The sequence below is a fragment of the Sebastes umbrosus genome, chromosome 13, assembly GCF_015220745.1.
Source record: "Sebastes umbrosus isolate fSebUmb1 chromosome 13, fSebUmb1.pri, whole genome shotgun sequence".
Classification (NCBI taxonomy): Eukaryota; Metazoa; Chordata; class Actinopteri; order Perciformes; family Sebastidae; genus Sebastes; species Sebastes umbrosus.
Genome location: NC_051281.1, coordinates 5,060,477 through 5,121,424, shown reverse-complemented (window position 1 = coordinate 5,121,424; position 60,948 = coordinate 5,060,477). Strand labels below are relative to the sequence as shown.

General features: G+C 41.0%; 3 protein-coding genes and 1 long non-coding RNA gene across 5 annotated transcripts; 2 read left to right on the top strand and 2 right to left on the bottom strand.

Annotated features, from left to right (window-relative positions):
- The first annotated feature begins 239 nt into the window (after positions 1-239).
- Positions 240-16,222, top strand: LOC119500735. Its single transcript, XR_005209679.1, has 3 exons — positions 240-456; positions 737-789; positions 16,086-16,222. It is a non-coding gene; the product is annotated as an uncharacterized LOC119500735 (long non-coding RNA).
- f5 (coagulation factor V) lies at positions 1,260-16,651 on the bottom strand. The gene is made up of 25 exons (XM_037790613.1): positions 16,067-16,651; positions 14,958-15,040; positions 13,860-13,982; positions 13,091-13,303; positions 12,836-12,991; positions 11,851-12,072; positions 11,592-11,757; positions 10,966-11,146; positions 10,454-10,550; positions 10,154-10,359; positions 9,872-10,019; positions 9,547-9,759; positions 6,962-8,975; positions 6,703-6,871; positions 5,493-5,729; positions 4,919-5,135; positions 4,056-4,235; positions 3,770-3,886; positions 3,607-3,678; positions 3,384-3,469; positions 3,136-3,291; positions 2,899-3,043; positions 2,326-2,477; positions 1,960-2,142; positions 1,260-1,866 (listed from the first exon to the last, which is right to left on the bottom strand). The coding sequence occupies exons 1-25, from the start codon at positions 16,225-16,227 to the stop codon at positions 1,720-1,722; spliced, it is 5,844 nt and encodes a 1,947-aa protein (XP_037646541.1). The 5' UTR covers positions 16,228-16,651; the 3' UTR covers positions 1,260-1,719.
- A 2,372-nt stretch (positions 16,652-19,023) lies between these two features.
- On the top strand, positions 19,024-27,806 carry slc35a5 (solute carrier family 35 member A5). Of its 2 annotated transcripts, none has more exons than XM_037789884.1 (10): positions 19,024-19,175; positions 21,346-21,502; positions 21,671-21,769; positions 21,856-21,989; positions 23,003-23,070; positions 23,365-23,553; positions 24,106-24,306; positions 24,398-24,525; positions 25,266-25,534; positions 26,859-27,806. In XM_037789884.1, exons 2-10 carry the CDS (start codon positions 21,376-21,378, stop codon positions 26,925-26,927), a joined length of 1,284 nt encoding a protein of 427 aa, XP_037645812.1. In that variant the 5' UTR covers positions 19,024-19,175; positions 21,346-21,375; the 3' UTR covers positions 26,928-27,806. The 2 variants fall into 2 exon arrangements, with proteins under 2 accessions (XP_037645812.1, XP_037645813.1); XM_037789885.1 differs by having other exon boundaries at positions 19,094-19,238.
- A 316-nt stretch (positions 27,807-28,122) lies between these two features.
- Positions 28,123-53,375, bottom strand: ccdc80 (coiled-coil domain containing 80). Its single transcript, XM_037789883.1, has 11 exons — positions 51,957-53,375; positions 50,525-50,657; positions 50,170-50,367; positions 48,528-49,009; positions 46,860-47,198; positions 44,877-45,033; positions 39,163-39,299; positions 37,294-37,445; positions 35,250-35,353; positions 31,456-31,539; positions 28,123-29,031 (listed from the first exon to the last, which is right to left on the bottom strand). Exons 1-11 carry the CDS (start codon positions 52,491-52,493, stop codon positions 28,709-28,711), a joined length of 2,646 nt encoding a protein of 881 aa, XP_037645811.1. The 5' UTR covers positions 52,494-53,375; the 3' UTR covers positions 28,123-28,708.
- Positions 53,376-60,948: the final 7,573 nt, after the last annotated feature.

The window sequence follows — 60,948 nt, the reverse complement described above, 5'->3', positions numbered from 1 at the left end:
TGCTAATGAAGAGATAATACAATATAAATATACAAAATATAAAAGATAGTACAATATACAAAAATACAATATGTATATTGGCGAGATGCCAGTTTTGCCAGATGCCAGATTATTGCACAAAGTGTCCAGCATATGTTATTGCACATCATTTTACAGTCTTTAATGCACAAACGTTACTCATAATGAGTATTAGTAGTATTATACTTATAGACAGAACCTCATCACACTGACATGAAATCATTTAGTCTCAGCCTGATCTTCAGCAGAGGTGAAGTTGGAGTGACATCTGGTGGTGCGCTGTCACAATTGCACAATAGACACTAGTAAGGGCACTAAGCAGCAGATCAGGCACTTGTTAGGTGAGATGATAAAGGTAGTAGGTGTGTCAGTGTCAGGTGATGCACCAGGAAGAGACCACTGGAGCAAGAGAGAGGCAGCATGGTGATGTATTTTGATGTAAGTTTTTATTTTGAAGTCCTACCTTTGCTTTCATGAGTAGTAGGATGATTTCCCCCCAAAATGTTCAGGAAAACAAATAGTTTGAGCTTGACAGTCAACTTATTGCTTGCTTCTGAGCTTTCAACCGTGTCACAGTCTTCATCAGCATGTATGATACGGTGGAAAGGTCTGATACAAGCAAGTAAGTGGACCTTGAGTTGAGGTTGTGAACTATCATGGTTTGACTAAAAGACTCCTAAAACTGTCATTTACAGCATGCCCTTTCCTCTCCCACCAGGTGCTCCATGAAGTTTCATCATCCTGAATAAGTGGATAAACAACGCTACCAATGTAAGTACATCACTAGTCTTTCTCCGGACATAGTTGTAGCCTATTATTTGTCTTTTTTTTTTTAAATTACATCCCCTTAGTGTCACTTGTTTCCCAGACGTGAAGCGACAGTATTCCCACAGCTCCCCAGACAGCCAGTTGTCCATCAATAAAGCTATCTGTGAGTTGATTTGTCTTCACAGATCAGAAGCACGCAGGGCAGCCACGCTGAGACTTTCACACCTCTGGTGCCCAGTTTAACATGGTCAGCAAATGGACAAACATGCCATGTGTTTGCAGCTGCACGTGTCCGTTGACTCTGGAGGCCCTGAGCTGCTGCTTAAAGAGCGGCTCGGCCCCAGCAGAGGTGCTGAAAGTGACACCTTCGAGACACCCTGGGAAGATATCAGTGGCACTCATACTTGGAAGACACACAGAATCCATTAAATAGATTTATGTACTCGTACGTCACTGAGCCCGACACCGAAAAATAAGAATATTAATCATATTTATTAAAATATAAATTATACAATCTCTACTTACATATTTACATCCATTTATAGTCATTTGTGATAGACAAAATGAAAATATATTATCTCAAAAACATGTAAAACTATTGACAAAAGGGTTAATATTACTCACATGTACAGCACTTACAAATGAGTTTTACAACTATTTTAACTGGGTATATATTCGGCACATAGGATGAGTTAAAAAAAATGGCCTATAAGTAATAAAAGTATGTTTTCTTTTGCTTGAACACAAAGGCTGTGAGTTAGTATATTTCTGTATGTAGTATCCTCCATATATGACCGTTATGTGTGGGAGTGGATGTGCATATGTCTGGGCTTACGCTACATGATTCAGTCAGCATGTGTGTTAACTTGCATGTGCATGGTTGACTTGACCTGTCAACATTTGGTATGGATGTGTCTGTCTGTGTGTATATTATCACTCAAAGTCACAGCCCAGCAGCTCTATTCTCATGGTGATGGAGTTCATCCAGCTTCTGGGGATGATTCGGATGAAACGGGCGAAAATAGGAGGGTAGATGTAGTTCTTCACGTGTTCGTTGTTATCTGTATTTCCCCAAAAAGTCTGGATTTGATGAGAGAGAGAGAAAGATATTGTTTAGTCTGATATAACTCCAGTCACCAGTGAACTGGTTCATGTGATTTTATCACCGCTCACCTTGGAAGAGATGCTCTCATCGTCTGTGTAGCGGCTCCAGTGCATCCCATCGTTGCCGTACTGCAGAGCGTAGGACATGACGTACTTCTCTTTCCCCAGAGACTTGGCTCCTTGCGTTATGATACCTGTGATCTTTGTAATTTCGGGCAGCTCCACCTGAAGCCACTGATTCATGTCACTGTACTGTGGAGGAGAGGTTTAGATAGAGATAATAAGTTTGACAGGTTGAAGGAATTAGTGTGCTATTTAATTCACAATGCACACATTTTCAGATCACTCCGATCCTGCGTTATACAGGAACAGTGACATTCTACCTGAAGCTCACTTCATTATGACCTGTCATCATGTCAGTGTTAGGATTTGTACCTTAGCCTGCCATGCATTGACGGAGCCCTGTTTGTTGAGGCGTGCGAAAGAGGATTTCCAAGCTCCAGCGTACCAGCTGGAAGCCGTGGAGCTGGCTGTGATGCTATGGTCTTCTATTGCTCTGCTCTGCATCCCCAGAGGCACCGAGCAGCCTGAGGCAGGAGTCAGAAATGTCACATTTAAAGATTTGTTTGGGGGCATTTTCACCGTTTATTTGACAGAGTAGAAATGGGGGAAAGAGAGAGAGGGAGGGGTGTGACATGCAACAAAGGTCTCAAGACTGGAACCCGGAACGCTGCTGTTATATGGCATGAACTATAACCACTCAGCTACCAAGGCGCTACATACTTCTGAGTAATTTTATCTGGCCCTAACAAAAACAAACTAAAAAAACTAAAACTAAACACACTCTGAAAACTAACTAAACTAAATAAAAATCGAAAAGTAAAACCTAAAATAAAATAAAAACTAATTGAAAATTCAAAGCTATTATAACCTTGACGCACACAAAAATTTCCCCACGGGGACAATAAAAGTATATCCTATCTTATCTTATTTACAGTGACGTCTTACCGTCAAGCTCACAGCCATAGAACTCCATGCGGACGGTGGCCTTGTTGTGCCACTTGATGGGGTGCAGCCTGATGAACCGTCCAATCACAGGAGGAAAGAAGGTGTTTGTCTTTACCTCATTGGCATCCTGATTCCCAGTGAATACCTGGTGAGAGACAGACAGAGAGAAGTAAATAAGTGATCACACACTTCTCTCTTAGTTTGTAGCTGATTGCATTGTGATCAAACTTCTCCCACCTTCCTGAAGCTCCTGCTGTCGCCCTTATAGAAGATCCACTTCCGGCGGTCGGTGCTGTAGGAGATGGTGTACTCCACCACATACTGCGAATAGAACATCTCCCTGGCTCCCTGTGTGGCCACCTGGCTTATCACAACTGGCCGCTGGAAGTCCACCTGCACAGGGGAGAGTCCAGATTGTATTCACATAGAAAGCAAGCGCACATATGTAATCAAACACGCACACTTATAACACCTACAACACACACCTGAATCCAGCTCCTGTTCTGTTCTGTGCTCCATGCGTTGTATTTCCCCGGGTTGTTCAGTCTGGCAAGATGTGGCTCCCAGTATCCTTCAAAGATGGAAATATATAAATAACATTCCTCTAGTGACATATTTGCTTATAACTATACTGGAATAATTTCATTGTGATGTTAGTAGGATAACAGTGCATTTGTTGTCAATAGTGACAGGAGGAGGCGTGGCTACTTCTAGTGTTGATTGCTGTGATCTGCTCGTCTTTCACGCTGCTTGATTCTAAACCCAGCGAGCGGAAGCAGTCTGGGAGGAAACATAAAAGCAATATTTCAGTATTAAAACACAACACAACAGTATGTCTAAATGCTGCAGAGTTGTGTTTAGTTGTTTGTACCATTATCTAGAACCAGAAAGAGGGTCTGCATGCCCTTCTGTTGGCTGAAACCGACCTCCGTCTCCAGCTGCCACAGGCCAGGTTTGGATGGATACATCTCCAGAGTAGCAAAGCTCCCTGCAAGGACAGTTTGGTAAAGTTGAAACACATTGTCTCTGCTATGATGTTGACATCAAATATCACCGGTAACTATTCTCTGCTTTACAACATCTTTGACGTATTGTCAATCCAAATAGACTTCTATTCATAATGAAAGCACAAAAGCAACAGATGTTATGTTGCTCACCAGGTAGCAGCGGGTAGACGGCCTGTCTGTAGCTGGTGATCTTCTTGTGGATGAACGTCTGTCCGTGGAAGTGGACGCTCTGAAAGTCTTTGGGAGAACCCATGTTGATCAGGTGCCAGCACACCAGCTGGTCGGTGTACATCCTCAGGCCCTTCAGGTTGTATGTAATGCCATTGATGGCTAGGGAAACAACAGACAGAAAGACATTTATCATTTCTGTTCTGTAACTGATAAATCTTGAATGCATGGAAGAAATTGCAACTCAGTCATTACTACCTACAATACCATATTTGATACACTGATATATTATTAACTGTGGATGTACATACTGTGTTTAAATTAGCATGTTATATCATTTTGGTTATCATATTTAAAAGATCTGGGTTGGAGGATCATTTAAAGGAGCAGTGTGTAGGATCTGGCGGTATATAGCGGTGAGGTTGCAGATTGCAACCAGCTGAAGCCTCTCATGTGTGCCAAGCGTGTAGAAGAACTATGGTGGCCAAAAACACAAATGGCTTAGAGTGTGTGTGAACGTGGGAAGTGAGTGGTGAAGCAAGAGAGAGAGAGTGGAAGCGACAGCAGCGAGTAACGTTTTCGACTCTGGCCCAAGCAGGAAACGTTAAGTGTTTGGTTTGTACGTTCGGCAGTGCAACATGGCAGTTTCCGTGAAGAGGACCCGCTACCTATGTAGATATAATCGGCTCATTCTAAGCTAACGGAAACACAACGATTCTTTTTCTTAGGTGATTATACACTAAAGAAAACATACTTATTAATATTATATTCCATTTCTGCCAATAGATTCCTTTAAATGTTACACACGGGTCCTTAATAATAGGCTAGTTGGAGGTCATACTTACAGTGGAACTTGAGGTTGTCCTTGAGGTGGGGGTCCATAACTCTCCTTCGGTTTTTCCTCTGCATCATCTCGTAGTTCTCCTCGTAGTACCAGCTCTGCGACTCATCGAAGGTCATGAAAAGCAGCATGAACTCCCTCATGTTTGGTACCTCTGTGGCCAGGGTGCCCTCTCGACACACCAGCAGAGGCCCAATCAGGCCAGAGTGGATATCCCTTTCCTAAGAGACAGAGCATACATTAAGTTTAATGTTATTATTAAAATGTGAACACAATCCAATGTGCTCAACCTAAACATACACATGTCACAATTAGTTTAATCTTAATTTAAAGCTCCTATATGTAGAATGATTTAGCATCTTTCAAATTATTCTGATGGCATAAATTTGTCTTTGTAGAGAAATTACACAATCCAGCCTGTTCATGTTTTCATTCTGCCACTAGGGGTTGCCACGGTCACAAACTCAAATTCTACATACAGTTCCTTTAATTTGTATTTGTAAATAGCATTTCTCCAATGCCTACCATACTAAACTTATATTTAGCTAATAATTATCTACAAATTACAGATTACTTACAGGATTAACGCCTGAATAGTAGGCCCATGTCCGACAGTGAGACTCCCCTGGCATTGGCCCAACCATAGAATGGACCTTCCATATGTATGTGTAGGTGGTATTGGGTTGAACCTCGTTGTCATATTTATACCAGTACTTAGAGCCATCCTCATAGGACAGACCCTCCGTCTGCTTGGTATAGGAAACCCCTTTTGGGTGTAAGGAGTACGGACGGTGGGCTTTGTTCCTGAACACCACCTACAAGACAAAAAGACACATTATGTGGTTGGATAGGCATGGCTTTAAAGGAATAGTTAGACACTTTGGAAAATAGGCATATTTATTTTTGTGTCGAGAGTTAGATGAAAAGATCAATACAACTCTCATGTCTGTGGGGGAAAATATGAATCGACAGCCAGAAGCCAGTTAGCTTAGTTAAGCACAAAGACTGTAACCAAGTGGGCTACCTCCAGGTCTGAAAAGTGAAGCCAATGTTGAAGTGCCTTAAACTTGCATTCTTTCTAACAGCCAGCAGGGGGCGACTCCTCTGGTTGCAAAAAGAAGTCTGATTGTATAGAAGTCTATGAGAAAATGAGCCTACTTCTCACCTGATGTATTACCTCAGTAAACATTGTAAACATGAGTTTATGGTCTGAAATCGCTAGTTTCAAGTCTTCTTCAATACAGCATTATGTTCATTTAGTGAATTATGGTCCCACTTAGCGTCAACTAGACCATAAAGCAGGGGATGCTTTAGGGCACCTGTGATTGACAGGTCGCTACCACGCCATTGTTCGTGTTTTCGTCTTAACACTTTAACCCTTTCACAGTGCGTTTTCAGTTCATGAAAATGAATTATAACCTTTTTGGTTGCCTAAAAATGACTTATTTAGCGTTCGGTTGTACTTAGCTCTACCTACGTCATTCTGGTTGCAAAGAACCAAGATGGCGACGGCCAAAATGCCGAACTTGAGGCTTCAAAATGGCAGTCCACAAACCAACAGATGACGTCACCGTGACTACATCCATTTCTTATATACATCTATTGATTTAACAAGTTAATTAGTGAGCTTTAGAGATGGCAGATGGATTGTTACCTTTGGACGGAGAATGACTAGCCATTCCCCCCGTTTTCAGTCTTTGTACTAAGCTAAGCTAACTGGCTGTTGGGTATAAAATTAGAAAATGTGAGATCCCAGAAGAGTTATACAGATTATGCTGCCAGTCTTACCATGATGCTTTGTTCGACCTCCGCCTTGATGACCGGTCCCAGGATGCCCAGATGCTCATCCATCTCTCCACGGATGTCCGGCGTGCTGAAGCTGCTGTCCAAGTAAGCTCGGAAAACCACTTTGGTGAACTTTGTTTGTCTGCTGTCTTGTTGCGAATTGTCTTGCCTTCTGTGGTGACAACAGGACCTTATTTCAGCTTCATTCCTGCTTTAGTCATATCTTTTCAAATGTCATATGAGCTTTTCTTGCTGAACTTACCTCTGTCCGTAGCCAGCGTAGTCCCACTCAACCTCCTCTGCAGCGATGAAGTAAGTCTTCACATTTGGGCCTGAGAATTTCAAGTAGTATTTGGTGGTGTCATCCAGGTTGAGATTCTTGATGTCTTCATGACCGCTGTAAGGGTCTATGTAGGTTACATACTCATATTCATCTGCGTTCACATTTTCCCCCTCCAGCTGTAGATGATCCGGATCGTCCCCGGGAACATACAGCTCGTAGTCACTGAAATCGGGCCGGGGCACGCCGATGACCACAGGCTCGTTAATGAGCTGCTTCTCATCAGAGACAGGTTGTGGAGGAATGGGTCGTGACCCACGCGGGGTTAGACCTGGATTGAATCCACGAGGGGAGAATGGTAAGCCAATCCTGGCTTGAGCCTTGTACTCCTTCCTCCTCTTTGTTTTCATGCCTTGGCCCTTCTGGGGCCACTGTCGCATGTTCACCTTCTTGGTCTTCTTTTTTGGAATTGGCGTCGTTTTAGGGGTTTCTTTCCCGAAATATTTCATCATGTAGTCGGGAATCTCCACAAGTTCCGTTTGGTGAGTTCCCTCATAAGTCCAGTTGTGGCCCACCGTTTTGACGGAGGTGGTTTTAATCACCTCTGTTTGGTTTTCTGTGAGGTAGATGAGCACTTCTTCCATGCTCTCAGAATCGCTTACTGCATAACTGGAGAGGGACTGGGTCTCATTGGAGAAACGTTCTGCAGAAGATGTGCGGTTCAACTCATCAAGAAGAGCTGTGACATTCTCCCTACTCTCTAAAATAATCTCCTCTGATGAATTTGATCTGGATATATTCACTGTGACATTCTGGGGCCCAGTTTCGAGCAAAACGTTTGTTACATTTTCTATGCTGGAATTGGCTGGAATAGTCACATTTTCAGAGGAATTAATTTTAAGTGCATGCTCCGGCTTTGCTGTGGTGATCAGGGAGTCATTGTCACTGGTTTTGTTCTCCACCCCCAACTCTAAGATGGTCAAGTTGCTTCTGTCTACGCTGCTAATGTTAAACTCTCCAACATCAGCTGTTATAATAGACGATGAACGGTTTGTTCCATCTGCTGACACGTTAGCCGCTGTGCTATTCACATCATCCTTGGTTGCGTTGCCCTCTGGCGTACTCTGATTGTTGGTGCTGGTATTGGATAGCGGCACAGAGTAAGAAAACACGTCCCCTCTGGTGAGTCTCTCCTCGGAGTCCTCCTCCAAGATCACGTCCTCAGAAGTCTGGTTATCACCAGTCAGGGTTGCATTCATTCTTTCAGTGTCCAAGATGGAGCTTGAATTTAAAGTTACAGTAAGATTGGCAGTTTCTTGTAGTGTTACCGTAAAATTGGTAATCTCTGCAACAACACTGCTATTTGTAGTTATGCTGTCATTCTTGAGTAATATATCTGGGCTATAAAAAGTGGTTATGTTCTCTGTTTTATTCACAGAAGAATTGCCAAAAGTTGATGGCGTACTACTGTTGTGCATATGTGTTGTATTCTCACTGATGCTTTGGTTCAGCAAATTAACTGCTGTAAGGTTTAATCCATCTGTCTCATTCCAGTTTGAAAATAATGTCTCATTTAGTGCATTTGGCTCTGAAATAGAGGTCACACTTATATCCTTTGTCTCCTTGTAGTTAAAGGTGATATCCATATCTCTGTCAACATCAATAACATCATAGTCGAGGAAAGAGAGGTCCAGCTCCTCCACATCTGTGTCAATAGTTTGGTTCTTCTTAGACCTGAGACCTAATTCGTCTGCAAACATTTCCGTGTAAATGTCTGGCTCCTTGGGCGTTTCTTTTGCAGGTTTTGGCTTCTCTTCTTTCTTCTTGATCTCATCCAAGCTCATAGGGTTCCACTCGGTAAATTCTTTGTTCACCGTTGGATCGTCGTAGTCGTTGTACTCATACATGCGGTCGCGATAGCACTCGACATCCTGGAACTTAACACGCATTCCTTTGGTTGTCTCATGGGAATTCAGGGAAGCGAGGAGCCAGACACCTGGTTCAAGAGAGACACAAAAAAATCATCCATGAAACACTAAGCAGCTGTCTTTTTTCATGTGCAGTTTTCAAGTTTCGGATGGTGGCACAATGGTCTCTATGGACTTACACATAGTCCTACATATATGTACGAATATATATATATATATTATTTTAAAGCTACTACAAGGAACTTTTATTTTGTGTTGATTCTGGCGGTCCCTGTGGACAAAAGCGGTAGTGTTTCCGAGAACCAGAGTCCCTTTAGAAAACCTCTAATTTTACTGCAGCAGGGTCTGACAGTCTGTCCCAGTCAGTCCTGGTTCTGGTTCTCCAGTTGGAGTCTGAGCTAAAGGAGTTTAGTCTGATTTCAAGTGGAATCGGACCAGATTCAGGCATTCAGAATAACTAAATAGAAATAGCCAATATTCTCGCTGATCATCTCGTTTGCTTGCGTAGGTGAAATTGACACTGGTTCATCACCAGTAAAAAGTTCCTTGTAGTAACTTTAAAAGTATCCCTGCAGATGAAATATTTGGGTACACAATACATAATTTGACTAAAAAAAGGCACCGTAAGCCCTGACTGACCAATGTTGTCCATGTTCATCGTGATGGTCTCTCCAGTCATAGGGTAGAGGCTGAGGATGTCCTCTGTCCGCCCATTCACCTCAAATGGATGGCCATAGAAAGTAGCCGTCTGGATGTAGTCCTGTGCTCCAATGCTGGACACGTGCCATGTTGCAATCTCACCGTTGCAGAAGCCCAAGAGCGGGCCGCTCTCAAACACATAGCCATTAATTGCTGTGAGGAAATTTACATGACAGGCAACACAGTTAGATATATGAAGAAATAATGGAGTGAATATTATCAGATCTTTCAGGATGAGCTTCAATCCGATTATGGATAAACTTACTGTGCATGACATTGGACTTATAAAAGTCCGGGTCTGCCTTGTTGACTCTGGATCGATCGCAGTATTGGCGAATGTTTTCATCCACATACCAACTCTTGTTCTCATCGAATACAGCCAACATAGCATGCTGCTCCTTGTCTGCCTTCAGCTACAAACCAAACACATAGTTTTGATTGTTACATACTACTGTGTACATTTGTTAAACTGATATCAATAGACCAACCGATTGACAGACAGACCAACATTGCCATCTCTTGAGCCATGCCGCTAGCATCTTTTTACCTGCACACCCCTGATATTGAGGGACCGACTCTTGCAGATGAGGATTTGTCCGATCAGTCCCGAGGCGATGTCTCGCGGTGTGTCCACTGCGCTGTGGTACAGTCGTGTCAGACATCGAGAGTCTGCGTCGAAAGGCTCGTCCTCGTCGACCACTTTCCATATGTAGGTGTGTGTCTCACCTGGCTGAACGCCATGAGAATGGTTGCCTGGCAAACACATCGAGATATCAATTTAATTGTAATCTTTTTATAAAATGAAACCAGTGTATTAAGTGTTTTAGTGTGAGGAGAGATTTAGTACCTCCTGCTGGGTAGTTGACTCCTTCATCTGACTTCTCTATCGTCAGTCCATGTGGGTAGATGCTGTAGGGCCTGGAGGCCATGTTCTTAAAGACAATCTGTAAAAGGATAGGAGGATGTGTGAGGACACGCCGTCTGTAGACACTAGACAATGATAAATAAATGCCTGATAAGCTGAGTATTCGAATGACACATGATTCGTGAGTTGGCTTTGCACTCACAGTCACTGATTTGAAATACCACTGACTATTAAAGTGCTGACTTTCAGCTTTAATTTGATAGTGTTTATATCCACAGCTGATGAACTGTGTAGAAACTGCAGCCGTTTTTAATCTAAAAGATTTTCAAGGTCATGGCTGAATATTTAGATGATTTCCAGAATGTGGATGAGGTCTTTGAATTCGATGATATTGTATTTTTTTGGTGTTCTGTAATGTAGTGTGTTATGAGTGGCACTTTGTGTTATAATTTTGCTGATAAGGTGCTATAAAATTCGATTTGAATTGATCTCACCTTGATGACATCTCTGATTTGCGCTTTGATCACCGGGCCCAAGATGCCGAGCTCATTTTTCCTTTGCTTGGACTCTAACTTCTCGGTGAATGACTCATTTTTGTACAGCGTGTACACGGCCTTCTTGTACTTCCCACCGATGCGTGTCGAGGACTGTCTCAGGTACTGGAACTTAAAGTCCCTATACAGAAAAAAGATAAGAGGTTTCATTTAATTTTGACACATTGATATAACTTCCATAAAATAGCGAGACCGTTTAAAACGCTGTAATTCAAGCTGTGTGACACTGGTGTTTTTAATCGGTGCAAAACTGTTCTTCTAGTTCAAATCGGGCTTAAATAGTTTAGAGATTGCAGCAGAGTGAAAGACGGAAAATAACTCCTAATATGTTTAGCCTAAAGCAGGTTTAGTGGGAAGAGACACTCTAATCAGCAGCACTATATTATCCCTTTTGACAATAAACAGAACAATTGTATCTTAGGTCATTTAAATGCAATAGTGATTCATTAAAATACCACAGTAGCGCCTTAAACACAAAGGATATACTTTGCTACAGAGGGATGTCTGATTAGTTTGCATGTGCACTTTTAAAAATGCCATAAAATGTATCTGTAAATGCTTCTTACTCGTCAACGTGTTCTGGCATATTCGGTGCATAGTCCCAGACAATCTCCTCAGCAGCTATGTAGTATATCCACTCCCTGCTGTATCGTTTCTGTTCAGTGGTCATCCGTCGCAGGGGCGCTTTGAAGCCGTCACACTTTTTCACATCCACGAAACCATGCATGCCAGCTGCAAACAATGCAGAAACACATTTATTCCTTGTAAATATATTTCATGGTGGATGATGGATCTATTCATCTCATGAGTAGAGGAAACACGTACCCTCCATGTGCTTGATGGTGTGAGAGGAGAGCAGCCAGCGGCCTGTGTGGAGCGCCACCATGCTGGCGGTGGCAGTGGAGCCGCTGATCAGGCCCACTGATGACACTTTATGGCTGTTCTGCTGCAGCACCTGCCCGTTCATGTGCACTGAGAACACCTCGGGCTCTGAGCTCATACCCAGCAGGTGCAGGCTCACAGAGGCATAGGCACACATACTGACGTCTGCACAGAAAAGAGGAAACTGTTGGTCACGTTGTGTGTATTTATCATTGAAATCCTTTGCTGGACATCCTGTACACCACATACCGTACACAGTGACCTGTGCCACTCACCATGAGTCTGTACATATAAACAGTGCTGGAGGAAGTATTTAGTAGTAGCCACAACGGTAAAATAATACATCACTATTAAAGCTCCTGTGTTCCAAATTAGAAATAAGGAAGTATTCAATTAATATTAAACTATAATTAAACTATTTTTCTGACTTATTATTGACTAAACCAGTGGTTCTTAACCTTTTCAAGTCGCGACATAAACAGATGGGAAAAAGCATTCCCCAGTCTAGTTATTAGACCTCGTCTGGCGATCCTCAGAAATTATCTTGCGATCCCCTTGGGGGTTCCAACCCCCAGGTTGAGAACCACTGGACTAATCTATTAATCAAAAAAATAATCAAGAGATTAATTAACAATGAAAAAATAGGCGTGTTCCTGCCCTATACATATCAAACAAAAAAATACTGTCTGGGGTTTAAGTCATCACTGTCAGTTTAACCCATGATAGCGTGAACCATCAGTTTTGTTGTTATGGATACTGACAGTTAATTACACACTGGTCTGTCTATTAACCAGAACTCAGTCTGAGGTGTCCTGATGTGTCATCTGCGTATCATGTTTTTAAAAAAAAATCTCCAAGGATACCTGAACAACTGACTGACTGGCTCACTCTCTAACTCAATGAGTGCTAAATGACTGGACAGACTAACCAGGTAGAGATCCCATCGTGTATCCGTTGATGGTGTATTTCACATTGTTGCCGTAGCTGTATGGTTTGTACTTGCTCTCTCTCTCATCAAACACCCCGAAGAGGAACACATACTCCTGGTGGACGGCTTTCTGTTTCCCCGACTCATCCAGACTGCCTGAGAGAGAGAAAGAATGGGAGAGAGAGATTATGTACTGTAGGTGCAGTGGAAACTGATATTTTGTTACTTGAAACACAGCCTCGTTTTGCTGCTTACCAGGCTTGCAGATGAGTAAAGCACCAATGAGGCCTGAGTTGTAGTCCTGCACAACATTTTTGTGGGAGATGTAGGTGTAGGTGAGACAGGTGGGGTCATGTTGCTGTGGAGCAACCTGTGACGTCACCTCCCAGTAGTAAACGTGTTCTCTGTTCGGCTGCACTACATCATCCTCTTTCTCTTTCTGTGATGTGTTGTCAAAGTAGTGGGCTCCTGCAAAAACAAACGGAGCATTCAGTTTGAATAAGAGCAAAAAAAGGTCTAACAATTAATTAAATACCATTGCCGAGCAGAGGTCTGAAGGGATTATCGACTTTTCTAATAAAATTTGTGACTCAAGTCCCTAAAAAAAGACTAAATGAAGAGTTTCCTGCAAGCTTTTGTTTAATTTTGAATTCTTCTGCACTCTGACTTTTGCATTAAGAGCAAATTAAGGAGCGCTTATTGTTAATTTCCTTCATCCACAATAGCAGAAATGTCCTGTTATTCCTCTCTGCTGGACACAGACAGTGATTTCCTAAGGCTTAGCGATGAGTCCTGTTGGACTTCAGTACCGTCTACTTTGATAATCTGCCTGTCCTGGTTAATATTTTAGAAAAAGACAAACAAGGTTGTTTGTTGTGTTGGCCAATCTTGTGTAATTATTGGAATGAGTAACATCATGAGCGCCCACAATGACCCTAACAGACAGCGTTGCAGAGTGTTACTGCTGTCTTTGGGTTCGACACAGCTGTCGGACTCATGTGCAGCTGGGTTAACAGACACCCACCTTCTGACTGTTTCCCGTAAGCGACCCCGTGTGGGTGGATGCTGTGCGGTCCGGTGGCCATGTTTCTGAAAGTGACCACAATAGTCTCGCCCTGCTCCGCCCTCAGTGTGGGTCCGAGGAGACCTGCAGAGGAAAGACACGCTTAGGTTTATTTGGAATCGTGCATGTTTTTGTACATCATCATGACGTAAACGTGATGTAAAGTCATACTGAATCATCAACGACAAATGTAATTTCACAATCTGCCCATATACTTTAATGTTCTCTTATTTACCTGATGCTTTCCTAGAAAGGAATTAATATGTAACTGTTATTTCTAAGGAACATTCCTGGAGAGCAAAATGTACTCATTATAAGGAAAATGGAAAAAGTATTCAATTGGTGAAAGTACCAGCTGATTTATAACGTTTGTAATGATAGAAGGAAGTGAAACTGTGACACAGAGTCGGACGTTTTTCTGAACAATCTAGGAAATTCATCTAAAATTGGAAGCTGCTTATTTACGTCACTGCGCTGTGCGACATACTTGCGACACATTAACGGAAAAACTAAATACAGGCTTGTTGTAATATCAGCTTAAGTTTGAAGAACATTTTAGTCTTTCAACTGGAAGGATGAACAACATTCATCCTAAGGATATTCTCTTATTTGTTGTTTTAATTATGGTGGTGGAGCCTGACAAGTCTCTACAAAATCTCCCATACTGTAGGTGTTCATTTGGTTTGAGATCTATGAAGACCATGCTCAACACACTACTCAGTGAAGTCTGTATTGAAGCATCTGCATTTGTTTTGTTTCTACACATTTGTTTGCCCTTTAGTTTCTCCCCCCTCTGTATAATCTGTATATAATGACTATTATTTTGTGTTATTTCTACTAACAAACTGAAATAAATGTACCAGTTGAACACATTTTAATTCCCCCACTAATTACTACCAAAGGACATGTTGAGAAATAACAATTATGTACTGTACATATCAATTCCTTTCTGGGAAAATGATTAGGAAATAAAAGTGAATATCTGAGTGGAAAGGGAATTTATAGAGACAGGAGAAGCCAGACAGACGATGTGTTCATTCATGGAAACCCAAAGTTTACCTAGCCAGGAGGGATGAGTCTTCGCCTGTCTGAAGTCTTCGTCATATTCCCGAAAGACCACTTTCTTATAGGTGGGACCGACCCTAAGGAACGAAGGAAAAACACAAAGTATGAATCAGCACATGAGGGAGACACATGTCGTACCAGATGGATGTCGACCAGACCTAACGTGCAATAATTCAACTGTGAATTAACACTACATTTATACTGTACATGTCAAGAAATATTCTTATATGTTTATTTCTAAATTTTGTTAATACACCTCTAACAATCCACTGCACAAACATGTTTGGACTGATAGATATCCCACCCATGACAATACCCAGAGGGCACACAACTAAAAGGAAAAGAAGTGTACAAAAAAAACACACAAAAAAAACACACAAATATACAAATAAAATAAAATAGTCATAGTTAAAAGAAAATAAACATATAAATAAATAATGACAAATTGTTAGTGGTCTAGGACAGTACACCCTATCATCTAGGTCACTAACATGCATAAAACAAGCACAGGAGTTAAATATAATTCTTATTTATTCTATTCTTGCATTTATATTTAACACACTTCTTAGCATTTATTTATTTGTATTTACTTATTTACACTGGTTATATATTGGATGTGTTTGATGCACATATTTTTACATATTTGTTATTATTCTTATTTTATTATTTATTTGAATTACTCTACATATATTGTGTTATATATTGTAGCATTGTGCACATAATTTCCTTCATTCCTATTTTTCTTATATTTTTTTACTCTTATATATCAGAGCAACTGTATAAATAGTCTTATTTCCCCCCTCGGGGATCAATAAGGTATTTCTGATTTGGATGTTTGTGATCCAGAGTGTCTCTAAATGTGTGTGTTTCAGAGTAAAGCTAATACTATGATAGGTTGAAGAACAAGGCTGCCAAAGAAATTAAACAACTGTTTTTACACGGTACATACAATTTCAATAACAGAAGTCAGATTAGATAAGTTTACAAATTAAAATAATATTAAGAATAAGACAAAAATACAATATAAAATAATGGAATTAGATAATAATTAAAATATCGTCCTCAACACCTTTTGCATGTCTAATTCTTGTAATTCATCCTACCTGTGTGTGTCATTTCCAGAGTAGTTCCAGTCGATCTCAACAGCAGCGATGTAATAGTGTCTCTCCTTGGGTGGCTGCTGGTCTGCTTTGACATGGAGGACAGTCAGAAGAACCAGGACAGGCAGGAGACAGCGAGCTCCAGCCCAGGCACAGAGCCTCATCTCTGTGATCGATCCTCCAGGTGAAACCGGTCTACTCTACAAGTGAAGAAGCTGTGATCTGACAGAGAGGTCTGCTCGGTGCTTTATCTGTCACTGACACACAAACACACACACCCGTTTAAATATCATGTCCCGGGGCAATGAACTGTGTCTGCATAGTTTTTTTCTTCTTGTAATTGAAACCTGATGTGCTTTGCTGTGAGTCATCCCTGAGGGGTGTGCTTATTCCCATCATCTCTGAAAAAACAGTGTTGTAAATTACATTGACAATTTCTCTAACCTCAGAATGTCCCAGGAAAATGATCCTGTAAAAACCACGCCATAACTCAAGAGAAAACATTACTGTGTGTGTGATAGGAGGACGCAACCCATCCCAAACTTTGACAAATTCTTAGATGTAATGTAAACATCTCAGTTTACGTAATTTCATCATGAGCACCTATCAAACCAGGGCCGGCTTAAGACATAGGCCATATAGGCGGTCGCCTATGGGCGCCACTTTCTGGGGGGCGCAGGTCGCCTTAAAAAAAATAATAATTACATTTTTTATTTTTTTATTTAAATAAATAATAATAATATTTTTTAAAAATGCTGGTGGGCGCCCATCCTCTGCATTGAGGTGACAAATAAATACATTAATAAATAAATAAATAAAGACTTTTGACCCATGTAACTCTCTTTCTCACACTTTTTCATCTGCCCGGGCGCACTTATTTGTTAGATTGTAGTGAAACTGACTAAACACTTTTAAGCCAACAATATCAGGGACCAATTGTTTATTTATATCTTATTACATGGCGTTGTTGAATACTCGATTCTGATTGGTTAATCACAGCGTTCTGCGGTCTGTTATGTCTTTATAGCAGACCGTTGCTATGTATAACAGACCGTTGCTATGTATAACAGACCGTTGCTATGTATAGCAGACCGCAGTTCTAATGTCGGACTCTGGCTGACCGTTTTGTGTCAAATTATTGATTTCTTAAGTAAGTAGCCATGTAATAAGTGGGATAATGTACAGCTAGCGGGTCATTGTTGTGAAAGAAACCCCTTCAGGGCTCCGCGTCGGGGTGCGGCATTGCCCTGTCAGGCTTGCTTTAACAACAATGACCGGCTAGCTGTACATTATCCCTTACATAATAAATACAGTCATTTATGAAAAAAAAAATGTTAATTTTGTCTGATGTGTGTTGCGGTTTACGGGGCTAGGTTTAGGGTTCTGGGGGATTGAACCCTAACCCTAGAGCGCCGCCCAAATCCGAATTTCGCCAAGGGCACCAAGAGGGCGAGAGCCATCCCTGTATCAAAAAGTTATATCAGAATAAGTGTTTTAGTTAATAATAACTGCACGTGCCTGAAACAAACTCTGTTAACTTTTTTTCATTCAGAACGATTGCTAAATTTAAGAACGCCTCTCCTTAAAAAAAAAAATCGGTAGAAGACAGATTTATCACCTCTCATCTGGATTATTGCAGTTATCCGTCAGTTATCTGCCAGCCTTATCTCACCAGCAGTTCTTAACTTGTACCAAGAACATACAGTATATTTGTCCTGTTCTATCCTCCTTTCACTGGTTATCAGTAAAATACGGAAATAGTAACTGTGACCACACCCAGCTGTGATGTAGCATGGCGCTGTACTACATAATTGCTGCAGAGGATGTGGAGAAAGCATGCTATCTGGGTGAAGTTAATTAAAGGAGTGTTGTTATGTCTGCTAATGTAGAGCCAATTTTAACTACTTTATATATAACTGAGTAGTTTATAGCAGTACATTTTATAAGTTGATATGTTTTGGATGTCTATCTGCAATGCAAGTAACTTCAAATTACTCAAACCGATTAATCGATTATGAAAATACTTGCAGAAGAATTTAATAGTTGACGACTAATTGATTAATTGTTGCAGCTCTAATTATAGGTTAAGCAGTGTATAGAGTACCCTAATTAAAATTAGCTCCACCTTTACCATCTACCACATTAAAGTGATATACCCAAACAATTATGCAAATCATAATTCAGCAATATAATATAGCCTATATGATTCTGAAATAGGCCATTCTGCATGATGAGTAGGCCTACTTTTACTTTTGGTATGGTATTTTGATGGTAATAGCCTTCTTATAGTACTTTTACTTGTACCAGCTACCACATTGAAGTGATATACCTACACAATAATGCATCACTAATTATAATTTAGTAATATAATATAGCCTATATTATTATGAAATAGGCCATTCTGCATAATGAGTAGGCCTACTTTTACTTTTGGTATGTATTTTGATGGTAATAGCCTACTTATGTAGTACTTTTACTTGTACCAGCTTCCACAATAAAATGATATACCTACACAATAATGCAAATTATAATTCAGCAATATAATATAGCCTATATGATTCTGAAATAGGCCATTGTGCATAATGAGTAAGCCTACTTTTACTTTTGGTATGGTAATTTGATGGTAATAGCCTACTTATGTAGTACTTTTACTAGTACCAGCTACCACATTGAAGTGACATACCTACACAATAATGCAAATTATAATTTAGTATTATAATATAGCCTATATGATTCTGAAATGGGCCATTCTGCATAATGAGTAGGCCTACTTTTACTTTTGGTATGGTATTTTGATGGTAATAATAGTACTTTTACTTGTAACAAGAGCATTTTTACATTAAAACAGTAGTATTGCTACTTTTGTCTACCTTTCCCTGTCTGTACTACTGTATAGTATTTAGCCTTATACATCACTAAATAACTGTGTGACTAAGCAAAAGTAAACAACCACAGACCTTCTCAGGTGGGGATAATCGATAGTCTGACGTGCAGTGCGTGCTGGATGACGTCATCACGTCAGCTGACTGCGCCAGTGCGCCTGCGCAGATAAAACAGGAAGTGCTCTAGTTCTGCTTCAGTTAGCATGTTTATGAAGAAAGGAGCAAAACAAGTAAGTCTCACTAAGACTTCTTTCATTTTGACATCGTATTGACGATTCCCTCAGAAAGGACATGTAAGAATGATTAAAATAACACGCGTGTTGTTTTTATAGAAGGTGTTTATTAACAGAAATGTCGTCATGTTGTGGGAGAGATGATGCTAACAGTTAGCATTGAGCTGTTACACTTGGTTCGTTTATAACAGTACATACTGTGTGTGAGCAGATTTACTGACTCTTATTGAGTAATCTCTCGTTTGTTATTGTTTTGTATTAGTCCTTTAGTCTATTAAATGCATCTCAAATTGTTTGTTTTGTCTGACAAACAGTCCAAACCCAAAAGATTAGCAATAAACGATGCAGAGAAGAAACAAGATTTCACATCTGAGAAGCTGGGACTGTCACTGGAAATACGTTTTTATGTTTAGATGTTCTGGCCTTTGTCATCATCCTATTCTTATCTTCTTCTTATAATTTCTTCTTCTCCTTGTCCTTCTTCTCCTTCTTGTCCTTGTTGTCCTTTCTTCTTCTTCTTCTTGTCCTTGTTGTCCTCTTTCTTTTTCTTCTTCTTCTTCTTCTTCTTGTCCTCCTCCTTCTTCTTATCCTTGTCCTCCTCCTCCTCCTCCTTCTTCTTCTTCTTCTTGTCCTCCTCCTTCTTCTTATCCTTGTCCTCCTCCTCCTCCTCCTTCTTCTTCTTCTTCTTGTCCTCCTCCTTCTTCTTCTTCTTATCCTTGTCCTCCTTGTCCTCCTCCTCCTCCTTCTTGTTCTTGTCCTTGTTCTTGTCCTCCTCCTCCTTCTTCTTCTTGTCCTTGTCCTCCTCGTCCTCCTCCTCCTCTTCCTTCTTCTTCTTGTTCTTGTCCTCCTCCTCCTCCTTCTTCTTCTTGTTCTTGTCCTCCTCCTCCTCCTTCTTCTTCTTGTTCTTGTCCTCCTCCTTCTTCTTCTTGGCCTTGTCCTCCTCCTTCTTGTTCTTGTCCTCCTCCTCCTCTTCCTCCTCCTCCTCTTCCTTCTTCTTCTTGTTCTTGTCCTCCTCCTCCTCCTCCTTCTTCTTGTTCTTGTTCTTGTTCTTGTCCTCCTCCTCCTCCTTCTTCTTCTTGTCCTTGTCCAACTACTCCTCCTCCTCCTCCTCTTCCTTCTTCTTCTTGTTCTTGTCCTTCTTCTTCTTCTTCTTCTTCTTCTTCTTCTTCTTCTTGTCCTTGTCCTTGTCCTTGTCCTCCTCCTTCTTCGTCTTCTTCTTCTAGAAGCACTGGACCTTTGTGTTGTCAGTTTTCTGACAACAGTAACTTGACCTTACCAAATGTGTATTAATCTGGTGTATGTGCCTGGTTGTTGCTACGGTTTATTCCTGATCATCCATCAAAAGACAGTTCCTAAAAGCCCAGATGAACCACTACAGAGCAGCAGCACACGTCAATATAAAAACTGCAGCCTTTAAAATGATGAAAATGTGTCATAAAGAATAAAAGCTTTATTACAGTAACCAAACAAAATTATTTTTAGTTTATGTTTATCTGATATGTTATAGAATTTGAATCTTAAATGTTATCAATTAAGGTGTGCAACAAAATTGTCTGTAGAAATTGTCTATAAAACAGATGCCTCTACACAGCGAGTAAACACCAAAACATGTGCAGCGTTGTCTGGTTCTGGTTCTGACTGTAACAATATTTAAATATCACTAATGCATAAATATAAAAATAAAAATTTTGGGGTGCACAGTTTGCTGTCCCTATTTTTTTATATTTTAAAGAGTATTTGCTACTGATGTCAACCAAAGGTCAAGAATTGGTTGCCAATTTCTCAAAATGGCAACTGTTACTGTCAAGCGTGACAAGGTTACATAAATGAGGTGTTAATAGTTTATAATAATCATGATATACTTCGGGGAAAAACAACTTTAAAACTTTCAAACCTGAAGAATGCAGGAAAATGTTGACCCCCACGATGAAAAGCCAGTTGTAAAATGTCCCATCAAATGTTTCTTCATTGCTCATACAGCATAGTCCAGGTGATTTTTAGCCACAGGAACTTTGAGCTGTTGAAAATATCCGCATTGATCTTAAGTTGTTGGATAGAGATGCACCAATCTTACCTTTTCATTTTCATTCTGAAACTGAAACTCAGGGTACCTGAGATACTGGAAACCAGTCTGATACCATCACTTTCTGTATCTGTGTTTGTATAGGTTTGACTGCATTCAGTTCCCGTCCTAGCCATGGTGTGCTGTCAGCCCTGCACCAGGCTGTGCTCCCGCTCCTCGGCCTACACTCTGGCCCTCGGCCTGGGCTTTGTAACGCTGGGGACCAGTCGCATCCTGCTGCTCAAATTCTCTGAAAACGCTGGTGACTGACAGATATTACTTTTTGTTTCCCACAGAGATTTAACATGATGTGATAAGCTTGTCTTCAAGTCAGCACACATTTGAAAAACATGTTATAAAACATGTTTTTCTGTGTATTCCACTGAGGTGTGTGACATATTGTGTCTCTTTGTTTGTTGTCAATTTGCAGAGAACAAGTATGACTTCCTCCCTGCATCCGTCAATATACTCGCCGAGGCGCTCAAACTGCTCTTCTGTCTGGCTATGTCAGTTCGGGTCATAGTCCGAGGTAAACTTTGAAGCCACAGCTGTCTCAGTGGGTTTGTGAATGTGTGTGATGGTTTGTTTATTTGCTCTTTTTGTTTGTTTCTTCAGAGGGACGATCATGCAGAGATCTGAGCTGTACTTCCAGCACGTCCTTCCTCAATTCCCTGAAGTGGGCTGTCCCTGCTTTCCTCTACTTCCTCGACAACCTCATCATCTTCTATGTGATGACTTACCTGCAGCCTGTTAGTTAACACTTCAATACCTAGTTATATGACCACTACCTGAAGGAAATATTGTCTATGTTAGATTTACATTAGGGCTTCTGGAAAAAAAAATCTGTTGCATAAATTCCAGTTAGTCAAGTCAACCTTTAATATCCCACCAGGGGAAATTTGGTTGCAGCCAGGTGTGCAAACACATTCATCATAAAAACATAATCATATAATGCAACAATCCAGAGATATCACAAGGACAAACAGTACAAAAAGCAAGATTGCATCAAATGAAGACAAAAAACTTTTGAATGTAGAATGCATAAAATGCTTAGGTGATGAGACCACCTGTGCAAATTCAGGCTACTAATAGAGTGCTGGAGGAATGAGTACCAAAACCCAGAAATTAGTTAGCATTTTAGCACTTCCAGTTCCCTCGTCTGGGAGTCAAAGGGTTTTTTGAATGGGTTTTTAGTTAGAAGCCTGAAAACTGTTAAGTAATACGACTGTGGTGTAGTTTGTTTATAGCCTAACGTTAGTTTTTTACTTCTGGTTCGATTGCATTTACGCTTCAAAAATCATAAAAGTGGTGTTCATTCGTGTAGATTAGGTTGCTGAACAAGTATCATAAACGTGTGTATGCCACAGAGCTTATTTTCTGTAATAATCCAAAACCCAATGGAAGAATCCCATTGACTTTTTGTCAGAAATACATCATTCCTGCAGCACTCTATTGCCGTACAGACAAAATATACTTGTATCTTTTTATCCTCAGAGCAGGAACTCTGTATCTACGGCCTGGAGGTTGTAGCTCAAACTCCCTCTGCACGGTGATCAGGACAGTCCAACATGACCAGTTATTCAACCCTCAATAACATAGCTTCAGTGATAAGGGTTATCTAAATTTAGATTTAACGTTCTCATATCATACCAGCTTTTACAAAACGTCCTGCTCAAAGTGTTGGTATTTGATTCAGTTATTATGTTCTGCTATCAGTCTGCTGTTTTATCTCTAAACAGGCTGTACCTCCTCTTGTCCCCAGGCCATGGCAGTATTGTTCTCCAACTTTGTCATCCTGACCACAGCTGTACTCTTCAGACTTGTTCTGAAGTAAGTGGTTCGATTAACAACCCTGTAATGTTTTGTTCTTCAGTAGGATGGTGTGTATGGTTATGAGTGTGCATGTGGTGATACACTTTATCTCATTCCCTGATTTAATGTGGTTGCTTTTCTATCCCTTTTTCATTTTTGTGACTTGTTTAGAAGAGACGTCTTCTATTTTAACCAAATATAAGTGTTTTCCTGAAAAGTTGCTTTCAGTAGTGTTTACTACACTGTTCATGTTAACAGCTCATGTCAACCTCAGGTGAAACTAAATTGTTTGTTTCCCATCTTTTCCTTCAGGAGGCGTCTGTCCTGGGTTCAGTGGGCAGCGTTATTTGTCCTCTTCTTGTCCATTGTTTCCTTGACGACGGGATCAGGGGGACACCAAAACTCCATAGCTGTGCCAGGTCTCCACTCGAACCCCCTCTCCACCCCCTCCAACTCCTGCCTGCTCTACACACAGCTGCTGGAGCAGATGAGGGACAGCAGGTAACAGGATGAATGAAGAGTACTCCACCGATTTACTACTGCACTCGTATAACATTGTCGGACTCAACGATGGGCAGTTTAAAGGGATAGTTCGGGTGTTTTGAAGTGGGGTTTGTATGAGGTACTTATCCATAGTCGGTGTATTACCTACAGTAGATGACGGTCGGCACGTCCACAGTTTGGAGAAACAGACAGGAGTTAGTGCACGGAAGCAAAGCCATGTACTGCTGTGGACGGGGTCCATGCAGTAACTCATGTCTGCTTCTCCAAACTGGGGTCATACTGACCGTCATCTACTGTAGGTAATACACTGACTATGGATAAGTACCTCATGCAACCCACAAACTATCCCTTTTAAAACATAAAAGGATCAAAAATCGATGCAGCAGAACCAGAGATATCTACTTTGTTATTCCATGCGTTCTTCTTTCTTGTCAAGACCTGGTGCTTACATCAATATTGTGATTGAAGACGTGTGTCTTTCACCGCCTATAGTCTGGCTCAGCTCTGTTGTTTTATTTTCCCTTGTTCATATCTTTCCTCCCACCACAGTGCCACTGAGTCGTGGGTGTCCTCCCTGCCCGGGCAGGCCTGGAGGGACAAGGTAGTGGAGAAGCTTCGATCTCTGGGTGTGGGTCACATCCTGCTCCTCATCCAGTGCTTCATCTCCGCCATGGCCAACATCTACAACGAGAAGATCCTCAAAGATGGAGACCAGCTTACAGAGAGCATCTTCATCCAGAACAGTAAACTGTGAGAGGCGACTTGTGAAGAACAAAATAAGGCAGAAGACACATAGCTAAATTCAATGCTAATCTTGGTCCTGTGCTTCATGGTTTTGTAGGTATGCCTTTGGTGTGGTGTTTAACGGTCTGACCCTCGGGCTCGGCAGTGAGGCGCGAGGCCTCACAGTGCACTGTGGTCTCCTCCATGGACATAATGTCTACTCCCTGTGTCTAGTGCTGGTCACTGGTGAGTGAACAAGTCCTCATACCTAAATGACAAAATGAAAAATAGCTGATTTGTCAGTGTCTTCCAAAACGACTGATATGAGTGTTTTCTGATCTGATGGTTAAGTTTAGGCGGCGTGTTAATCAGTGAGCTTTAGTAGGTGGATTTTTTTTTTTTTTACCAGTCATTATGCTAAGCTGAGCTAACCAGTTTCTGACTGTAGCTTCATATGTAACGGTCAGATATGATCAATCTCAAGCAAATAATTACATTTCCCAACTATTCCTTTAAGGTTAGGAAAAGATAATGGTCTGGGATTTGGAAAGATTGTGTTTATTGTCACAAGAAACCAACTTTGGTGGCTGGTAGGAGATAGGAAGCAAAACCTGGTCTCCTGTTTTCAAGCCAGACACTTTCCAACTACCAACAACCTCAGACTGTTTGCGGTGGCATGACAAAATGACTATTAAATATAGATGCAGGCCGTTTTAACGAGCAACCGATGCTGTGGTTTTTTATTTTTTTGTTGTCATTATTTGTGACTTCTTGCATTACTTACAAAAGGTCACTTGTCAGGTCATTTAAAAACTTTTGAGCAAATGACCAATGCTGTTGTTTATATGGTAAGGACAGTGAGTGAATAACTGTCTCCGAATACAAGCTGCAGAGTTAGTAAAATCAATAAACAACACTAAGGCGTATATGAATAAATTTGTAGTGCACATTTGAAAAACTCAAATTCTTCTCCGTCTCCTCCTCAGCTGCCCTGGGTTTATCTGTGGCCTTCATCTTGAAATTCAGAGACAACATGTTCCACGTGCTGACAGGTCAGATCACCACCGTTCTGATTACCGCCCTCTCCCTCTTCCTCTTCGACTTCCGCCCTTCGCTGGACTTCTTCCTCCAGGCTCCCACGGTCCTGCTGGCCATCTTTATCTACAACGCCAGCCGGCCCAAGGACCTGGAATACAGCCTGCAGCAGGAAAAACTGCGGGTCATCAACGGAGAGGTGTTCGAGAGGTCCAGAGGGGTAGGCAGCAAACCACAAAAACACAGAATCTTCACTAGTCACGTGCACACGCTTTTCTCACACAGCGTCACTCAGCTAACCCCCCATGTAAAACCCCTTCCTCTCCTCCCACACACATACCAAGCTCTCTATAGGAAACTTGGCTCTCATGTCTCTATAATGTGATTTCTTCAATGTGGGAGGAAACCTGATTCCCTGCTATGAAAACAGCATTCAGACTCATGCTGGTGCCGCACCTCAAGTACAGTAATTTCATTAGGTCAGTGTAGTCTATTGGATTTTGAAAGAGGAAGCTATTAAACAGGACAGATCTCTATGTCCTGAGGTCAGCAGGACTTTTAGGTAGTTTCCTTGACCAGATGCCAACTTAAAAAGTTAAAGGATAACTTTTAACCTGGACCCTAGTTTCTCATGTTTTTGTGACTAATAGGGACAACATTTTTTGAAATTGGTCCAGTATTGAGCGAAAATGCTGCAGACGGCATCCGCAAGGGCAAGGGTGCAGCATCAACGTTAATGCTGCAATGTTACGTTCACTAAAAGCGCTTGTTTTTGCCACTGACAGGCTCAGATTGTTATTATAAGTGTCTGACAACATTATGGAAAGGACCCTACAGAGAAATGAAATGTTTTTCTTACCTTTCACTTGTTTGTTATTGTGTTCACATATCGCTCGAGGAGAAGTCTCGTTGTGAAATCTGAATATCAGTATACTCTGGCTCAAAGACATACGGGCGGCCATCAAATTCAAAGACCTCATCCACATTGTGGAAATCATCTAAATATTCAGCCATAACATTGAACATTTTTTAGATAACACTAAGCTACGCTTTCTGTACTCCAACACAACAAACACTCACGTTTCCACTATGGATGTGTTCCACTATTCCACCGTTGTCTTCCGGCAACACGTCACCTCGCCAGATTTCACAACGAGACTTCTCCTTGAGCGAGACTCTTTCCATAATCTCAGATACTTATAATAACAATCAGAGCCTGTCATGGCAAAAACAAGCACTTTTAGTGGACGTAAATGACGGCGCCAGCTTGCCCCAATAGCACCGTATTACAGCCTGTGAGCAGCTGTCGGTTACAGCGCTCTCCCTCAATACTGGAGCTATTTCAGAAGTTGTTGTCCCTATTAGTCAGTTAGACACAAAAACATGAGAAAATAAGGTCACGGTTGAAAAATACCAAAGTTACCCTTTAAATGTTTGGTGATGATACTAAGATGTTTATCTTAGAAATACATTTGTGTCTGCCGGTTTGTCCTCTGGACTTCTGCATGCGTTCTGATGAGCTCTTAATGTGTTTTCTGTTGCAGGACGGCGAGGAGCTGGAGCTCCTGACAAAGCCCAACACAGACAGTGAATCTGAGGAGGAGTCATTTTAGTACTCACTTATTGCTATCTCTTACAAGACAGAAGAGTTTCTTCTTGCACTGCTGCTAAAATAAAGCAGCAGTATAGACTTGTACTCGTGGACGCATGATGGTCGCAGATTCTATCTGTGAATGACGGTGTTGGTGGATCATGTGATGAACTCTTTCAGACACTTAAATAAGTTGTGTATATTTTGAAAATGTGCCTGTCTGTATATGAGTGTTGTCATTGAAGTAGTGGAAGAAACATCAGTGTTTGTGCTGGGAAATAATAGTCACTGTATTTGACATTTGGTATCATTGAGGCTTTCTGTTATATGGATAGTTTATTTCTTCTAAAGATTCCTGTCGTATGTGCAGCTATTTGTCCGCTTGCAGATGATTGATGGGTTTGATGACCAGCAGCCACTTTTCAGACAGTTTTATGATTGTATAGGGCTTTATCCCGTGTTTGGTTGTTGTTGGCACAGTGTTAAAGTCAATCTATAGTCAATATTTAAACAATGTGGTAAACTGAAGCACAAACTATGGCTTCAAAAATACATTACAGGCAGAAATGTACGTGCACAACAGGCCTGACTGTCGGTTTCCATTTCAGTCTACAAGGCTTTCTATTTTTTCTGCTCACTCAGTGTATTTTCTTAAACATGAACCAGAACCATTAACAGCATTTACAGAATGTACCAGTTAGTATGTCTGGATTTCTGAAAGCACAACAAAGTGGCTCGTGGTTCCCTCTAACTTGGCCTTGAACTTTCCTTTTTTTGCCAAATGGTGGAGTGTTTATGTAGTACTACTGTGAAATATATTTCTTTTAAGACTTCTCTTGTGCCATACAATTTGAACACGTATGAATGCCAGTTGTTCTGAAATAAACTGCAAGTAAACTGCTTTGATTCACATGATATGACGGAGAAATGGAGCATAGGTTTGTTGAAAAGGATGGGGACAAAAGGTAAATTAATATTGGGAAACATACACAGTACAGGGAAGTGGAGAAAGAAAAGAATGATTGTGGATGGACCCACTGAAGGGACTGAAGCCTTTTTCTTACCTACTGTAGTAAAGCACAAAAGTATTTCCCTTCATCATCTCATTAGGCCACTAGGAGGAGATGTAGCTTTAAATATTCTTGCAATGCAGAAGTTCAGACTGAAACTTTGAGTACTTATATACTGAGCACACAGCAAGCAATTCACAGATCATCACTGGTAGTAAACAAATGTTTATTTTGTCACATAGCACAATAGAGTATAAATAAGAACAATGTATAGCAACTGAAACTTTACAAAAAAAAGAAATAACGTGACAGCTTCTTTTCATAAAATAATCGATAACCGCACCTCAAATGCAACAGATGTCCAATAAATACATATATGTTTTATTTTAGCCTGTTATCTACAAAATAAAACGTCTGTGCTGATAAAATGAATATGAAAGTTTGACCTGGAAGGCAAGTGAAGGAGACAGATGATATAATAACGTGCAAAACACTCTTTGTTTGAAGTCAGAAATGATGAATCCATGAAACAAAAACTACAGATCTCTGAACTTCCACACTCATCTACACATTTATTGACTAAGCCCCCTTGCAAATTACCATTACTCGCAGCATACTATGCTATTTATATATCAAAGATCTGGATAGGTGAAAGCAACAGTTTTGAGGCTTTCACTAAGTGCTACAAAACATTCAAGGACCTCACTCCATCTGTGCCGACTGCCTGGTGGAGGGTGGGTAGGAAAGATTAAAAAAGTTACGGGTGAAAGGAAGAGGGCCACAGAGGGAGGAGCTAGTAACCGTAGCCCTGGTGATATCTGTCTTGGTAACCGTGTTCGTATCCGTGCTGATGGTAGCCGTAGCCACCATACTCGTCCTCAGGGCAGCGCATGCCCAGTGACTGCTGGATGGCCATCTCCTGTCTGCGTAGCTGCATAGAGTCTATCAGGTCGTAGATGATAGCCATGGAGTACATGGGCGACGGGTACCAGGACTTGACGTTGCCGTCCTTCCCTACCAGCAGCATGGAGAAGTACTCTGGGCTGATCTGGAAGTAGTTCCTCATGTCTTTCACCAGGGCGGCTGACATCCCTTCGCGATCCACAGTAGCACTCCCTGGATGGGGCAGAGATTCAGCTCAGGAATGACGTATTGAAGACAGATATCTTACAGAGTGCAGCCAGCCGATTAGACTGTTATCAGGCTATTAAATGGGCATTATCAGTCGCTATAAGTACCACAGATGTGGGTCAATAGGGGCCTACTACACCCAACAGTGAGTGTTATCATCTATTCACATGGTAGATCACCGAAAGAAGGTATAAAAGAACACAACAGTGACCTCTAGTGACCTTAGTAATTATGACAGGAGCAGAAGTGAGGCGATGTAGTGTAGACAGCATGTAACTCCATATGAGGATGTGGTCGGGGACAATAGATGGGACACAAAACACACACACCGCTTTCATCCAGGTTACCGGGGTGTGCATCCTGTGTGAAACCAACAATGAGTAGTTGTCTTTGTGTTCACAAGCGTTAAGTTTCACTTTCACTTTTGATATGTTTACGTTGTAGTGTTTTTGTTGCGTAAACTTAAAGTTGTAGTTTTGTTGCCTAAACTTAAAGTTGGAGTTTTGTTACCTAAACCTAAAGAGATTGTAGTTTTGTTGCCTAAACTTAAAGAAGTTGTAGTTTTGTTGCCTAAACTTAAAGTTGTAGTTTTGTTACCTAAACCTAAAGAGGTTGTAGTTTTGTTGCCTAAACCTAAAGAAGTTGTAGTTGTGTTGCCTAAACCTAAAGAAGTTGTAGTTTCGTTGCCTAAACTTAAAGAAGTTGTAGTTGTGTTGCCTAAACCTAAAGAAGTTGTAGTTTTGTTGCCTAAACCTAAAGAGGTTGTAGTTTTGTTGCCTAAACTTAAAGTTGTAGTTTCGTTGCCTAAACTTAAAGAAGTTGTAGTTTTGTTGCCTAAACCTAAAAAAGTTGTAGTTTTGTTGCCTAAACCTAAAGAAGCCGTTAAGTTTGTTCACAATCTAACGTTTCAATCAGATTTACGTGTTACAACGAGTTGCTTTAAGTTTCACTGTCACTTTTACAACATAGTAGGCGTAGTAGGCCCATAATGACCCACATCTATGGTGCTTATAGCGACCGATAACGCTGATCTAATAGCCTGATAGCAGTCGAATCGTGTGGTGCAGCCATGTTTTCCTTTTCAGGCTTGTTTGACATTTACTGTATCTCCATATGCTGAGCTCGAATGCCAGAAGCAGAACCCTGAACAACTTTAGTCTGCTGGCAACAGCTCAAGTTTTGGTCTTTCATAAGCCAGCCTGACTCCCATTTCTTTTTCCCCCAGTAAAGTTTGTTTGTTGGAGTTCTCTTGGAGCAACATCTAGCAGGTCATATGAAATGAAAGAAATAATTCATATCTTGATTCCCCTGCCACAGCAGCAGCACACATGGTTCTGCAGCTGTGAGGTTGTATGCAGAGTGTCCTTGATATAAAACAATCTGTGAGGTTCCTCTGGGGACATGGTGGAATAGTAAGTGGACCTTTAATCTTAGAGTCTCTTTAACATATTATGGATTACCAGGATGAGAAGTGGGATACTGGAACACTGGCCTGTGCAGGTGGATTTGTGGATTGACTGGGTTTGCATGAGGAGGGTAGATCTGGGGCAAGATTTTTCACTTGTAGCATGAGGAAAGAAGGTATTATGTGCATAAATAGAGATACTACAGTATGTGTGTGTTCAGCCCAGTCGCACCAAAAAGGCATGCGAATGACACGATAATGTGCAATGTTTACTTGACTATGACTTGCCCCAAACTGCATGTGATTATCATAAAGTGGGCATGTCTGTAAAGGGGAGACTCGTGGGTACACATAGAACCATTTTTCATTCACATATCTTGAGTCATACAGTTTTTCCTCGCCAAAATTTAGCGTAAGTTTGGAGCATTAATTAACCTCCTTCGTGACAAGCTAGTATGACATGGTTGGTACCAATGGATTCTTTAGGTTTTCTAGTTTCATATGATGCCAGTATCTTCACAAGCTCTAAAACTGAGCCCGCTACAACCTAAAAACCGCAAGGTGTGTTAATGCGTTAAAGAAATTAGTGGCGTTAAAACAAATTTGTGATAACTTTGACAGCCCTATTCCGTACATATTGTATTTTTTTTACATATGTTTACGTACTTAATAATAATAATAATAATAATAATAAGAGGAAGAAATTCTACTTATAAATCGCTTTTCTAGAACTCAAAGACTCTTAATGCTCATGGTTACTTATGGGCAACCATGGCGTTTTGTTGCCTAAACCTAAGTGAGTGGTTTTGTTGCCCTCTGCTGGTACAGCACTTTCATGCATGCATGTAATATTCACGCCTCAGCGAGGTAAAATGTGACATTGACACGCTATCCTCTGGTGGACAGGCGGGTCTGTTAAATGCTTTGGTGTGATATCGGGTTGGTGTGTTAGCGTGTGCTTCACCCACAGTCCCACTCATTATTTTATATGAGAAAGTTCTTACCATTGATAGGATAGAGTTCCAAGACTCCGCCAATATCTGGCGGCTCCGTGCCGACCAATTTCAGAACGGCGATGTGCCTCAGACCTAAGCAACGACAACCACATTGACAACACACATCAGAGAGAGGCTAATATGTTACAGTAAAAGTCAGACTTTAAAACATGTGTCTGTAATATGCTGACAGACAGTTTTGTATCCACCAGTCCTCCTGCTTATACAAGCTGATTTCACATTATTGGAACCATTCTGAGCACTGGTTTCTAGGTAAAGGGAGGAGAACGTGGTGGTCCGGAGAGTCCTGCCAAAAAGCTGTTTCCTCTGAAGCGAGAAAGCCCACATTAAACACAGGAGAACGCAGGCTTTAGTTGCTGAGAGCCAAGTGCTGAATACCAGGATCAAAAACCTCTCAGGCCTTCAGCCCAGTCAGCAGGACAGGCCTTTGTCTGGGGCAGTGAGGGAGGGAACAGCGCTGGGTGCCAGCCCGGCCAAGAGCAACACATGAGGGAGGAAAAAAGTCCTCACAGACCCTGGTCTGGGTCTGCTGATAAGCAGGACAAGTCTCAAATGGAAAAACAGTGTACAGACACATACTGACGTCACAGATGGGTACCGCTTTCTAATAAGACATTTTATGAGAGACTGTATACACTGTGACTATTTATAACTCCAGACATCATGAATTATTTTAGGGAAAGACGCCCTTAGATATATTAAAAAAGAAACTTAACACCCCTGAAAATCTTTTATTTTGCTGACCTCCTGTGGTTTTACATCTCACCTTGCTGCAGGGATGTACAGGTATACTATAGGGACCTGTGACATCACTGATGGGTAAGGTTACAGGTGCAACAACCTCTGAACACACGCAATCACATCATCATCAGTGATGCTGGGTGAGTTCAGAGCTGTTAAGTTACTCTTTAAAGGAACAGTGTGTAGGATTTAGGGGGATCTATTAGCAGAAGCAGAATATAATATTCATAACTATGTTTTCATTAGTGTATAATCACCTGAAACTAAGAATTGTTGTGTTTTCGTTACCTTAGAATGAGCCGTTAATATCTACATTACGGCATTACCACGGTTTTGCACTCGGCGACTCCCGTTACCTCAGTCTTGGAGAGGGAGGAGTGAGCGGAGAGGTACTCAGTTGTTTGAAATCTGCAACCACACCACTAGATGCCACCAAATCCTACACACTGTACATTTAAAGGCAATTATTGATGTACATTAACTGCAGATCTGATGGTTTGTTATACACTATTCCAACAAAATTAGCATGCATGCAAGTTTTTTAAGCGAGGGAAACTCGCTAAAAATACCAGTACATAAGTATGCCTTTCTGTTTTCTCGTTGCCGACTAATTTGGAACGATGATTGAGCGCTGCTCGGGTGGAGACAGACGGATTTTGTGGCTGAGATGACAAAGAGTTGGTCACAGTAGTCACGGTAGTCAGTAGCCGATAAATACCTGTGGCTACTGCAAAGTCATTTGTCCATGAATGACGATTGTAACCTTTCCCACTGAAGACAAAAGCCAGATGTCAGTGGGTGTTTGTGGGTTTTTTTATCCAGTGAGAAAGGGACTTTGTAAAGACTCAAGAAAGACGTTTTAAAATCTAGTTAAACGTGTGCTCATTTCTTCCTGAACCGTCATCATAAGAAATGGCAAATAGTGCAAGAGTTAGAGTCAAAATGTGACAAATAAATTGGACCATCTTAAGCATTATGAGAGAATGTCAAGTAGAGAAGTAAGAGCCAGGGAGAAATCATCGTCAGAAATCTTGAATTCCTATAAACAAGACGGGAACATGGGGTTCAAGCAGGGGGGAGAAACTCCAGCTGACAGCATTTATTTGGTTTTACCGAGAAGTGGAGTTCACTGTGGGCTATTTCAAGTTTACATTCATCTTGCATAAATCTGTCACATGCGTCAGGTTGTTGAGATTTGTAAAGTTTAGATAAATGTCTCTTTTTGAGATATACGGTTATAACATTTAAGTAACTGTGGAAAAGTTGACTAACTGGCAGACTGAAAAGGCCGTCGTCATGGAGGGAAAAGAGCTTGTTAGCGCCCAGAAAGAACAGAACAGCCCTTAGCCAGCTCTGGCATCTGGCCTCCCTCTGCACATCTCTCTGTGCTCAAACACACACAGGTGCTGATCATATCTGGAGGGTTGCGGTTAACAAACACAATCCATGTAATCAACTTCTTCATATGACTAACATATTCATAAGTGGTCTAACTAGTACTTTGGCAGGCATTGACGGGACATCATTCTGGGTAGAGTTAAGGTGAATATGTGTGTTGAATTAACACAAAGATGATCCAATCTGGTCACTTCATTAAAGATTTTACATTTTCTCTGCCAGGTAGGTCGTTCCCAGGAAGTGAAGTTTTCTTTTTTTTTGTTTGTTTGTTTGTTTCTGGCAGCAACAGGAAATAGTTTGGAGCACAGAAAAAGTACTCAGTATGAGCGGAGCCACTCTTACTGAGCACACACAGAAAGGACAGAAAACAGAGGCACAAAATGCAGTACTGCTGTGGACGGGGGCAACAGCAAAAGGTATTTTAACCACCTATTAGAAAGGCCCACCTAAAGTGAATATCAGTTTAGTGTAGTATATTTAGAATATTTTCGCTGGTTTAAAAAACCAGGTTTGAAGCCGTTATCTATGCTCTCACCAAAGCAACCAGGCAACCTCGCAGAACACGGGAGATGCTGGTCACCAAGTTCTGACAACTCAGTGTTCTACAAGGTAAAATTACAGTTTTCTTCAATGGAGTCTGGTGGCTTTGGCAAGAACATCAATTGAAACAACGGCTTCAGTTCTCCGTCAGAAAGGGCTGTCTCACGGAAAAGTAAAGTGGTGAAAATATTCTAAATATAGCGTAAACTGTTTTTTTAGGTGGGCCTTTCTTTAAGGTGTCTAAAATACGTTTTGCTGCCGGCCCGTGCCGTGACTCCTGTCTGTTTCTCCAAACTGGGGGCGTGCCGAACGTCATCTACTGTAGGTAATACACTGACTATGGATAAGTAGCTCATACGACCCCACTTCAAAACTATAGAGGACGGAACCTGCCAAATTAAAAAGATAAGTAAATAAATGACTCGATAAATGAAAAAATATGTCATTAAATTTTGCAAAAATAAATAAAAAATAAATGTAGCCATTAATTAATTGATAAAATGTGACATAAATTTATACTTCTGTTTTAATTTGCTTCTTTATTTCTTTATCTTTGTATTAATTCCTTTATTTGTTTACTCTTCTGTTTAATTTTCCTTTTTATTAATTTTTTTTTCTTATTTTCTTAATTGTTAGATTAATTAATTTATTTTTGCATTTATTTTTTATTCACTTATTTATTTTTGCATTTATCATTTATTTAGTTTTTATTTATTTTATATTTTTTTATGCATTCTTTTCTTTACATATTTCTTCTCACATTTCTTTATGCATTTCTGCCTCATTATGTTCCCCGTCAGAAAACAGAAAACATTTAAAAGGTGCTTTAAGGTGCTTTTGTAAAGGATGAGTTAACTCAAACAAAAAAATATTACCTAACTTACCTCTAGAGGTATCATGAACAGTCAAAGGTTAGTTTTAGAGGGAAGTGAAAGGTTGATATCAGGTGAGTATTTATCCTATTTTAACGCTTATAATCACATAGTTCGCTTGTGTATAGTGTTTTAACGTTGTATTATGATTGTGTGAAGCACCTTGAGATTTCGCTGTATTTTAAAGTGTGCTATATGAATTAAATCCATTATTATATCGTTATAACTCACCGAGGTTGCAGGCCTGGCTGGTCAGGGAGTAGAGCTGCTGCTGATAGGCCCACTCCTCGTCGTTGGGGGCGGAGATGATGAACAGGCGGCGTCTCCAACGGAACCTACAATCACAGAAAATTTCAGCCTGGATTTAAGTGGCACTTTGGTGCAGCAGTGAAAGCTCCGAGCTAAGACAAGGAGTTTGTGCTTGTACACCAACATATTCCCATACTATTACTGCCAGAGGGTGACAACCCCGAATTATGGTCAAAAACCTGCCAGATCTCAGCACTGTGATCTGAAGCTGAAATTCAGGTCTCCATGGTAACAAAAGAGAGCCTGTCTGGTTTAGACATCTCAGGATAATATGTGACTGCAATGATTCAGCCTTGAGGTACTTTTCATGCTGCTTTTAATATCCGTGGAACACACACACAAACAGACTGCCGCAATCCGCCAAATGCTGCTTATAAACGCTGCAAATTGTGGTCCAGCTGATTATTGAGCAAAGCAACAGCTGTTTGATGGAAGTAGAAACAGCCTGGTGGGACCACCCAATAATTCAACTGCTCAGCAAAACACTTAACTAAGACATTACCTACAATTTGAGGAGGTGATTCAGTCCAACAGTGCAACAATACTGTGCACAAAGCCAGGTCCATAATAAAGACATGGTTTTCTGATCAGAGCTGATCTGTTCCAGAGCGGAACTACAAGCCTGGCCTTATCTCCAGCGCCGGCGCGTCCATATAGGCGAACTAGGCAGTTGCCTAGGGCGGCACTTTGGCAAGGGCGGGGAAATGTGGGCCAACTTTTCATTAGCAAAATCGCAGAGTAACCAAGAGCAGTAACTGCAGTTTCATCACACTGCACCTGCAGCTCTCACGAGCCAATGGTAGCCTGGCCTACTGACACCAAGTCCGATTGTCTTCTAGAAAAACCAAACAAATACAATGTGAGAATAATGAAATACTGCAGCGTGTCTAAACAACCACTGAAATTATCTTAATCGAAAAAGAGGAGACTAATGAAGGAGCAAGTACTCCAAAAACAGAGTGATTCATTGTTAAGATATTGATCCCCAGAGTGTTAGCAGGGATGGCGGCGCGCCTTCAAGTCCGATTCCACCGAACCAAGAGACTGCTAGCGCCGCTAGCAGAACTAACGTTGTCGTCGTTGCTCCAAAAGAGGCAGCAGGTGCTACCGCCCGCATGTCAGATGTGAAAAGGTAAGCTTTATTTGCTCTCTAGTTGTTGTTTATGTTACTGATGAAATTGGTTGTTACGTGTCGTTTGTTGTGTTTCTGCTGTCTCTCCTGTGTCTCTTTAGATGCCGCCCTCCCCCCCGCCGTGCAGCTACAGTGACTGGTTGTACGCGGCTGCACCCCATCACCCATCAGTGCCGGGTGGTTAAGAGACCAGGAGAGAGGAACAGCCCCGTGCCAGTTGGCCAGATTGTTGCGATCTGTGTGTGTGGTGGTTAGTAGCTTTAAGGTGGTCGTTGTATACTTCTCATTTTTGGGTTTACTTTATTGTTACTCCACCCATCCCCTGGACCCTTAATGGGGTAACGTAACACTGCTGTTATTTCGTTTGAGGAGCTGAAATTGGATTATTTGGAAAATAGCTACATGATGCTGTCATGACTCTGCTGTAAAGAATTTGGAACCAGGTTATTGGAGTTATTATGCAGACCTTATGGTGTGTTATTTGTATATGGATGATATGGATCAGTGAAATGCCTTCATACTTTAATATTGTTGACACTGTGTGAACTCACTAGTCGTTATGTATATGGAATATTGGCTTTTGTGTTGTTGCGTATGGTATGGTACGTTACAAATAGAGTGGTGGCATAATTTGTGCCAGTGCTGCTTATCACCCAACATCAGTGGTTGACCTCACTAATGCTCTTGTGGCAGGATGGGAGCAAATCCCTGCAGATCTCCCTCTAAAATCTTGTGGAAATCCATCCTTGAAGAGCAGGCGGTTATAGCAGCATATTAATATAATACCCATGGATGTAATGTTTGGGTGTCCACATACTTTAGAAACAACTTTACCTGGAGAGGAAGTTCTCCAACGACCTGGGCTTGTCCTCTTTCTTGCAGACAACCCCGTCTCTCTTCTGCTGCTCCATCTCTCGGATGCGGGAGGAGAAGGTGTCGACGTAGTCGAACACAGCCTTCATGGCGATGGGGACCTCATAGGCTTGCTGAGAAAAGAACATCAACGAGAAGCAGTTATACCCTCCTGAAGGTCGACTCCAACATGTGGTGAAGCCACAGGATAAATAAATCAACATGCCTGTGAAAAGAAACCTGGAAGCGACTCTGAGGATATGAAAATAGATTTCCGCTGCATTAAACAATGGTGAAACTGTTTCCAATGAAGTGATGAAGTGAAGTTTTGGAACATGATGGTAGATGCGGTGTGGCCTTTTTCCACATCACAAACATTCCTCAGAATAACTTCTGGGAAGCAGCACAAGGCAAAACATAACACGGCATCTTGTTTAATTTGCAAAATGCTGAACAACCTCAGCGTGAATATCTAACACACTCTCACACCTTCCTCCTCGGATATACGCTGAATCTGCTGCACGGCTCCTTCTCACTATTTCACACCTCTCTCCACTCGCCCTCTCTGCGTCTTTCTGTCTCATACCCACGCCCACATCCCTGTGCGCTCACAGACTTCCCTGTCTCTGCCTCTGTCAGCAGAGAGGTGAACACTGGCCTCTTTGATGAATCTGTCCCAAAACAGCCTGGTGATTTACCCTGGCATGCACGCATACACAAATGTCATGTTGTGTGAATTAAAACAGTGTTTTAGTGAAGTCAGCGTGTTGGCAGTGCGAGGACAGGTCAGTCCACCTTCAAAGAGAAAGAGAGGATGAAAGTGTTGGACAGACGGGTGGTGATCCTGTAAACAGAGAGTGGAGACCAACAGACCAATGGCAGTGCCATGAATAAAGCAGGAAAGCAGCTAATTTAAGGGAATTAAAGCTTCAGTAGGCAGAATATTTTTGGCACCATTGGGCAAAAATTCCATAATAACCTTTCAGCATATTGTAATTCAAGTGTTCTGAGAGAAAACTAGACTTCTGCACCTCCTCATGGCTCTGTTTTCAGGCTTTAAAAAATCTAGATGGATCGGGAGACTTTGGCCAATCACAGGTAATTTCAGAGAGATTGGCTGTTCATTCAGCGGAGGCAGCTGTCAATCACTCGCAAACTACGATCAAATGGTCAAACTAGGCAGCGCTGATCTCAACATGACGGTCGGGTCACAAACTTTCTCATTTAACAGCTAAACAGTACACTACAAGATGTTTCTGAAAACATTTGAGGCGAGAAATAGGCATTAAAGTAACAGAATATTGATTCATATTTTGATCAGCACTGCCTAGTTTGACCGTTTGATCGGAGTTTGCGAGTGGCTGACAGCTGCCCAGAGATGGCAGACTCCAGCTCGTCTCTGATTGGTTGTTTTCCTCCAGTCTGTGAAATCTTGCAGGTACCATTAGGAGCACCAGAGGACACCGGAGGACACAGAGGAACATGATTTTTTTTACCTTTCTCATGCACTACTGTCAGGATATAGTGACCGTTTTATAAAAATAACTTTTTTAAAAATCATATTTGCTCCAATCTCGCCTACTTCAGTTTTAACCAGTACAACATGAAAAAGAGTAAGTACTTTAACCTTGAAGGGAAAGTAGGAATAAAATCATGTTCAGATTGTTAAAATATCACGGCATGTCTTTCAAAATCTGTCCCAATTCAGGAGCTGAATCCTTCAAAGGATGTGGTCCCTCAGAAGAGGTGAAGGCTGTGGGAGAATACACCAGTTTTATCCTCCAAATTCAGGAAAAAAAGATGGAGGAGAAGAAGGACTTTGGGACACGGCTACGGAGAGCGAGTCCTTACCTTGACTCTCATGTCGGCGTCGGTGAGCACCATGTAGAAGTCATCGTGTGTCATGCTAAAGTCTTTCCTCAGCTCTGTGATCAGATCCTGGTTCACCAGGTCCTCCTGACGAAGACCCTTCATAGGCTTGTCATGTTCTGGAGAACAAAAGAGAGAGAGTGGTAAGATACTGTGAGAGTTTATATTTGTTAATTCACACTATTTTATTGTGAAGGTAAATTAACAAATGTTTTTTTTTATGTTTCTTGTGGATAAAAGGCTTGTGCTCCACAGTTTATTCAGTAAAACCATGAAACCTAAACATGAGAACATATAAGATATAATAACGTCTGACACCTCAGCTTTTGCTTTCATATTTTGCTCCATAGAAGTGAAAAATGTAATTCTGACATGTTCATGTCATATCTGACAAATAAAAGCTCTTACACAACCGTGAGAAAGTCACATAACTGTCAGCCTTCTAACTGTAAAATGAAGCACAATTGTGATGATACATTTTCCCGTCACATAACCCATAATAACACAAACACAATGTGAGAGGGTGTGCAGCTCAGAGACATTAGGAGTAAAATGTGTTTTCCATTGCTGAACTCAAAATGATGTTCCTTTGAAAAACGTGTCTGACATGACAGTGAACTGGAGTCTGCAGAATGTAAACACGCAGAGTGAATCAGGGACAAACTCCACAAAGAGCAGCTTTTATTCGCCGACATCTGGCATGATGGGGATACCGAAGAAACCTGCTGTAGCTGGCGTTCATACAGACCAAAGTAAAAGCCTTTAATTACCACTCCCTCCATGCATGTGTGCGCAACACACACACACAGAGATACCACAGAATGGTGTTTTTTGGTGGTTGGTTCACCCACTCGATGCCGAGCAATGTGTATGAAATCAGGAAAACCCCAGCACATGCTGGAGACAGCAGACTCAGACTGTGCACACAGAAAAATACACAACAAATATCACATGCTGTCGACCAACCAAACATCTTAAAACACTATGAGGTCACTCTAACTGAGGGAGGGGCGACGCTGAAAGAGCCAGTTGTTTGTATACAGTACATGCTCACACGCTGACCCTCTGGCCGGTACGTGGAACAAATGTGTAACGGAGTCCAACCATGAGTGGGTGGGTTGGGGGACGGTTGACGTCAACTTGGCACTTTTTCCAGCATTCCATCAGGGTAAAGCCCCGTTGTCATGCGGAGTGACAGACTCGTAAAGTTTTACAAAGTGGCTTTGCATGTCCTGACGTTAACACGCACCAACCCAAGCCTCTAGATGGCTATAAAATGTCCTGAAATAGCTGCAAAGCTCAAATGACACAGCACATTTCATAAAAACAGCAGTGGTTTTGTTCCTTTTGAACAAGTGGCTCTAAGCTGTTTAATAAAAAGGAAAGTTTTCATAATTGTGAGTGTGTGTTAATGTGTGTGTGTGTGTGTGTGGGTGTGATGAATCGACTGTCTTCAGCTCACACATCAGCTCCAGAGGAGGCAGACTAGCCCCCCTTGTTTAGGATGATGCACAAGGAAGGTATGTATTTTGTACTTTAACTCCTAATCATCTCACTTCCAACACTCCTATCTTGTTGTCACTATAAAAGTGTAACATTTCTAAGTAATATAAAAATAACTGTTACCACAGGATTACATGCACATTAACGTCACACCACAGAGGTCAAGATCATAGGAATCAGAAGCCAGTCTCAGTCTATTATCACCTGCACTGAGAAGAAGACAGTGCTGCGGCTCTGGCAGAGTAAGTGAACAGTACAGTCTGATTGTTATACTTGGAGCAGAGACCGCTGACGATAGCATCTAGTTTGACATCATGCGAAGAAGGTAAAACGAGGACAGGACGGCAGACGTGGCCTCTCCAGGCCTCCCACACACAATAACATTTCCCCTGCACCGACCTGCTGGAGCTTGAATAGCGATAGGAGCGTGTCATGTTGGGAAATGTGACTGAAAAGATGAGTACTGAGTTACTGAGTCAGTAACAAATAGAATCTGCTGTGTGGTGAGAATACATTTAAATATAATCAGAGGCATTTTTAATAAAAAGATCCATTGAATTACTAAAATGATACTGGCTATTTTACAGTGTAGGAAGATGACAGACTACCTGACACTGTTTATTTTAGTATTAGAAGGGAGCAGAGTTGTTAGTGGAGATAGTGTAGAGCAGGAGTCTGCAACCTTTTTGATATGGAGTGCCATTTTAAAATCAATGTGCCATATAACATTAAGGTTAACATTAAGCTTAATTATGACACCACATCAACATTTAAATCTCCAAAGGGTCTGTAATTGTATTCCATCCATAAAGGCAATGTGCCTTCCAACATTTTTAAAAAACATTTTTGCTCCCGTAGTCTAGACGTTGTTATTCTATATGAGAGCACTGTACAAGAAGGCTGCCATCCTTATGAAAACAGACATGTTATTAACCCGACTGTACCAACCTTCCAACAATCCTGTTCTTCAGCAATAAACTTAACAAATTCTGTGAAGAAGGTAACAAGTAGAGGCAGAGTAAGACGGATCTTTGTGGAATATAGTTGGGGGGAAAAAATCAATCAAACTACCGTAAATACAGTCCACGCAACCGCTAATGACTGTGAAAGAGGTAATTTGGCATGCGGATGAGAGGGCACTTCAACATTTCCAACAAACTCTCTTGCACACTTAATGCTTTTTGTTAGTGGTGGCATGCATGCATAAGGTTGCCTACCCCTGGTGTAGAGTATGGGTACTGTTGTTGGAGACAATAGAAATCTACATGTCTTTACCAAATGTAGGAGCTCCTAAATGCTATCTGGATATTAATTTAAGTCCATAAAAAAGATGTAAAATGTGCATCTTATTTCTCATATACCTGTAGGTATGAAAGGTTAAAAAACATCAATAAACATTAGAAAATCTATTGAAGACCAGTTGTTTTGAAGAGCAGGTCTAGAGGCGGAGCTGTCTGAGGAGGAACAGGAAGTGGGAGGAGTTTATATATATGGGATTGAGTTCAGGTAGGAGCCCTTTGGATCTCTACTGGAAACAATTGTTTGTCTGCATGAAAATGTGAGTTTCCTTTCTCTCTTACTACATTAATGTTTGCAGTACCCTGACGCTTGAGTTATTTATGTTGAGACAGAATGATGTACATTGTGTTAATTCTTGTCGGTTATGGGGTAACCAGATATTTGCTCCCTATGTTACAGTACATGGTACACATAGACTATATTCTGTTTAGATTAAACTAACATTGATTTTGCTTTAATTTTTCAGCTTCACCTGCCTTACCACCTGTTCCATGTCTACAATAAATCACAATATGCCCATTTCACAGCAGCCATTTTGTAGGGTAAACACAGCCTGGTGTCATTAATAACACTAATTAATTATGGCCCTGTTCCATTTAAGTGGGTCAATGTCCTGGTATTGTGCATGCCGGCTCACTGGAATGGCTGTGACACTAAATGCAATTGATTTTATCAATGTGTTCACCCTGCTATGACAGGACAAAATGGCTGCTGTGAAAATATTGAAGTGGACTCTTCAACTGTGCTGGACCACATATCCATAGTGTTGATCACAGTACCTGGGAATCTGCATACCCCTCATATACAGTCTTGATTGGTGAATATTCTACACCAGTTGTGTGATGCCCCTACTCTAATATCCATTCATGTAACACTGATCAATCTGCACAAAGAGTCAGTTACACTATTTTATCCTTTTGAGAGTTTCAGTTTAGAATGTGTAAGATCTTTACAGACTGAGAAGAGAAGAGGAGAGCTAGGATTACAATGTGGAAAACATCCACTGAGACTTTGGATTCTCAAACAGTTATTCTGTTTAGGTGTATGACTCAGATCTACAGAGCCCAGCAGAGGATGCATTTTGCCCAACCAGATGGAAGAGTTGGACGAGTTAAAGCTTTTTACAATCGCTAACATTCTTTTGTCCAATCGTAGTCACATTTAAAAACTCTAAACATAATTAGCACAACATCGGTCTGTTGTGGACCACACCGTTAACACAATCCATGTTGTTTTCACAGAATATGCAGTCAATTAACACATTTCTAAATTTTCTTTAATTACAATCTCACCCAGGTCCAAAATTATGGATCGTTCTTGTCTTATTTACAAATGCTTGCACACAACATGCCAGAAATTAAAACCTAATGTTCAAAAACTTAATATAATATAGAGCCTCTCTAGACTTCTGCAACAACAGCATCTCAAAGGCTATATTGAAACATTGAGAAATAACTGATTTACTGTAAATTGTGTCAAATATACTGCCAGGGGTGGATGAGGCATGCTAAGTGTTTGTATCCAAGGTGCACAGCGAGAGATGACATACACTAAGATGTGATATAAACGAGAAAATGTGGCTTAATGCTGATGATTGTATAGATGAGAACAGGACTGCATTTTTGTGCTTTCCCCCCATTCTGTGCCTTTTTTACTGTATTTGTGTATTTTATTTTTACACAGTTGGAACCAAAGGCCATGCATGTTGTATTTTTTGTTGATCACCTGCAGCAATTTCATGTTGCCAATACAACTTTACTGCAGCAATTCTGTCACTTACTATGTTTTTCTGCTATATATTCTATAAAGTGATGTTGACTCATTCACTTTTAGATAGTATGTCGCCAGAAATGCACACATCTGACACATGTAGAGTTGCTTATAGTAAAAGGAAACGTAATTATAAAATCACTGGATTTCATATTGTTGATTGTATGCAAGTAGAACTGAAACAGGAAAAGTTACGCAGTTTGAAATGCCATCAGCTGTTTTACTTTGAAAATCGTTGTGCTATGATTGAATACATGTTCCTCTTGGATAGAAAACAGGTACTAGTGTTTTAAAAGAATGATATTTAGTCGGGTTTGTTGGGTTTTGATAGTTAATGTATGTGGAGAAAGTCTTTTTTTGCATTTTGAAATGTAGAGTTGGTATTTAATGAACAAAATGTGGTTTTGAGCAGGGAATTAAAGAGGATCTATATGCTCATTTTCAGGCGCATACTTGTATTTTGGGTTTCTACTAGACCATGTTTAAATGCTTTAATGTTAAAAAAACGCTTTACTTTTCTCATACCGGCTGTTCTGCAGCACCTCTTTTCACCCTCTGTCTGAAACGCTCCGTTTGAGCTCCTGCCCACGAAAAGCCCGGTCTGCTCTGATTGGTCAACTGGCTCTCTGTTGTGATTGGTCAACCGAACCAAACTCTTTGGACTTTGCTCCAGCTCCGCTCTAACTAGCTTTATTTGAGGAGGTGCCAAGCTAGTCTTTGTGTTACTTGGTGACATCACCACGTTACGGAAAAAAAGGCGGGACTTCAATCAAGGTGTTTCAGGCAGTTCAGGTGTTTCTCCCTTTGGCCTGGACTCTGGGCTTTGTAACTTTGCAGACCTTTTACATGCACAAAAAAACGATTAAACACACTAAAGGAAAGGAAAAGCACCGAGGCATAATAGGTCCCCTTTAACTCTTTGGCTAATTGTGTGATGTAGGTGTGTTTAAGAGTGAAAAGTATACATAAGTATCTGTAAATGCTTGTTAGCAATTGTAAAAGTAACACTGGTGTCTGAGAGAGCTGCCAATCATCTATTTCACACCTAGTCAGTGCCTTTTGAACCTTCCCGTATACCCCGATGAGAGAAGTGAAACTGTGTGCTAGCACTGCATGATACTCACCCAGCTGGTAGTGGTCGATTTTCATGGTGGAGTTGGTCAGAGAGCCAAAGATGGTGATGATGGAGACTTTCCTGATGGCCATTTCACACACAGACTCCAGGTACTCGTCCCGCTGCTGAACATACATGTTGTCCTCCTCACCGGGCGACGTAATCAGCTGGAGGAAAGGAGGGAGGTCAGACTGTCATGTATATGCAATGAAAAAAAACCGCACACACACATATACAGTATACACACAGCTGTGCTGAAGAGGCGATGTTTACATTAACCTGCAGGAGGAGGATGGGACATATTTTCCCAGCCTGCCCGCAGCACTGCTGTGATAAGAATCTATACGGGCTGCAAAACAGAGACGCACAGTCTGTTAGCACACAGCTGTGCAGCCTGTCAGAAAGCTGCTCCACATACTTTATGCCTCTTCACATTACAAACCACTTCAGTGTGATTAGAAAGCTGTGACATTATAGAAAATGAAAGGGGGGAAACATGTGAATGATTTGCGGCCCCAAAGCATAGAAGTGTTTACGGGTTTGTTGACTGGGTAAAAATTAATCAACAATAGATTTCTTATCCAGATGTTTGGCTTTCAAAACATTCATAGCTTTCCAGTTCTCTGTTGTGGAAAACAAACTCCCTCCTATTCACCTCCTCCTGCTCCACGACTCATTTTGGCTGAAAATTAGTCAAAAGTGGAAATCAAGACAAATAGTTTTGTCTAGAATTTATGATGTGATATTCAATGGTTTCACCAGACATTCCTGCTGGATCACTGCTCTAAGTAGCTACTTTACTGGTCTGGCTTACTGTCTCTTATTGTGAAAATATAATTATATTTTCACTAGGGCTGCACGATTTTAAGAAAATATCTAATTGTGATTATTTTAACTGATATTGTAATTGCGATATGATTTGCGATTACATTGAATGACACATTTTACATCATTATTCTCATTTTCATTGAAAAACATTAAAATGATTATGGTGTGATTTTTGCAAACTTGCAAACATACAGTATATTTTCTGTACAATATGATGTGTACGCCAGAACATCTCTGCAGCACAACAATATTTAATTTAAAATGGTATTTTGACGCACATTTCACCTTTTAACAAATATTGCACCTCCTGCGATTTGAAAATTGCAGTAGGACATATTGCGATTTCAATAAAATTGATTAATTGTGCCGCCCTACTGTTAACCACATGTGATTTGGAGGCATAGAACAAAACTTCTGTAACTTCTATTAAACTTCCTATCACTACTGATGTAGAAAACTCAATGAAAATGTGCTTTAAAGGAAAAGTTCAACAATAGTTTTAGGAGAAATATGTTTATTTGCTTTCTTGATGAGAGTTAAATGAGAAGATTGATACCACTATTGACAGAGAGAGTGGCATCGATCTTCTCATCTAACTCTCGGCAAGAGAGTTAATAAGCGTATTTCAAAAAAATTTCAGACTATTCCTTTAAAACTGTTATGTGTATGTCGCAGTGGTTCAACAAGCCCACGGTTCGGTTTATATTTTGGGTTTCGGTTTGTTTTGCACATTAGGGAGAAGAAAAACATAACCATTTCCAGTGTGTTTGAACAAAACATATATAAATGGATTGATTGATAGTAATGAGTGATATTTCTATATCATATGAAGCCATAATGCTGATTTTATACATGAAATAAAGCAGGCTACTTAATGGTCAAGTAGGTCTATGTTCAGATAATTGCTTCTCATCAAATAATTACCAGGCCTGTATTTAACAGCGGTCCAACGGTTCAACAAGCCCACGGTTCAGTTTGTACGTCATTGAAAGGTTTTGTTTTTTTACAGTTTGGTTTTGCATCCCTAGTATGTAATGGGAGTTGGTAGATCAGTGCAGTTTAATAATGCTACTGTGTCTAAGCACTAATAATTCCCCCTGGCCGAAGCATGAAGCGAGAGCGGTACTGAGCCTCTCATGAACTGTGAGTTGCGTCATGCTCTCACCAGCAGCCGCCTCCTGTTCTCAAAGTAGTCCAGGAAGGAGGCCAGAGCTCCCTTTGGAGGGGGCGTTGGCCTCTTAGTGGGCTTCGGGTACTCCTCTCTTTCTGGGTACTTAGGCAGCTTCTTTCCATTTTTCTTCCCTCCGATCTTCCCGGCCTTTCCTCCTCTCCTCTCTGCCTTCTTGGCAGCCTTGTCGTTCTTCTTTTTCTTCTTGTCGTGCTTATCGTGCTTGCCCTTCACCTTCTTGGTGGGGCTGATGTCGGTGAAGGTTTCTCTTTCCTCCGGTTCACTGACTGTTGGCTTGCTCGGTTCGTACCGGTCCTCGTACTCATTAGTCAACACCTGCACAGATAAAAATATGTTGTTAACTGAGTAATAAGAGTAACTGTCCAGTTTCCTTATTGATTAAAATAATATGACAATGATTTTTAGCCTATACCCACAAGAATGTCAAGTTTCAAGACCTAGTGTCTCATAAATGTTTCCTGGCAAAAACAATCTCCTTGAATACACAAAATGATGCAACTGTAATTCATTTGGCAGGGAGCATTACACATCCAAAGCCACACCACCATCAGTTAGCAGTTACATTTAAAAGGCCCATTCAGAACCAGATTAACTCTATTACTAAGCAAATAATACTCTAATTGACATGTGCCATATAGATAGTGGTGGAAGAAGTTATCAGATCTTTAACTTGAGTAAAAGTAATACCAAACTGTGAAAATACTCCACTATAAGTAAAAGTCCTGCTTTAAAAACCTGATTTAAGTAAAAGTATGCAAGTATTGTCAGACAAATGTACTTTGAAGGTAGTGATAGTGCAGTGAATTGTTCCCTGTCAGTGTTTAACTATTATATCTGATGTTTCTGGATTAATATTGCTGCTGCATTAATGTGTAATTCATTTTTTAAATTTAATTTAAACTCCTTTATATACTGTTGGGTAATTGAATCTACAGCAATGCATCATATTCTATAAGATCATCATATGTTTGTAGCGTAGCTGTCCTGTAAGAACCACGTATCTCAAAAGTCAGTTTTCGTGGTGTTAGAAAACCAGCCCTGTTTTCAGCTTTGTGACGATGCATTTTCCATCTGATCCAAAAGGCTTTTTAAAGAGTTTATTTAGCTGAAGAAGGAGGAAGATTTTGTCAACACATAAAGGAACACTTCATCCTTCAGTTTATCACAAACACTCAACATCAACACATCTGGAGATGCGTGGTTTTCACTAGTAACTAAAGTTAGTCAGACAAATGTAGTTGAGTAAAAAGTAGAATATTTCCCTCTGAGATGTGGTGGAGCAGAAGTATAAAATACCGTGAAATGGAAAGTACTTGGAATGTGTGCTTAAGTACTGGAATAAATGTATCTAGTTACATTCCACCACTGCATATAGACATAAACGCCTGAAACACTTATTTACAAAATGTTGTATGTATCAAGGCTGAGTAGACGAAGAAAGGTGTGATCCTTACAGACACGTCATCAACACGAGTCAACTCTGAGGAAAGTGCATTACACTTTAACCCCTAAAGTGACGTTTGATGATCATTGTGCCTATTTTAGCTCACCTTTACAATCATATACTTTCCTAAAACTAATTTAGTTAACAAGATTAGAAGCCTAAAGTATGTGCAGAATGAACCCCAAACCCTTTTAGCTCACCTTCTCTCCCCCGTTCTTCCTCCTTGTGGGCTTGATCCTGGAGGGTTTGTGTGTGGCGGGTACCAGCTTGCGGCTGTGTGGATCTCTGCTGTCCTTGTCGGTGCGGTTATCTCCAGCCGGGGTGGTTTTAGCCGGGTACCGCTCCCTCTCTCTGCGGTTGTAGTAGTAAGGATCAGCAGTGGTTCTCGGGTCCGGGAGCCACGGGGCCGAGGTGTGGGCTCTGGTTGGTCTCTGGGTGGTGGTAGTGGTGGTGGTGGTGGGTCGTTTTGTGGTGGTTCTTCTGGTGGTGGTGGTGGTGGTAGTGGTGGGTTTGGTGGTTGTTGCTGCTCTGGTTGTGGTGGTGGGCCGGGTTGTAGTTGTTGTTGTGGTGGCTACAGTTGTTGTAGTTGGTCGTGTAGTTGTTGTTGTGGTTGCAGCTGTGGTTGTTGTTGTTGTGGGCTTTCTCTGGATCTTCTTCCCGGGTTTTCTTCCTACTGGTGCTTCTATTTATCCACACAAACAGAAAAGCAGACAATAGATAAAAAGTTTTCTTCCAATACTTTCCTATTTTGTGAGAAGTACATTGAGACAGTAGTCCAATAAACTCAAAATGCATTCTAGTGTAAAAAATTCCAGTCACTGAATATCTTATTTTAAAATGACCCTTTTCAAGTATTGCCAGAATACATGCTTATTCAGTGTTAGATGACTACTGCTAAAATATCTGTTCAGTCTTTGTAAGAACTGGGATCATGGTTTAATATTACATAAAAAAACAAAACACATTTTCTCACTCCTCCTCTCTAGTGATATCTAGCAATGCATGCAAGTTTATTTTGGGATTGTGCAAAATACTTTCGACAGCAACCTTTCTTTCCAGGAACAACGTCCCCTTAACGCTGACTAATCCACAAAACACACTGCCGTAGTTTACTTGGAAACCGTTTCTCTTCTGATGAAATCGCTCCAATGAAAACAGCTGTTCTGTGGATAATGTTGAGTAATGAGGAAACACTGGAAAGAATTTTTTTTAAATGTGAATTTTTCATTGCACTGAGAACTAGGGCTGCAACTGCCGATGATTTTCATTATCGATTAATCTGCCGATTATTTTCCTCGATTAATCGATTAGTTGTTTGGTTTATAAAATGTCAGAAAATGGTTAAAAATGTCTATCAGTGTTTCCCAAAGCCTAAGATGACGTCCTCAAGTTTCTTGTTTTGTCCACAACTCAAAGATATTCAGTTTTCTGTCATAGAGGAGTAAAGAAACCAGAAAATATTCACATTTAAGAAGCTGGAATCAGAGAATTTAGACTTTTTATGTCTTAGAAAATTACTCAAACCGATTAATCGATCATCAAAATAGTTGGTCCTTATTAAATAGTTGAAACTTTATCGATTAATCATTGCAGCTCTAGTGAGAACCACAAATAAAAGTAGATTCATCGCCATTGGAGTGGAGGCGAAGTCTCAGATATAGTTCTCAAAATTTGGTCTGAAACCAAACTCTGCATGAATAGATGCCAATAGAAATAGAAAATATGTTTCTTTTTTTGTCATTTATGTGAACTGACCCTTTAGGTAGAAATTAAAAAAGTACAAAAAGTATGACTTATGACCTCCCCCCATGTGATAATTATGAAAAAGTCTAAAATTCTCACCTGTGAGTGTGCCCTCCTCCACTTGGCCCTCCACACCTGCTGCTTTACACTTCTGGACGAAGCCTTTCTGTCTGCTCCTCTCCACCTTCCTCATGGGCGACTGGTCGATCACCTCATACATGGCCTCTAGCCTCACAGGGTACGGGTATCTCTCCTCCACCTGCAGGGTCTTCTTCAACAGCACCATCCCAAACTTACCTGCAGGTCACCACAGCACTCATCAGATTTATACAAACAGTTTCAGGTGTTCTGTCATGTTTTAAGCCAGATGTGGAGCTGAGTGTGTGCTGCTGGACAACAAATACAGTCAGAGTGTCATCACCTCCTTCAGGACCTGTACCCATCCATCCCTTACCTTTCTCCAGTTTGAGGAAGCTCATGAGTCTGGGGATGAGCGCGGTGTCCAGCGGCTCCTCCATCACCTTCCCCTCCGTGCTGATCCTCCTCACCTTGCCTCCCATCTCTCCCTCCTGGTGGAACATGACAACCTGGCAAGGCAAGGTAAGGCAAGTTTATTTATATATAGCACATTTCATACACAAAGGCAATTCAAAGGGCTTTACATATATAAAAGCAAGATAAAAAAGCACAAAGTGCATAAGATAAAAACGAATAAAAGAATATAAAAGTATAAGTTAAAGGGACTGTTTGTAACTTTTTACACGTATAAATCTACCGGGTCAGTTTCTCATGTGCGCTCGCGTGTGGCCGGAGTCTCTGCTGTACTCTGCTCCTCTGCCTGCCTTCACTCACACACTGTGCTCGCTCTCTCTCTCTCCCTCTCTCTCTCCACCTCTACACGTGCATGCGCGCACACTCCACACTGCAGAAGAGTTAGTTTAGCTCTGAGAATATCTAGTGGACGTTTGTGCAGAAATAATTGCTGCAGCTCCTCCAGACCAACAGAGGTTTCCCGTGTCTTGTGAAGTGACGGGGCTCCGCAGCGAGAAACGTTATCGTCTCCGACCAAAACTCCGGTGTCTCCCCTGTTCCCTCCGGCCGCGGTCGGGAGGCTGAGGCAGGAAATGCCAACACTAGGATCAGCAGTGATTCATGGAGAGACCTTCGTCTGGTCAGCTAACATTACTGCCAAGCAGCTGAAATACAGTATAGAGTGATATTGTGCTTTTAGCTGACGTGTGTCGCCTCACTATGTTGAGCGATGCTCGTTCATGTCTATTTAGAGCAAGCAAGCGCAAGTAACAGGACGCTGACTTTAGTTGACTTAACGGCCACAGGTGTCGCTGTTAACAAGCACTTCTGATTCTTACAAACAGTCCCTTTAAAATAAAAAAATAAATAAAATTAAAAGGATAATAAAAACAATCGAAAGACAGTAAAGTGCAGCATTTAATCAATTAAGAAAAGCATCTGAGAACAGTTTGGTCTTGAGTCTAGATTTAAAAGTGGCCACTTGTTGGTGCATCTTTGATCTCATCTGGTATGGAAGTTTTTATTGGACTTTATTAGTTGTAATCCACAGAAGACATTCCACAAATATGTACTATGATCTGCAAATATTTCACTATCCACAAACATGTATTTTTGTATTTGTGTTGTGTAAAGTCACATTCACAAAAATACAGGGCGATTTGCAAATACACATAACTTGTGACTTTACACAACACAAATACAAAAACACATGTTTGTGGATGGTGAAATATTTGCAGATCATAGTACACATTTGTGGAATGTCTTCTGTAGGTTACAACTAATAAAGTCCAATACAAACTTCCATAATCTGGAAGTTTTGTTCCACAGTTGGAGCAGTGTGTAGTATAGCTAACCTGGTGGACATGTCTCTCTGCAAGCTCGCAGTACACATCTGTCTTCAGCAGAGACATCATCAGCCGGTAGTAGCCGTCTGATTCATGCGGTGCAGAGATCACCAGGACGCGGTTCTTCCCTGCGAAACTGGCCAGCAGGTTGGGTGATCCGGCGCTGTTGGGCATCCTGGTGACTCTGGCTCTGGATCCTGGAGTGCCCTCATCCTGCAGCATGCTCGGCGGACGGTGCAAACCAACCTGCCCGGCCACTCCTCTCCTTTGCACCAGACCTCCAGCTCTCCTGCCATGCACAGACCTAGTCCTGGTGAAAACTGGAGCAGCTTCATCAGCCTGCACACCGTCCTCCTTGTTACCTCGCACCGAGATGGCCGAGCCATACCCAGGTCGCATTCGTCCCACACCGAGGCGCTCCTTGTCCTTGTCCGTTGCGCGCAACTGGACACGTCTTGTGCGTAATTGCGCAGTCTGTCTGTCGGCTTCACCTGTCCACGTTAGCAGATATATCACAGCTAAAGTGAGAACAATATGCCTCCGCATTCTGGCGAGATGTCAGAGAAAGTAACACTCACTGAGGAGGAAGAGATGAGGATCCAGATGTGGAGCAGAGATCCTGCTGCTGTGCGCGTCTTTTTTAGGGCATTTAATCAATTAATTCCAGATGAAGACATACAGGTGTGCAGGGATTTAGCACAGTGTTGTGTTTCAGAGCATGTCTTCTGCTGAGGAAATCACTGTCTACTCTGTATCTCACACACACGAGGCGAATAAGAGAGAGAGAGAGAGTTTGTTGTGCGTAAATGGTTATATCCACAACTTCATCTCAGCAACACTTCCGTTCACAAATATATAATCCCAGCAGGAGATGAGGAGTAGAAGCTCATCTGTTACACAAACATCCAAAACTTTTGTATTAACTCCTCAGCCCTCGAGGGGGGAAATGAATGAAAGTCTTTCCGTGAAAAGTTTTGGTCACATCTCCAAAATACACCCTAATAAGTTAATTTATCCAGTTAATCCTCAGGCATTGTTTATGTCCAACAATGAGACGATCATCTGGTGCTCAGGAAGGAGGAACCTCCGACAAAATGCAAAGAAATGTGCACGCTGCTGCTGCTGACTGTGCACAGGAACAAACTGCACTGTGCTCCTCCAAAAGGTTCTCCCTGGCAAGACTGAGCTTTTGGAGGCTTTCCCAGAAAATGTCCACACAAACCTCCAGACCAGCCTCCAGACTGTTGCAGGACCTGCCCCTGGACGAGTTCACTCTGCAACACCCATTTCATTAGAAAAATACCTGTGCGTAAAGTTTGTGTCTGGGATGGTTTTAGGTTTCACTTGAAGCACAACTTTAGCTGACTAAAAAGCACATTTCAACATATGTTAGAACAGTAAAACATTTTGTTCCCCTGCTGGCCATATCACCACCAGGAGGAGAAAATGACCAGAATCAAACTTTCAGTGTCAAGTTCCTTCTTTGAAGCCAACAGAGAAACGCCCCTAAATCCCATCCCTGTCTGTCCACTCTGGTTTTCCTCCAAGAGATTTCCCCATCTCCTCATTCTGGCGCACAGAAACAGATGATTTAGAGGGAAATACAGTGCTGGTGTATATTTAAACTTAGAGGCTGACCATCCATTTACTCTTTTTTCTAGTAGCAGCATACACTGTTAAGAATTTCCCAGTAAAATAACAATAAAGAACTGGCAGCAGGGTTGCCTTTATATTACTGTAAAATTAACATTATTATACTGTCGCTGAAATTTACAGCTTTGTACTGTTATGAAAAATACTGGTTTTTTTTTTTTATTAATTTCACAGTATTTTACAGTTAATTTATTGTTTAAAGATACATTATATAGCTGTTTTCCACCTTTCTTCTACATTATCTTACTGATTTGTTTTAATGCACTATTTATTTTTTACATACATTTTAATAAACATTATTTTTTGCCTAGATGAATAGACTTAGCAGGTTACAGACATAGGAATAGTCACACAAAATACAATTAAAGGCACTTGTTAGGAAAAAGGCTATAATAGACTTGTTGACACTTTTCCCAAAATGTGTGTCTATAGCAGGCTACAAGCACAGAACGCAAACCAGAACAACATGTGAGTGAAGAACAATAAAGCTAATTCACTGATTTTACAATCATGTACAATGTACAAGCCTCACATGTGCAGATCAGGTCCCAGAATTAAAACAATACTGCATGAAACTGTTACTGATGATACTTTAGACAGTTGATCAGCAGTAAAGTGCTGTTTTTTAAGAATGCATTATAGTTCAGTTAAAAAACCTATGAGCGTAATTTAACAGGTTTTCTTTTGTATCAACAGTAAAGCACTGTTTTTAGCAATAACAGGTTAATACTGTTGAAATCCTGCTGTAAATTAACAGCAATTGTTTACAGTGTGTCCACTCTGGTTTTCCTCCAAGAGATTTCCCCATCTCCTCATTCTGGAGCGCAGAAACAGATGATTTAGAGGGAAATACAGTGCTGGTGTATATTTAAACTTGGAGAGGCTGACCATCCATTTACTCTTTTTTCTAGTGTTTATAGTGAGGAAATGCAAAAATGAATGTTGTCTTTACATGTTTAGTGCCAAACTATCACAATTGCAATGACCGGTTTTGGTCTTTTATGGTGGCGTTTTTAGCCCAAATCAGACTCTTTCCATTTCCTCTAAGAAAGTCCCCCAGTTTGGCTTGTAATTAAGGCCTAAGTAAAGAAAAGTATAGGTCTGAACCACATCCACTCTCACTGCAAAGACATAACCCTACACCAAATGCATGCTGTATAGCTGCTAGTTTGTACAAAACGGAATACATTTTGCACCTCATCTTGTATTTTTATAGCAGTTCTATTACTTATCTTCATTGTTCTCTTGGTGCTGCATCAAGTGACATTTGTCAGTGGTTGAGATGCAACACTTGATTGGAAGCATCTGGAAATAAAAGACATTTAAAGTGACACTAAAAAATAATGTTCACTCATTTTCATTCAGAGACCACAGTCGTTGACCACAGTCCTCCAGAGTCTTCTGTCCTAGGCTTTCCTCTCCAGTTGTTTCCATGTCAGCCCGCTCTGCTTGATGTCCGTGTCAAGGTCCCTCCGCCAAGTGCTCTTGGGCCGGCCTGTCCTTCTTTCGCCTTGTGGGTTCCATCTAAGGGCCTGCCTGGTGATGCTGGTACTTGTTTTTTGGAGTGTGTGGCCAATCCATCCCCATCTCCTTCTCCTGATATCTTCTTCCACAGGTTTTTGACCTGTTCTCTGCCAGAGATCATTGTTGCTGATGATATCTGGCCAGTGGATGTTTAAGATCTGCCTCAGGCAGTTGTTTATGAATGTTTGTACTTTTGTTATTGTGGACTTGGTTGTCCTCCTTGTCTCTGAACCATAGAGGAGTATTGGTTTGATGTTGGAGTTGAAGAGTCTGAGCTTTGTCTGCCAGCTGATTTTCTTTGGAGCTCCAGATGTTCTTAAGTTGTATGAATAAAGCCGTTGCCTTGCTGATTCTGGCTCTGACATCTGCATCAAAAAATAATGTAAGAACAATTAAAAGTCTCCCAGAACGCTCTCAACTGTGAACCATCTTCATGCACTTCCAGACCGACTGCCTCAACCTAAATAAATATATATATTTTTTAAATCACCACTTGACCACATACTCTTTTACTCTCAAAACCTCCAACAGGAGAGGATGTCAGTTGTTTATCTACACCATCACGTTAAGAATAGACACATACTCGTTTACTGTATGGATGCAGTTTATATCAGAGTCACATGCAGGTTCTACAGATGTAGAATAGATATTTCTTGGATGACGAGAGCAGCAAACAGGCCTGAAGTATCCTGTGTTCCTGCCGATGTCAGCAGATAATAACAGCTGCAGGATAGAGAGTGATGGCTCATGTGATTTCAGCTATGGTGAGCTGAACTTGCCAAGATGGGCTTTAAGCCTATGTTCAGTCTGTCTCTCTATGGTACCTTGTCCGTCTGTTTGTCTGCAAAGGTCACTACAATTTACTCTATAATTACATTCTCTGTATGCAACATCATTGCAGTCCTCCTGCCCACTACACAGAGCGTTCCCTTCACTCTGAATGAACCGGAGTGCAAATCATTCCCGGCACCGCCAGCTTGAACCGTGTACTTTACTTCCATCCAGATGATTCTTTATTAAAGACCTTTTTATTACATTTTAAACAAACCAGTAAAGTCATACAAACGTCGGTCAACATTCATAGTCAAGTACACATACGTCAGGCATTAGGGAAGTTGATTCATAAGCCCTAACAGAGGTTTAAAGATGTGGTTGAAACACATGCTACATGTGGTGTTCACATGTGCAACTGATGCTGACCCACTGACCTGAACATCTGAACAGCAGCCAGCTGATCTGAAGATGATCATGATCTGAATTATAAACCGTTTACTTACTGAGGTTTATAGCAACAGCAACAAAAACAGCAACAACAACCTTTATTGTGCACAAATGTGGAAAATTGCCTTCGGCTTCACATGCTGGTTAAAATTCATCATAGTAAATCACAATACATACAATAAATAGCACAACATGCACAGTACAGATAGTAAAGTTATTGTATTTGGTATGAAAGACTTTTTGTAAATGTTCTTGGTTGCAGATGAACGGGATCAGACACAATTTATCGGGCTTTTAGTTTCGCCTGTGTTTTATACGTATATACATCACAGTTGTTTTTGCTCTTTTCCAATAATCCTACTGGCCATGTTTGTAATTCTGGATGGTTTATTTTTGTTCTTAGCCCCCAGGTGCCCACACCATGTACACATGTTAAAAGTATTCAACAAGACTTTTATGGACTGTCTCTAAGATGTTCTTGAATCTAATTTCCTGATTAGACACAGTACATGTGCTGCATTGCTTTTTTTAAAATGTGTTCTGTGTTGGCTGTAGTATACTTTTTTTTTTTGATGATGATCATTCAAATATGATTTCTGTTCCTCAGTAGGTCACAGGGCGTGATAGTTGTGGCATATTCTGCAGATCAAATCTCTGTCTCTATAGCAGCCTTCTTTTTTTCATCCAATAGGAATATCTATTTGTCATTAACCTGACAATGAACAGAAACATTTATGGATTGTTTTACAGTTTTTCATGATTGCTGAAGCACGATTTTAACAGTCACACATGCAGATCTCTTGCAAAATGAAACACTTTGTTGAAAACAATAATTTTATTAAAACCCAATTATGTCACCGTATATGGCACACACATGGTTCATAGGCTCCGAACCAGTTTGTAACTAGTTTGAACCAGTTTTAACACTGCTGTGCACTCTGTACTTTTCTAATGATATCATCTGGATTTGACTTTTTCAGAGGTTTTGTTAGAGTAGCTAAAGTACAAGAATATGTTGACCAAACACTGTTGTACTGCATACTGAAAATATTCATTTCGCTCCATATTGTAAAAATCTGTCAGTACATCCATTCATTTTCAAAGGATGCATTTTGCACTGAAAATCAGAATAGAACTTATTGTAAACACAGCAAAATCACAGCAAAAACATTTGTGGAGACAAAAAAGAAAACATGAATTACAGTTTTTTTCAATTGCTAATGCACGTTTTTGAAAACGGGTCTCTCGCTGCTACTGTATGTTGGCTTCCATTGTTGTTGTAAACAGGAGCTCACCTGTGGTCTTTTTATGGTGCTAATATCCTGATTGTTGAGTCGACAATTGAGCAATTAGGTGTTCTTCCAGGTGGTGCGTGTATTGGCCAACTGGTCCATGTGGCATTTTGCATGGCAGTGTTTTTCAAATGGCAAACAAGTGACTTTATATCCGATTCCTGTGTCTTATGTAGAGAACTGTGTGCAGTGTGGTGCAAAAAGTGCTACTTACAGCTGGAAAGAAATGAAAAGAAACTGCAGATGGTGGTGAGACCATTCTAGGAAGATCTTGAAAAACAAACAACAAAGTTTGAACTCCTTGGGAAAACAGTTTGTTGTGTTTATGTATTTTTACTTATTCAAAAACAGTATGCTATGAAAATGTAAGCATGTATGCAAGAACATTTAGGCTTTTTCTGCACCACCCGTCTTCTGTTAAAATCAATCACTAAGTCTGACATCCCACACAACCCATCTGTGTCTCACATGTTCTGTTCAAAGGCTTTCTTTGTGAGTGTAATGAGAAGGTCGTGATAATTCTCATATGTCCCATAAAACAGTTAGTGGGGTGTTAGAGGCAGACTGTTACATCTCAAATGATTAATCATTTTAGATCAGTCAGGGATCAGAGGATGTGGCAACACCTTGGAGTTTCATCCCGCCCTATTTTGGCCCAAAATGTCTATTCGGCGGCTGGTTAGCTCAGTCGGTAGAGCGAGCGCCCATGTATCGCCAAGGCTCTGTCCCTTGCAGCGGTGGACCCGGGTTCGAATCCGGCCTGTGGTCCTTTCCGCATGTCAATTCTCTCTCTCCCCCTTTCAACACTGTCCTATCAATAAAATGCTTAAAAAATGCCCCCAAAAAAAAAAAAAAAAATATGTCTATTCGTCATTAACTTGACACAGTTGCAGACACAAGAGGACATATGGGGACACTGTTTCTGTGTTTTTGAGGTCTCTGCTCATGTCGTTCATCACTTCAAGCTTAGAATAAAACCTGCTCAGAGTTTATTTTTTAGATATTTGGACATATCGTGTACATCAACTCAGCGACAGACCAACCTGGTGGAAATATGAGACACGGTGTCTCACTCCACAGTGACATCCTGACCCTAATGACTTTCTGTTGACGTAGCACGTCCAGTCTAGGGCTGCATTCATGAACACGACGACTTTTGACCTTGCCCACTGACCTTTGAACTTTCCTTCTGTTTCATCAGCCCGCTGACACATCAGTGAGAGGATAACCTGTCACTCGTTATACACATACACGTTTACATGACGCACGAGTGCGCACAGACAAATCCGTCTACATTTTAAAGGGATAGTTTGGGTGTTTTGAAGTGGGGTTGTATGAGGTTCTTATCCATAGTCGGTGTATTATTATAGGAGATGACGGTCGGCATGCTGCCAGGTTGGAGAAGCAGACAGGGGTACCAGCACGGGAGCAAAGCAATGTACTGCTATGGACGGGGCCGGCAGCAAAACGTATTTTAGACACCTAAAAGAAGGCTCACCAGGCAGCGAGAGACAGTAGGGTAAAACAACGTGCAGAGTCAGCTGAGTCAGTCATTTCGACCAAACCAGAGTTGGTGATTGTTGGAAAGACTAACCAAGACAGTGTTGGTGAGTTTTATTTTGTTTCTTTCCATTTAAATGAAGTGTGTTTTACAATGCTCTGTCGCTAGAATAGCTGATCTCACAGCTGAAACTACGGTAGCAGGAATGGGGGCGCCGCGCCGAGCATACACACCTACGCAAATATATTGGCAATCTCCGCTTCTTTGGCAGACGATGGCCTGTTGGAAAATTTGAACATATTGCCCAACTCTGTACCCCGTACAACCTCACTTCAAAACACCCAAACTATCCCTTTAATAGGAGCAATTCCTTCCTTACATAAACCATTAACCATGACGACTTCTTCACACCCTGCAACGGCAAAAACAGGACACATTGAAATACTAGGTGGAATATTTCATTGACACAATAACACTTCTTAACTAGAAGCAGACATAAAGACAGATTGCATCCCCAGAAATCAGGTGTCTAGGAAGAGCATGTGACCAAAGCTGTGCAAACAAAAAAAATATACACAAAAATAATTGAAATGCTGATTACAGAGATTAAGAAGTGCCCTTTAATTGGTATATTCCTCACAAGATCTCCCAACATGCTTCAGAAGCAGACCCGTTGACCATATCCACCCACTAAGGTTTTGGCTAGAAGCACATGAAAGAGAGGACCTGGTTTAAATAAAAGGGCAGCGCTTGTATATGACAGAAATAACCTAATGATTCTCATATGTCATCATTTAGCGTAGCTTAGCAGAAATATATAAAAAAAGCTATTCAACAGAGCAACACGCAGAGGTTGATAGAAGTCAGACACCTTTTTAACTCCCTGATCTTTTGTCTCATGCTGTCACTTTCTAACGCCCTTTCTCTCACATTTACTCCATTGTTCTTTCCAAGGTTGTTTCCTCCTACTACTGTTTTCACTCCCTCAGACCATGACTTCACATGTAAAGAAAACACAGAGCAGCTGTGGAAGTAGGTGAGCGTGCATGCATGTGTGTGTGTGTGTTGGTGGTTCCTGGGTGTGGAGCTTAATCCCAACCACAAGTGTTTTGCTGAGAGCAGAGACCCCCGTCCACTCGTGTTGTGCACACCTTGTGCAAACAGCACAAAATGAAAACCTGCTGGGAAGTAAAGAACTGATTTATTGTGCTTGTTTTATATTCTAACACTTTATATTGTGCAACAGAGAGAGAGAGAGAGAGAGAGAAAGAGAGAGAGAGAGATGAGGCCGCAAGCCAGGAGAAATAAAGTCTTAACACGAAAAACAGCGAAGATTATGGATACTTAGTATTTTACTTCAAAGATTAGTCTGTTAGCTGACCATCAGACTGCATTGCCATTTGTCTTCTCTTTAAAGTTAGTATTTGAATCACTTAAAATATTAGAAATGTGTACGATTGTGTGATTCAGAAGTCTGGAACCAGGCTGTGTATTTTTCATGCTGCATCCTGCACACTGCGTGCTGATAATCTGTTTGACAGCGTGGTTTAGAATTTGCTTTAACGCCACTAATTTCTTTAACACATTAACACAACTTGTGATTTTTAGGTTGTAGCAGACTCAGTTTTAAAGCTAGAGTGAAGATACTGGTATCATCTGAAAATAGAAAAACCTAAGGAATCCATTGGTGCCAACCAGGAGTCTAAATAACGCTCCAAATTTACGCTAAATTTTGGGGAGGAAAAACTGGCATGGCCATTTTCAAAGGGGTCCCTTGACCTCTGACCTCCAGATATGTGAATGTAAATGG

What these genes read in the sequence shown, in the direction of transcription:
- f5 (XM_037790613.1), bottom strand. Translation starts at nt 16,227, where the DNA reads ATGAGGCTCTGTGCCTGGGCTGGAGCTCGCTGTCTCCTGCCTGTCCTG. An exon ending in AGTCAACTACCCAGCAGGAG is followed by an intron (nt 10,360 to 10,453) that starts GTACTAAATCTC and finishes TGTGTTTGCCAG; the next exon opens with GCAACCATTCTCATGGCGTT. An exon ending in GGACAACCTCAAGTTCCACT is followed by an intron (nt 4,236 to 4,918) that starts GTAAGTATGACC and finishes TTGTTTCCCTAG; the next exon opens with CCATCAATGGCATTACATAC.
- slc35a5 (XM_037789884.1), top strand. Translation starts at nt 21,376, where the DNA reads ATGGTGTGCTGTCAGCCCTGCACCAGGCTGTGCTCCCGCTCCTCGGCC. An exon ending in CTCTTCAGACTTGTTCTGAA is followed by an intron (nt 23,071 to 23,364) that starts GTAAGTGGTTCG and finishes CTTTTCCTTCAG; the next exon opens with GAGGCGTCTGTCCTGGGTTC. An exon ending in GTGTCTAGTGCTGGTCACTG is followed by an intron (nt 24,526 to 25,265) that starts GTGAGTGAACAA and finishes TCTCCTCCTCAG; the next exon opens with CTGCCCTGGGTTTATCTGTG.
- ccdc80 (XM_037789883.1), bottom strand. Translation starts at nt 52,493, where the DNA reads ATGCGGAGGCATATTGTTCTCACTTTAGCTGTGATATATCTGCTAACG. An exon ending in GGAGGAGGGCACACTCACAG is followed by an intron (nt 49,010 to 50,169) that starts GTGAGAATTTTA and finishes GTGGATAAATAG; the next exon opens with AAGCACCAGTAGGAAGAAAA. An exon ending in CAGCCAGGCCTGCAACCTCG is followed by an intron (nt 31,540 to 35,249) that starts GTGAGTTATAAC and finishes GTCGTTGCTTAG; the next exon opens with GTCTGAGGCACATCGCCGTT.